Source organism: Calidris pugnax, unplaced genomic scaffold, assembly GCF_001431845.1.
Source record: "Calidris pugnax isolate Ruff unplaced genomic scaffold, ASM143184v1 scaffold183, whole genome shotgun sequence".
Taxonomy (NCBI): Eukaryota; Metazoa; Chordata; class Aves; order Charadriiformes; family Scolopacidae; genus Calidris; species Calidris pugnax.
This window is the reverse complement of record NW_015090930.1, coordinates 1,538,702-1,610,790: the sequence shown is the minus strand read 5'-3', so window position 1 is coordinate 1,610,790 and position 72,089 is coordinate 1,538,702. Positions and strand designations below refer to the sequence as shown.

Below are 72,089 nucleotides of genomic sequence, written 5' to 3'. Positions count from 1 at the left end.
CAGCAAAGGCAGAGGGAACTCATGGCCCCGTTGGCCATTAAACAGCCAGCTTTGCTGAGTGACCATTAAGGAAGATGAGCAAGGACCTACAGCAGGTCTGTAGGGACGGCCAGATGCACTAGCATCATGACATAAAGTGCTCTGGCTTTTAAGTACGCAGGACAGCAAAGGCAAAAGAGGGAGACTGCTTTATCACACCTTCTTCTAGACCAAATAAAACAAACCGAAATTCATAATAACACTTCTGTTGCCTTTGGATCGAGCACGTGGGAGGACGGTGCAGCTCTCTCCAAGGCAGCCGACAGCTGTAACCACTGCAGGCTTCAAAAGAGTTGCACCTCAGTGGCTCGGTTTTCAACCCTAGCTTCTTACTTTAACAGAAGGATTAGTTAAACTTGGCTTTTTTTACTGATAGTAAACAGAGGCAGGAGAGTATCAAGAAAGAGAAAGGTCTCAACTGTGCCTCAGGGTCACAACAGGGCAACAGAGAAAGTCCTTCACCAGCTCTCCCTCCAAAAATTACAATCTTTTTGGAGAGAAAGGTAGAAGAAGTCATCACCATTTGTCTCCCCAAAACACGAAAATCACTGTTTCAGCAAAGGGTCAAGTCTCAGGGGTGGGGTCGGAGGGGCAAACACCTATTATAAAGTCAAGGGCAGTTGGATGCAGGATCACAGAATCCTGCATTGGAAGGCTGGAAGGGACCTTTGAGATCATCGAGTCCAACCACAAAAAACCCCCAAAAAACCCCAAAACAAAACAAAACAAACAAACAAAAACCCCACACAAACAAACCACAAGCAGACACAAACCAACAATCTCAGGCACTAGAGCATGCCCTGAAGTGCCACGTCTACATGTTTCTTAAATACCTGCTACAGGATGCTCCTTCCCATGAGCCATGGGTTTGTCTGAAGATCCTGGGCCTTCCCTACATCCACCTTCATAGACCAAACTGGCCATTGCCCAGAATGGCCTCCTGAGCCAAAGCAGGTTGAGATGGCATCCAAATCCACAGTTTGTTAAAGAACTCACAGGTATCCTCGGGGTCACTCATCTGGTCAAGGCCAAAAACAGCCATTGTGGCAGGAGCTTGCTTCACTGTGACTGACCAAAGAGGACTTTTCCATCACAAGCGACAGTCAAGTGTTAGCATGAGACATTTTCCAATCACAGCTTAAAGGAACCAGGGATTCTAAGTGCAGGTGAGCCTGGGGTATCCAAACCAGGGCTGTAATTAAAAACTGAGCCAAATGTTACTCAAAATTGAGCTAAAGATCTAAACTCCCTCAAAAACTTTGTCACCTGCCCAGTTCCTGGAAAAAATATCCTGAAGTATTTAATATTGCAGGTAGCAGGCCTAGGCAATGGCTAAAACACTTATTCAGACCTTTCCAAGACTCAGAGTTGACATCTGCTATTGGCCAACCACTTGACACCTGCTCCCATGGTTTAATGGTCTGGATGGAAACTGCCATAAACCATTCCACAAGATTCATGAAAACATAGCACTGTATGTTTGGGAAAGCAAAGGATAAGGAACTGGAGCCCTCCCACCCCAAATTACTGAGTACCCAACCATCAATGCCCATAACAGCTCTCATTGCAAGCAGCTCCTTTCTCCCAGCTATCAGCGAACCAACATTTTCACCAAACATCCCAGTCGTTACGAAGAGACAACTCAAAGAGAAAAGAGTAAGCTTGCTTGCCAATGGAAATTGGCCTCATCAGAAAAAAAAAAAAAATCTTATCACTTCATGCATTACTGCCAGCATTAGGCTGTTAGACTGCTAGAAGAGCAAAGAAACTACCATATGGGGTCAGTCAAAGGCCCAGCCCAGCTGGTCCCCTGGTTTTGGCAGCGAGCAGAGGAGGAGGTGAGAAGGAGCCATACACAGGGCCAGCATCCCTGGGCACGTGCTCCCAGCCTTGGCAGTGTGTGGTTCATTCCCAAGAGGGAAGTTGAATCCAGACCAGTTACATCAGGATTAATAATTGCCAATGGGACAACAGAAAATCATTTTAGCTTTCAAGCATAACAAATTGCCCAACAGCTAGGGAATCCAACACCACCACTTCCCACCCCCTTCTTTTAACATTTAACTAGTGTAAATTCATACACTTTAACACAGGTGCTTTAGTGTTGGGTTTTGTTTAAGCTGACGGGGCTTCATTTACCAGCCCCTCAATCAACAGCCCTTGAAACTTCCCTTTCCTCCAACCCCCTTCACCCTTTCATAGAAAGCATCAGAGATTTCTAACATGCCCTTCCTAAAACCTGTCCATCTAAACTTGTTCTGTTCCTTTTCTTCATTCAGCTCAACTTTGCTTTCCTGTGGACACGCGCTGACTAACTTTAAGAGCCCGAAGGAGGGCTTGAAAGAATGACATGGAAGCAAAGGCAGGCAAAAGAAGTGGTGTGTTGCGAGGTTTTTTTGATTATTCAAATGCTCATGAATTGTCAGAAAACTGGACAGGTAATACCTTTTCTAAACAGAGTCTTTAATTTGGAAAAAATACTAAAAGCTCAGCATTTCACGCCTCCACTGAGATACGCCTCTGGCTACCCTTTTATTTTTCATGCCGTGTTTTCTGAGACATTACATTCAAGAGAATATATTGCCTTCAAATCATGTACACATGCATGTTTATTAAGTCATTACCATAGCCTTAAGTCCATAAAATCACTGTGGACTGCAATACCACATGTGCACCCAGCAATTAGATGAATAAATTAACCCTGAAAAATTTCTGCTTGGGGTGGAAGAGAACGAGCTGTACTGTGAAAGTTGAAATAACACTCCAGAATAGAGAAATCATTTTGTATTTAAAAGACTGCTACCTGGCTAGCACTCAAAAAAGAAAAAAAAAAAAAAAAATCACCTAATCATGCTGATGATTACCAATAGCTTTAAATTTCTGAAGTAAAAGGGAAGAAAAAAATAGTAGAAAACAAGGATCTGGCAGAGCACACAGTTCCAAAGTGCATTACTCTGTCAGTGTCATTTTCTATGCGGCAGTGTTCTTTCAATTATTTCTTCCCTTCTCTTCCTCTCTGCAAAGAAAATTGGCAGAAAAAGTTGCCTGCAGGATCAGAGAGGGGCATTTTTATCAACCTACAACTAGATTAAAAATCCTTTATCTGAAATGCAGCAGAGGACTGGCCTAAATTAAATCCCATCTCCCTTTGCTTCTAGGCTGTGAAGGATTATCACACAAAGGGCGTTTTACTTAATTTGTATTATTTTTTAATTTCTGTTAGTTTTAGTTTACACTTGCACAAGTTACCCATGAAGAAAAAGGAACAAGAGGGAGTAGAGAGCTACGTAGTAAATGTCCAAAAGGGGATGCCAGCTGAGGGATGTTACCTGAAACGACTGGTCAGCCCATCACCTGAGAACACAGGAGGAGGTCAAACCCAAAGCTCTGAAGGGCAACTTCTAGCCAGTGCATCATTAGCCCGGGCATCAGCTTTCTACCCGTGCTGTAGTGCCCTCTTTATCTCTACAGAAACTGTTCACATGGCAGAGCGTTTGCAGAACCTGGGCTTGCATGAATTTTTAATGGTATTAATAATCAGTGTTTGCAGCGTCGCGCTGCAGTGTGACTACTGGAGAGCCTTTCAGGAACTGGGGCACTAGAAATGTCCTCTGTCACCGTGCCCATCGCACCGCTGACACAATCACCAAGTGTTAACCATAGCCCTACACATCCACCCGCTTAATTATGCCCATTTGATACAAGCCCCTCTTGTCTGCACAGCCCTAAAGCCCTGGGGTGTTGATGTTGCAATGCAGATACAGTTGGATTAAAAAATGGAGAAGAGGACAGTAAATAAATAAAGAGGCAGGAAAAAACAAACAGCATCACTGTCTAACCTGTTACTTTCCCATGAGCGAACCACTTGGCTTCTCTAGGAAGAATTGCAAACATTTGGGTCTCTTCCCTTTCAACCCTGTAAAGGACATCACCAGCAAAAATAAGGCTGGGTGAAGAATCGGCAGACATCCTGTCCAGGATATTTTTGGGTAGTTGTTCCAATTTCTGCACTGCTGGCTTCTCTGGCTCCATCTCATGTCAGAGTGTACAGGAACAAACAGCTATTAACTTGGCTCAGCAGTGATTGCAGTGCACAGTGGCCCGGGCAGAGATTTTTCATTTCATTTTCATACATCATTTACAGCTTGCTGCAGCCATTCCAGAAAGTCAGCACCAATCTCCTTAAGTTAACATGGAACAAACAGGAAAGGAGATAGAATTCTTCTGTTGTTATTTAAAAGTCTTGTCATGTCTGGGCACATTTGGTGCTACCACTGATTTCATTTTCAATATACTTCACTGATATAACGAAGTCATTTCCTTGAGAATACACAGGGGAGGTCTAGACAGCATTAATGTAGAAAAAAACAAACATAACCAATTTTCTTGTAACAAACCTATTTTCCCTATTGCCCTCTGCTTGTTGCTGGGTATTTTTTCCTCACATTTTACATTAATATGATGGGCCAGATTCTGATTTTCAGCGCTGTTGTAAACCCACTAAGGACCAAACAATTTCTGCAGGTTTATAAGTGTAACGCATATGAGCATAGGGCCCTGAAACTTGTCTCAAAATAGTTTATACAGCTCCTCCTGATCATTCCTCAATGGGGACTGCTAAAAAATATGTGAAAAGTGCTCCAAAAGTCCAAGATTCCTTCTGCATTCAAGTTCAGACAATCATTATATCTGTGTCCTTTAATCATTTACCCTCTCTGCTGCAGTTACACACTCTATGAAGAGAAGTATAATAGCTCCTTTGCAGCCTCCAATGGCTACAAGGAGGATTAATTAGTTAATGTTTGCACAGTACAGGGGCCAGGCTCTGCGCTGATTTACACTTGATGCATGTCAGCTCGGGTGGATTAAGGTGGGAGACAACACAGATTTGAGCCTCCCACAAAGAACACACCAGCTCCAGTGCTACTGATTTGCCCTTTGCTTAATTTTTTTCCTCTCTTTATGATACCTTCAAAGAGCTGACAAGGATTCATACCTATATAGGGAGCTCTGCATCCCTGCGGATGGGTGTGGGGACCCAGCCTGGCAGTGGTCTCTAGGGAACATCTGAGGCTGTAGGGGTGAAATCATGATAAGCAACTCCCCAGCCCAAGGAATGGTGGCACAGACCTCTGATTCCACAAGCAAGGGGATAAGCAGACTTTGTTTTAAAACAAAGTCAGGCAGTGGAGGAACTATTATTCAAGGAAGAAATTGTTTCCTTGGTTCTTCTAGATCTCTGCTACAGGTGCAACCGGTACATTTAGGTACTTTAGTGACAGTAAAGCAGTAAGAGTAAGGCAAAACAAGCAAAAATAAGTCTATTTTGCCTTTTAGTTTGAAAAGTCTTCTAGGCAATGATTGCATTTCACTGCATAAGAGCATATGGCACTATTACTTTATCCTCTTACCACGGGTAACATTAATGACTTTCCCCTAACTCAACAGTATACACTGCTGAGTGGTTAAAAGGATGTTCCAGTAAACAAAACGCTCAAAAGCCAGAGTCTGCACTGTTATCCTTCTCCCCTTTGCCCTTTGAATCCAGGCCAGGAACATCTCATGTATCATATGAAAGGATTACCATAGTGAGAGCACTGATACCAGTCGCAGCAGCGAGCACTGGTGTGCAGAGCAGATCTGCCGCTGAGCTTGATTTAGTGCCTGCCTATTCCGAGAATCATCAGAAAAGGCAAGAATACAGTTCTGTTCCCCCATGCAAACTCGGTCCCTGCGTAACTCTTCCAGGAGGTGCATTCCCTAGTTTTCCCACAATAGTCCAAGAATGATATTTGGAAGAGCTTTCATGTCAAACAGGCCAGATTCATTCCTGTGACCGAACAGGGAGCCTTGATGCCTAATTCAGCCATCTATGTTAGATACCCAAAACCAGAGAGTAAATAGTCCTTGTCAAATAATCGTCCTGCTGAAATTAGCCTGACTTACAATACCCATTAACACTCCTGATCTACAAAGACAAAAGTGTCAGGTCCAAAAATCCCGACGGTTACTAAACCTCTGAATGTACAGAGCAATGGCACATCAAAGAAAAGAGGGAATAGAAGGAAAAAACCCTTTCTATTTAAGACTACTACAGCTTACACAGCGCCTTTTGTCAGGACCAGCTCCCAGAATATCTGCTTATTTGAGAATCTTGCAAAGGAGAAAGGGAGGGAGGATTCTTTGCCTCATTGAAGTTAATAGCTAACTGAATTCAGTGGAGTTAAATTCCTCTCTCCCTGTGTGCTTAATGGAATACTACATTTGTTCAGTCCCTTGTACTTCATCCTACTGCCCTCTGCTACATGAAATATTACTGCATTCCCAGATACAATTTTCTCATTTTGTTGCCTCAGTCATGGGCCCATAAAAGCAGTTTCAATGGATGGAATTGTTAATTGCAGAAATAGGGAAATAGATCTGCCATCAATGTTAATATTCTTTGATAAGTAGCTGTCTAGAAATCACTTCAAAGTAACGGAGAGATTTGAAGTAATTTCCATCAAGAGCAGTGCTTGACAGACAGACACATGAGCAGGTAAACAGAACCCTAAGTTAGCAGGATGGCACATACATATTTATATATAAATGCATTCTGATGCAAAAGGGCTCTCTCAACCGATACACAGAGATGCAAAATATTTTGGTGAGTCACTATATTAACCAGGTTCGGAAGCCACTAAATGAGACAGGAACTGGTAGGCTACGTGAAGACAGCAAGCTCCTGGTGACCCTCTCACCGAAAAAAAATTGAAGGACTATTTCCTGGGATTGCATGTACAAATGCAAGGACAAAATAGCTATGAACAAGAGTCAGAAAAAGGGTGACAGAGCCCTGGAAAGGTAGTTTGGAATGCTATAGAAGACATGAAGAATTCCAGTCCAGGAATTCTTCCAGGAGACACTGAAACAATCAGTCACTGGCATACAGTGATGGTGAAGAAGATTAAAAGGATTTTTAAAGAATGTGCTAATAGGAAATAGGAATTCTGGGTGGTGAAAGGGTAGGAAGGAATTTAAAAGTATTTATTAAATGTATCTGTGAATTAAAAAATTATCAACTTTTTATGAGCTTTAATTGAAGACCCTCCAAAAGCAGACTAATGTAGGCGCAACGATCAAAGATTTTTAGGGACAAAAACTCTAAAAACAAATCCTCAGGAAGAAGGAAGCTTGGAAAATATCCAAAGGGGATTATCTCATGAGAGACATAGTAGGAACACTGCTTCTTTATATTCCTTTTCGTATTAAAGCCATAGTAAACTGGTGTTTTTCAAAGTAACCACAAAAAAATCTATCATCAGAATGATGTGCATATGACCAGTCTGGAAGCGTCAAAGTGGGAGTTCACCAGTATGATCCATGCAGTTTTTAAAAAGGATCATTCATAGCAGCATTACAGTAGTGTCTAGGGGCCAAGCTATGATCTCTTTGTTCTAGGCTCTGAACAAACATTGCAGAGAGTTTGCCCGAGGAACTAATGACCTTAACAGACAAGACAAAAGGTTGGAGAAAGAAACAATCCAGGAAAGACAAAACACTCTCCCCACATGCACCAAGACAGATCTAGGTCTTTGTAAAAGCTAGGGCCAACTACCAAAAAGTGGGGCAGAGAATTCCAGTCCTTTGAACATGCAGTCCTTGCTCAAGGTGTTCCAAAGTACACACGCCAACTCCACGCTGCTGGTTACCTAAGTCAAAACTTAGACCTCCTAGGAAGCTGCAGGATTTAAAAATAAAAACTTGTGCTTTTCACTGTAAGAAGGCTGAATGCAGCATATGTGAAAGATTAAAGGAACATCAGGCAGCTATTAGAGGTTTGCATGTTATGAACTCAGCTTTGGCAGCATCTTCTGCGAACAGAGATGTAGACGGAACAGGATAAAAGTTGGTAGCAGAGTCCAGTGGTTCTCAGTGGACTCACAGGACTTCTGCCACCTAAGAACACTTTGGCACAGATACCCCATACGTGAGCCCATTATCTTGGTCGTACTTATTAGCCAATCACATTTTCTTAATTGTTTGACCTCACCTGCTTTTATTCCTTAGATGACCCCGAGCAGAAGTCTGTGCTTCCCTGGCATTTCGCTCTGTGACACGCTGCCTATCGGAGCATAGAGAAAGCACTGAGACCATCTCCAACCAAAAAGGTGCCTGGAAATCAAGCAGAAATGGCAACCACGTACCATGCAGAACTGAGCATTACTCAGGCCCGTACAAATATCCAAAGAGAGGAAAATCAAATAGAAATTGCTATTAATCTTCCTATGTTTTCCCTGCCCATGAACTGGGAGTCATTCTGGAGGCATTGTAATCTGTGCTAAGCTGAAGGACCTTGCTCATCACCTGACACTGGTTTATACAAGCAGCACTACAGACTAGAAGTTGATCTTGTCCCAAACAATAGCCAAAGGTGGATGTCCAGGGCAGAAAATAAAGAACATAACAGGGAAAGCCTGCAGTGACATTTCATCAGAAACACTTTGCCTACACAGTCAGAGGTGCTGTCAGTAGGCTTCATCAGATTTTTTTCTTCCATTAGTTTCCATTAGGGCTGTTTGTTTGAGCCATATAAACAGGCATAGCAACTTGTGGCAAGAAGAACCATATACCATGTGAAGAAACATTTCCTTTTGCCGCTTTTGAACCAACCATCTGTCAGTTTCTCCTCATAGTCACAGAACCACAGAATCCCATGGGGTTGGAAGGGACCTCTGGAGATCATCTAGTCCAACCCCCCTGCCAAAGCAGGTCCACCCAGAGCAGGTTGCACAGGAATGTGTCCAGGTGGGTTTGAATGTCTCCAGAGAAGGAGACTCCACCACCTCCCCGGGCAGACTATTCCAGGGCTCTGCCACCCCTTACAGGAAAGAAGTTCCTCCTCATGTTTAGGTGGAACTTCTTACATGCAAGTTTGTGCCCATTTCCTTTAGTCCCTTCTATTCTCTTATGTGAGGGAGGACAGCAGACAATCCTTCCTTACCTACCATTTTTATGACATCTCGTCCATCAGTATAGATAACTTCAATTATCTCATCTCCAGCTTGAAGACATCATTCCCGTCAGTTGTTCCTCGGACAGAAGCTCTTCCATATAACATTCTTGCTGCCCATCTCCAAACATTTTCCATCTATTCTGTATCCTTTATGAGATGAGATGTACCAGAAATGCATACAGCATTAAAGAATTACAAAGTGACATAAAAATGCTCCCTGTTATGCTCTCTGATCCTCTCTAGATTTTTTTTAACATTTGATTTGCTTCGTCATTAGTATCACAGATGATGCACTATATCATTAAGGAATGAAATTTGAGGGAAATAAATACAGTTTCACAGAGACAGAAGCTACTACTGGCAGAATGGCCCAGGCAGTCTTAGATGTAATTGCCAACAAATTAATTCACCAGAGTGCTGAACCACTGATGCTATTTTAGGCTTCGTTTTGGTAAATAGCAAGCACATTACAGAAGAAGCGATCAAAGAAAATAACCTTTGACTGAGCGATCACAAGTTGATTCAGCTTAAATTAAATGGAAGAGTAAACAAAAATAGGTCTGTAATTAAGGCTCTATATTTCAAATGGGCAAAATCTGAGAAATTAAGGAAACTAATTAGTGAACTCAGCTGGACTAAGAACTGAAAGGCATGAATGGGCAAAGGTCTGAGATTCCTTTCAGCCAAAAGTATAGAAACTACCTCCAGCACATGTCCCAAGCTAGGGAAAATCAAATCCTGTCAAAATTACTCTAAATTTAAGTGAACGGGTAAACCAGCTCAACAAAGGATAATAGCAGTCAACCAAAGGCCAATAAAGAATGGAAAAAAAGACAACTCAGCAAGGACAACAGCACTTTAGAGGTCTAAAAGCTTGAGACTAAAATGAGAAATGCAAAACCTCAAGTGGAGTGACACCTTGCAAAGGATACAGAAGTAAATAAAAATCGGCTCTTCAGCCCTATGAATAAAACAAACAACAGGGAGAGGAGCGGAGCAAGATCTTAAAGACTTGAAGGTTCCAGCCCCAATATTAGATGGATACTTTACACTGATTTTTCAGCAAAGGTAATAGTGATAAAGAATGGTAGGATGGCTGAAGATAACATAAGGCAAGGATCACATCTGAGAGAGAAGCTAAGCTCAAAAAGTCTAGTGCCTTCAAAAGCATCTCCGTCTTTTTGGGGTTGCAGGTACCAATGTAAGCCAGCACACCAAAACAGAGATTTGGTAGGTGAACAGTCCAGAGAAAGGGGAGAGAAAAAGGACAGGGAATGGGAGATGAGAGGAATGAGAGGAGGTTAAGATGAACCTGGGTGTGCAGCGCTGTTGAACTGTCCCCAGGAACCTCTTCCAGGGACTCCAGAGGCAGTAAAGACTTCAGTGGGACAATGGGCATTTTTACCACCAATACTTGTGTTTTCCTCCTCCCAGAACAGGCACTCTACTCCAAAAGCTATCTTCTCTTCATTCCTTGATATGAGAGAGCCACAAATTTGAAAAACCTTCAAAATATTCTTGAGAGGCAGCAGGAGTGGGCTAATGAAAGTGTTCTCCTGTATAAATATTGGCCATCGGTTAGTCTCAGAAAGGCTTGGAATAAATGGGATGACCTTTTCGTTCGAGAGAGCTTAAAATATGAGTCGCCCCACAGGGAAAATTCAACAGAAAAGGCTTTGGGCAATTTCTCACTGCTGAATGTTTATGCTAATGCCACTCTAAATTAGAGGAAAAATAAGTAAAATTTGTTCTGCATGGGGAGGGTGCATCAGGTGGGGAGTCTAGTCTACCAGAGCTACTGAGACAATAACTCACTTAAAGAATTATTTAGCTATCAGCTGGGAAACACATCACTCTCTTTTGGCAGGGCATGCATGGTTTGCAAGATATTAATCAGGTATCCATTGGAGAAGAAAATAGTGATACCTTTACAATAGACTGTAATTTCAAGGGTGGTTAATAAGTGAATAAATAAAACAGCTATCAGTATGAGTAGGTGCATTTTTTCCTATCTGTAGAACTCCATTAAAAGAGCCACAAAGCCCTTTCATCACATTGAATTAATGCTAAAATATCTTCCTGACCCCAGATGCACTCTGTAGCCTTCCATATTGCACCATAGTCTTCAAACAGTCTCCCAATGAAGAGCTTCCTTGCTGTACTCAGGACCTGCATGTGCAACATCTGTCCTACCAAATGACCCAGTCATGGAGCCAAGCCCTGCTCAGCATCCGCTCTGGAATATCTGCTGAAATCAGCAGCAGCTGAAAGTCCAAAGAAGTTCATTGAAAATTCTGGTCTCAGTCACATAGCGGATCATCAGCCATAGGGTTGCCATATTTCTGTCCCAGGTTTTCAGGAAGCATCAAACATGCTATGCCTACATTTCACAGATGGCCTGTGCTTGGAAACACATGGCATTTATTGTGCATATACAGACCATCTGTCCAGTGTACAGACCAAAGGCTCTTGGCTCCTGGAAATGCTGGACACACCACACGTGCTTTATAGCTTAATCTGAGCACATGCAGAAGATGTGTCTGAAATTTTTACTCTGCCTCAGCAGTCAGAGCCTCTGAAATCAGTCAGAGGTAATTAATTTCTAAACTTAAAATTCTGTAGAGGAAGAAAGTGTATGGCCACAGTGCACAGCGGCTCAAAACTTGCACTTCAACAGGGTAAGAAGGATCTTACCAACGCTGCCTGCTCTGTTGTGAGCAGAGCAACAGTGAAAGTATCACATTGGAAGGGAATCAGACCTCTCTAGACCTCAAGAAAGGGCCTGAACCCTTTAACGAAACACTCAGCAGAAGAGATCTCTGTCCCAATGGCCAGAAAGCCTGGGGGTTTGTGATAAATTGATTTCATGGGAGCAACCTGGCACTTCCAGAGAAGTGCCTTGAGATTTCAGGAACACAACCCTGTTCCTTCCCAGCCATAATCAATCCCACTGAAGACAACTGGAGTAGCTGTCAGGCATGTCTCAGGGTTGGATCTTCTCTGCATAAAGGGGTATAGAAGATCTGACACAGTTTCCCCTACGGACAAATTCCCTGGTCAGCTCTTCCAACAGCTCTCGCAAACGTGTTGCAAAATGTACACTGGGTGAGGGATGATGAGTGGTCAGAGCATGCTCTCCACAGCCTCACAAAAACTGTTAAAGCTTCAGAAGGCAGCACAGCTTCTCTGGGGTCACTCTAACTTGGCGTTATTCAACCTTTTGGGAAGGTGGCAGATCTCTAAGAAAAAAATTCCAGCAGTGCTGCTGTCATTTATACAGAAATGCAAGTCTTTTCTTCCTGACTGTCTAGGTAATCTCAAATGCATGAATGCTACACTTTGCCAAAAGGCACTGCTAGACCTATTGTGAAGGCAAAAAGTTGCACACAATCTTCTCCAGCACTAGGGAGATGCACCCACCTCCCCAGAGTCACACATACACATGCAAATTACTGCTCCGGGCAGCAAGCAGGACACCCACATTTATTATAATATGTCCCCTAATAGAAAGGAAGTTATATAAAGATGATCAGTATATTTGATACTTGGATATTTCAGGCAGTTCCTGCCCTAAGGTTCTTCTCTGAATCACCTGATGACATATCACCTCAGCTGTAGCTTGGTGGGTGGAGAGGAAGAGTGATGATAGCACATGTCTTCTCCAAAGGTTACACCTGCCAGATGGAAAGGCCTCCTGAAGATGCAGTAGCAGCTAGAGGTTACTCAACTGCTCACCACCTCTCACTTTCTCTTCTTCACATAAAGGGCAGCCAAGCAATTACTGAAGGAAAGGAACGAGCAGCCTACGCCTGCACACGTGAGGATCCTGTTACAGGAGCATAAATCCAGAGTCGATGGCATTAAAATGCAGCCTGAAAAACAGCAGCTTTGACAAAGCTTGCTTTATGAGCACTGTTTAATCACAGAGACGTGTCTGGGTGCTGACCAGACTGGGATTACCTGCATGCTGCCACTCCTAGCTAAATGACATCTTGGCTCTGGAGTCAGAGATACCCCCATGTTCCCAGTGCGCCCAGCGGGAGACAGCCACACGTGCCTTCAGAGAACAACTTGTCACCCTCCTGAGACACCCTGCTCACCATGTCCCCTTTGGGCCACAGAGGAGGTGGAAAGCAGCCCTGGAAAGAGGATGCTGGAGTGAGGAGTCTTGTTGCAAAGCGTATGACAGGGCAGCCATGCTGGGGAAAGTCCCCAAGGGAAGGGCGGCACTCCCTCATGGTTGTGCTCACTCACACCAGCAGAGTGAGGGGTTTCTGGACAGTTGCTGCAAGTCAGAAAAGCCACCAGATAATGTAAAAATCATAAGGGTACGACGAGTCGGCTCAACCCAACCAGGAGCTCTGCAGTGAGGCATCACAGTGCAGACCAGCATCATCTCGAGGAGATGGAAAGGGAGGGTGGTGGGACCGCCTGCTCACCAGCTGGGAGGGCAAGAAAAGCCACAAAGGTGAGACTGAGAGAGGGAAAATGACTCAGGGGCTTGAAGTGTCAGACAAATGGGAAGCATAAATAACAGCAAACACCCAGATGCTCAGAGCTGGGCAGCCACAGAAGACAGCCAGATTAGAAAAGCCAAATAAATGTGTGTGGGAGTGGATATGAGATCAGAGAAGTAGGGTCAGGCGAGTTCAAAAACAAGCTCTGAAATTCCTTAGCATACTATTGAGCTTGATGGGGAGGAAAGGAAGCCTTTGAAAGTGGTGAAGGGACAGGGTGATATAATACCATAGCCTGCGTGCAGAGAATAGCATGGCTTTGGCATAATGAAAATCTCAGTGCACTATTCTTCTCTCGCTTAGCCTCGTTTAAATCATGAATAATGACATGGCAAACTACAACAGGTTAAAGCCAGTGGGAGGGAGAGAAGAATCACATCCCTTTTGTTTAGAGAGAGGCCCACAGAAGGAAAAAAAAAAAAAAAAAAGCAGCAATAGAAGGAGATTTACAGCAGTCAAGAGGAAAACGATCGTGGATGGCATGAATAGGAGTTACACCAGCAGAACTGTGACAGAGTAAGGTCTGGGGGAAGAAGCAGAGGAGACTGCAGGTATGAAAAAGAGAAGGCTAAGCAAAAATCAGTAGAGGGCCCAAAAAAAGGAAAAAAAAAAAAAAAAAGCAGCAATAGAAGGAGATTTACAGCAGTCAAGAGGAAAACGATCGTGGATGGCATGAATAGGAGTTACACCAGCAGAACTGTGACAGAGTAAGGTCTGGGGGAAGAAGCAGAGGAGACTGCAGGTATGAAAAAGAGAAGGCTAAGCAAAAATCAGAGGGAAATTCAGCATAGTTTCAGTTGGAGAGACAGCTTTGCCATGTGCCCCAAATCACAAAACTTCCTTTTCTAACTAGAAACGTGAACCCACGACTGGTTAGCACACATGGGTTCACACTGGTCTCTTCAGAGGACTTAAGAAGAGTGGCCAGTGCTTCCGCCACCTCCTTTTACAGTGGCTGAGCCACATGAAAGGGACAGCTAAAAATATACACAGAACCACCCATTACTTTGCCCTGAAATCGGTTGTTCTGGTCACCACATGACAGTAATGCAGCTGTGGATGGCGCAGGGCAGGCTGAGTAGGAGAGGTGTGGAAACCCTATCGATGGCTTTGAAATTCTGTCCGCACACAAGAAAAAAAAATTATAAATTGTTATAAAAAATTATAAATTTCCAAAGCCCATGCTTTGAATGGGACCTGCTTTCAAGTCACCAGCTAGACACCCACCCTATTTTGCAACCATACTACTGCCCGAGAGCTCCAAACACTCTGGTGCCCATGATGGTGTATGTTAAACCAAAGGTATGATGCAACTCCTTTTATCAAGCAAAGAAAGGCTCTAAAGATGTTGTAATTTTAGATGAAGTTTGCAGGGCAAGAGGTTACATGAGATGCCTTTGAAGACAGCTAACTATTGCCTTGTTTGTCATAAGAAAACAAAAAGAAGGAAAAAAAAAAGAGTTTGGGATCCCATAAAAGAATAGTTTGGGGGCGTCATGATTTTGTGTTGACAATCTTCTGATGCAAAAGCAGAATTTCTAACAAAGAATGAGCATAAAATACCCTTGGGGATTGTAAGTAAATCTCAGTACTTTAAACTGGCCCTGGTACATGGTCTTGCTGCGTTTCACACAAAGCATACATATGCATCCCGCTACCAGCATCCTATCAAACTGAAACGTCTAACACTGTCTAGCCATGCTGTTTCTGCAAAAGAAGCAGGCTTCTGTTTATTTCTCATTTGGGAAAAAACGACATTGATATCGAGCAAGAGATTAGCATGTGTTCCAGGATAGGAAGAATAGCAGTGGTGGAAAATATCCCCTATTCCCAAATGATAGGGATGAGTATATCTAATTAAAAAATAATCTTTTATTGTCTGCCAACTCAATCTAAGTTTCAATATACAAACCAGCAATTACAGGAAGTAGATAATCAGTTATGCATTTAAAAGACTTTCTGCTGAATTATGTGTCCTTTAATTACATGTACATTTTTAAAACAAGAATCGGACTTCTTGGAATTGAAGGAGAAGGAGTAGCCAGACTAGGAATGGATTTACTCTATTCATGGCCAACAGAAACAATTTCAAGTAAAAAAGTTAATCATCCTATTTTAAATCATGCGTCAAAAATACCTCTAAGAACTAACTTTCATTGCCCTAAGACACCTTATGTATTCATGTTATCCTTCCAGTTTTTTAGGCATGAACATCCCTGGAAGTGTTCAAGACGGGGCTTTGAGCAACCTGGTCTAGTGGGAGGTGTCCCTGCCCATGTTCCTTCCAACTCTAACCATTCTATGAATTTTAAGCACCAAAACCAAATACTAACAGATTGTTTCAGTGATTCCTGTGCAGTGATGCGCCTTTTTCAAAGTGCACTGAGGATGCCAGACCTTCAGGTAGTAAAACACAGGGTGAGAATGTCAGGCTTAAAATATCCAAGGATGCAAGCTGACACAGGCATCCCTCTTTCCATAAGCAAGGCTCAGGAGTGAATGTCACTTTGGCAGCCCAGGTTTCTGCCATCATCACCACCCGCAGTTCTCACTAAAGCTCACTCTAGTGTTCATTGCTAGGGACAGTGGACTGTGTGCTCACTCTCAGACACACCAGGCCTCCAGAGTATAAAGGGTTAAGGGGAAAAAAAAGTGATGAGGGGGCTTACAAATTGGACAATTTGCCAAGAACCTGTTGCTATTTCTGTCTTTCAAGATGCACTGCTAAGTATTGCTAGATTCCCCCTCACCTTCTCTGTGCTGTCTGGAGGGGAATTGTGTGATGGAGCAGACAAGCTTGTGGCCCTCTCCTATAAATCACATCCTTTAACAGTGACAGGTGTTGCTACAGCTTCCTCCACACAGATTTTTGCCACAGGCACCAGCTCTTCCTCCATGGCTGGCACTTCATGGCACTGAGTAGCTATAAATCCAGCAGTAATATCTAAACATAAAATTTGGTCTTTTCTTTTTAGAATTCTGAGTGGGTTTATTTTTGTTGCTGTTGGTCTTTTTTTAAGGAAAAATAACCCATACATGTGCAGACAATACTGGAATAATCCCTATGCATGCAGGGGTGGCCCCCTCCAGTCCTAGGTCATGTGGAGTGCCCCTGCTTGCCTTAGCTCATCAGCGTACTCACAAAATGTGTTCCCCTTCTCCAGTGTTCAGCACCGAACACACTTCTACTCTCCAAGACAGGCTGTAAACTGCGGGGAATAGGTCTCCTTCAGTGCCATCATCTGGCAGCATCCTGGGACTAGAAAGACAAAAGGGGTGATGAGGTCTTGGAGGAGGCTCGCTCTGATACAGGATGTGTGGATGTGACACTACCGCATCCGCTGGCGCGGAAGGTGGGGGGCAGAACACAGGCTGCAGGCCAGCAACAGGCTAATGCTGATTTACAGCTCCATGAGGAGGAGAGGAATCCGGCTGTTTCATCTCCAAGCTTTCCACCTTTGAGCAATCACACCAACTCAGATGTGAGTAGATGCCAAAACACTCAAAACCCGTTCTTTCAAATTGCAGGGTAAGGGACTACTAACTTCTAGGGACGTGTCACGCTTGTGAGCAAATTTATGTTCATCCCAGACTGCTGGAGGAAAAAATGTCACCAGCATCCCACTGCAGCTGTGTCTACCCCGCTCAAGTGTGAGATACCAGATTGGCACCAGCCCACTTGTCCTGCCTAATTGGATAAAATTATTGACTTCCTGCAATTTATTGTTTTCTTGGGATTTTGCTTTGCAGAGGGACTTGGAGTTGCCAGATTGTAGCTAGCAGTGCTGCTATGTTTTGGTTCGCCTGAACAGTTGCCAGGTGGCAATGTATTTGTCACTCTTCGTATGGTTTTTTTATGTCAAGGTGCCGAAATTCAAAGGACCTGTCTGCAAAGGGCTCTATTTTCAGCTGTTACTGGTACACCTTATTTACATGGGTTCCTTGTTAAATAGGAAGAAGCATAAGCGTTTGGCCTTTATTTACCGTCCATTAGACATTGTGCATTAAAATGGTCACTCAGATGTATTTTAATATACATAAATCTCATTCTCTGAGGCCAGTATCTATCTTTTGATGGATACTCCTCTTCATAGCATTTCAGAAGATACTGACTATAATACCATTTCCCTTTGAAGTCAGCCTATGTATCACACTTCAAGTATAGCTACAACAGTCATTTTAAGGTGCTAAACGCTACCTTAAACCTTATCTTGTCAGATTTTACTCCTCCAGCTTATAGAATCAGGCATTTTTACCTTCTTTTAGTTTCTTTTCTATAGGAAAGAGTTTCCCAAAAATTGCCAGGACTCTTTAATGAAAATCTGCCAAGCACTCTCCAAGCACCCACTTCCCAAGCACCCTCCTCTTTCTCCAAGGGTTCCCCCATTATCCCCAGTTATTGTGCAATGTCCTAATATATGCAATTAACCAGGCAGATCACAGATGGAAAAAGGACATTCCAGTTTCAAGAGGAATTTTTGGCAACGCAATACACAGCAGTGTGCAAGCAGGCTCCAGCTCTGCTTGGAGCCAAGGGATGCTACATGGACAACATTAGCACATTTGGCCTGTCCTGAAGTATCTTGCCTGTCATTGAAGCTTATTATTTGCAGCTCAGCACCATTTTCACAGAGCTTTGGTGACAAGGAGTGTGGCCAGATCATGCTAATGTCTGCCTGGATGATGTCTTGCAGACACTCTAACAGATCCTCCATTATTCCTCCTTGGATTAGGAACAGGACTCTACATTACCTCTGAAAAATCAAATATTTTTTTTCCTGGACAAGTACCACGCATTTTGTCATCTCCACTAGCAGGAAGAAATCATTTCAAATGAGCAACTTACCCTGTTGTCAGTATTCAATTCAGGAAAGGACATCTAATTCTTGATCATGCAGTTCCTCTGTCCCCCAGCTTCTCACGAGGAGCAGTTGGGTTCACTCCAAACAGATGCCCAAGCACACGCCACCACATCAGCACTGCAGAAGCCAGGTAGATGGATCTGGAGGAAATGCAAAAACTGAAATTGGAAACAAGAAGGGAAAGAAACTAATTTTTCAGCATGCATAAAAGCTATCTAACAAACACAGATTGCCTGAGCAATGACTAGTTAAAATGCAGATTACAAAAAAACTATTTCCTTTAATACCATATAAATAAGTTACTTGGTCATCTTCTGTGACCTCAGCTGTACAGGAGGTCAGGCTAGAGAACGTAACGGTCCCTACTGGCTGTGAAAATCCATGAGTATATGGTCATTTGCAGTTTCACCATGTTCTGAAAAAAAAATATATTCCAACTTCTATTTTACGTCTAGATAATATGACTGATTATAAGTAAAAAGGGCCTTCACTGAACAGAGTAAATCAACAGGGTTGCTGATGCACAGGTGTTTTCTCCGAGTAATAAGATACACCTCTCACAAAGGAAACAACGGCCTGGTCAGCTTTCCCCAGGGTTCCTGGATTAATAAATGCGTTTTCATTACAGTGATGATGATGAAGGTATATGGTAAAGTTGTATAAGAATCAGGACAAACAGTGAGAAATATATTTTATCACACATAAGGATTTGCCTTTTAGGATCAAACATTTGTTTCTGGCCCACACTAGGGATGTGCTATAGCAAGGCACGAACTGCCAGTGTCTCTCTCCTGGAGGAAAGCAAGATCTATAAGTGCCACAGCAGTTTCTCTCCACCCATTCCCACATCCTGACAACCATTCAGGACAATGGCACTGTCACCTTTGGGTGAGCTTCTGCTTGTGCCCAGTCTACATAGTCGCAAAATATTGATGGCAAAGAATATTTCCTCCTCTTTCTATCCCCCATGATGGTCTCAGTCCAATTTGAATCCTCTGTGAAACGACGTAGAATCACCTACAAAAGTCACACTGGTTGCTTATAGCAGCTTTAACTTTCCATTCCACGCTAGGACTCTCATATAACTCATCAGTATGTGCAGAAATTATTGTTGTCCTTTTCCTCCAAACCGTTAATATAGCCCTAGTTGGAATGATATATATTTGCATCACTCACCTGAGCTCCTCAAAATTCAAAAGCTTGCAAGTCTCAATTACAGTTCCCACCTGTTTTAATCATCATTATTGTTCCCCTCAGCCCAATGTGCCCAGGTCCCTATCTCTCATCTTTGGCCAGTACAGAAGTGAGCACAAGTTTGTTAGAACAGGACAGGAATTTTGCCTGTCCAAGGTTATCAATTCACCTTCCTCCCACCCTGCACTAAGCTTTGATCGAGTTTAAACTGCAAAGTCTTTGGGGCAAAAGCCACATGGCCCCATCTGGGAAGGATTTCAGTCCTTCTGTCTGTAGATATTCGCCAAGAAATTCACATGAAATCAAGAGGAAATAATTTATCCCACATACATCTACCCTAAGGCTCTGCCACCACCACCCAAAGTATTGTTTTTAAGAGATAGGCCACTGTCCTAACAGGACTGTGGTGACAAACCAGTCTTGCAATTATGAGGTTTCTTAAAGCACACTCTCCATTTATGGTGGCTGCCAAATCATGAATAATTTACCACCTTATGTCAGAGTGGTCGGATCTGTGCACCATAATTGCAGATGATGTCAGCTCTGGGATTTGTCCTGAGAGGCTAAAAGCCACTGTAGAGCCATTGTCTCTTGTGGCTGTTTTTTCAGCTCCTAAAGCAACAAGTAATATAGGTCTGAAAAAGACAACCTTTAATTAATATCCCATATGGAGTTAAAGTGCTGTTGAGAGGGATGGAGAGCAGCTGATTTACAGCCATTGAAGTCTGATCTCAGCAGCAGTTAAGATCAGCTGTAGAAAGCAAAGGATTTCACTTCTGGTGACAAAGGCACCTGGTTTGAGTGACAAGAAGCACAAGAAGGGCAGTAAGACCAACCACGGTCATGAAGAAAATCTTCACCCAAGCAGCTCCCCTTTCCTGGTCAGGAAATCTCCCTGTGTTGCACAGGCGCAGTGGGGTGCAGGGTCCCATCCAGGGCAAGGGACACAACAGACCCCTGACTCCCTTTTCTGCAAAGGACCTGTCCCTAGAAATGCTGGCAGCCAGGACAGGCATATGATGCTTTGTAATGCACCCAAGGGAAAGAAAGGAAAAGTCACATTTCCTGTATTCCTTTTCCCTTCTCTTTCTGAGTTCCAGTGTCATAGTGTGGTGATAACACCAGAGCTATGGAGTGGCGAGAGGAGGAGGGACTGGAGAGGCAGGAGGAGGACACTCTGGCACAACTGGACTCAGCAAGGGGATACCTATGGGCTCTCTGGTTGATGAAGGCTTATAGCTAGGAAAATGTTGTATCTATCTTATATCTAACTTGCAACTACGTTATTTTGTCATTTCTTTGGTTTAATTCATTCTTTACTCAACTGCTTGACTTTAAGTTGTACCTATACACAGCACAGCAGTTCAGTTAAAGCCTTTTGCCAGAAGAATTACAAGGATGTCGCCACCCTGCAGGTTCTGACATGACAGATCTTCCCCAGAACTGCAACGCAGAACAACAGACTGAGTCATACCTGAGAGGGCTACCCACCGACATTTCCCAGCCGGATGGACTGGCTGGTCTCACCTCCCAAGCCCAACCATGCTGAAGAGCAGCCTGTTGTGTGCTAATTTTTCAAGTACCTCTCACGGGGCCAGGCACAGCCCATGTGTGCCATAAACCACAGTGTTGGTTTAACCCTGTTCAGAACACGAGGCCCAGCCTGCAGCTGGAATTTGTCATTAACCTCGGACTTGTTTGCGATAGGTGAGGCTTTGGCTCACCACAGTTAAGCGTGGATTTGCCTGTTGCCTCGAGCAGCTTTCAGGTGAGTGAGATAAAAAGGGTAACGTTACAGTGGGGAGAAAAGAAAATTTTGGAAGATTCGAATGCCCCACACCAGGTCTCTAGAAGAGAGAGGACTGGGACCTAGATCGCCCCAGGGATTTTATTCCAACGCCACTTGACTTCCCTGTGAAACTACTCTGGTCACAGATAGCTGGCATTCATACAGTTTCACATTTACTAGTAATCAAATCACAGACGCTGCTAATTACCTAACCCCATACAAAGGAAAATGCGGTTTAAAGGTTTCAGTTATGCTCTACCTGCTACGCCAACGTTGCAAGGCTTTATTGCATTGCAAACCCAGGGGCTGGCACTCTGGCCCTGCACATAATTTCTACATGACAGCTGGAAAGGGGTTGAAAATAGCCAAGAGAAATACTAGCATGGGAAAAGGGGGAAGGTATTTCCTGCACAGCTTTGAGCTATTCTATTGCTCACAGACATGGAAGTGAGGGGAAGGGGTGGTCAGGGTGTCCTGTTGTGCGGTTACTCTGGACCACTAGCAGTGCAGGGGAGAAAGCCAGAGTTTCAAAGCACTTCGGAGTCATTTGAACAAGAGGAACAGTGTAGACTGAGCTCTCAGAAGGAGCAATGAGTTGGGGCTAAAGTTAACTGGTGCAAAAGAAATGCAGTGATGAATGAAACTCAAGGAGCAAGCCTCCTTTGGGAACCCTGGCCTTGGGCTCCTGGCAGACCCGGGGGGCTGCAAGAAATAGGGGACAGAATTACCACAGACAGGGCATCCCCCAAAGGAGGGGAGCCCAACTCACCTGACAGAACAATTCAGGAGGACCTTATTATATCCCAACCAAGGGAACTCAGGGGAGACCTCCCTCTCACACATGTTTCCAAGGGAACAGTCATTCAGGGAAGCCCTTCACCCTGACCTCCCTCACAGTGAAGTGGGATCACTAACCAGGGGTTATTCCTGCCACCACTGTCCACTTGCCAGTTTGGAACATGTCTAGGGTGGTCCCATGGATGCTGTTGCAGCTCCAAATTACATCCTAGCACTTCATTCTGGAGCGGGCACCATAAGGAGATTTTCAATTCTAGGAATTCCCCAAGTGCCACTGGAATTAGAGTCAGCAAGGGGGTGCGGAAGGGTTGTCTGTTTCCTTATTTTCACTGAAAGTTTAATTTTCTATGAAACTTTCTCTTTTCATGCACTTTCTAATGTGAAAAAATGCATCTTCTCAATGTAAAACATTGCTTTTTGTCAGAAAAAGATATTTTCCAGAACAATCACCCAGAAGCCAGTAAAGAGAGGCAGGTTTTGACTGAAAAGAGTAACTCTCAAGATATCCTTACATTTCCAAGTGAAATATTTCGTCCTTCAGAAACATGAATAGTCCATCTCAAACCACTGCCATGCCCTGTGGGAACTGTAGTGTGGGCTCCTCAGTCCTGTCTGTCAAACAAGCTGTACTGTGTCCTTCTTGAGGCCTTGCAGCCTCCCAGCCAGGTAATGCAATGAGACACTATGAGAAGACAGAAGAACAGAGATCATGGCATGGTCTGGGAGCTATTCTGACCAGCACCATGATGCGTAACTCCAAATCTACACTGAGCTCCAAAAGACGTATAAGACCAGTAATGCTATTTCCCCAATGTCCAAGTAGGAAAGCATGATAACCTGTGAGAGGAAAACATGATTAGTGGAGAACATACAAAATGGTTTTGAAAGCAACCTCAAGAATCATCCATGTCAATGAAGACACTGATCTCAACTATCTTTAACATATATTGCTTTAGCCTGCTATGGAAAACATTGATGACTCTCCAGAGTTAAGCCAGAAAATCTCATGCAGTCCTTAATTACCTTTACATCAGGAAGATTTTCCTAACACCTTAATGAAATTTCCCTTTGTGAACTTTAAGTCCATTACTCCTTGTTCTGTCTCTGGTGGAGAACAGACTGCCTATTCTGCTCTGCAGCAGCTTGGTACGGATCTGAAGATCACCAAATCACACCCTAGTTTGCTCCTCTCCGGAATCAACAGCCTCAATCAGATCCAAGTTTTCAGTTCTCTGAACCACCTTCCTTCTGTTGACTTACAATTTTCATGGAATGCAGTGTCCAAAAGTGTATGTGATATCCTGGCTGAGGCTTATATAGGGCTACCTAACGCAGAAGGATGCCTTCTCATGTCTCACTTCTTGTAGTTTTCACCTAAATTCTTGTTTTAGTCCCTAACGCTAGCCAAGATTATATTATCATTAATTGTTCATCTTCATAAGATAAATCTCAGAAAAATTCCAGAATTTCAGCTGATGTGACCTTAATCAATGAAATTATACTTTCATTTCGTTAGATGTTTCGTGGCACAAGATGGTTGAAACCTCTTAATATTTGAGACTTGACAGTCTGTTTAAGTTCTACAATTGGAATATTTTCCTTTGATAATAAGAGCAGCAAATCTACAGCTCGTGATACTGTGAGGAGCCTGGAAAGCCTTTGGAACTTTTAAACATCAAGATTTACTCTTAGAAGCACAGTGGGTTTTTTAAACCATCTAAATATATCCTCTTAATTATTACTTTGACCGTTACATGCCTCAGAATGTAAAGGCTTAAATCCTCGTGTCTAATTAAAGCAGCGTATGGAGAGAGAGCCAGTGGATTAGGAGGGAGCAATCTATCGTTGCAACAACTAGCAAGTTGCCGTTTTATCTATTTTGAACCAAACAAAGCAGCCTTTTAAAGATGAAGAAGAGGACAACAAGTGTGATATGTACCAGTCCTACCACTCAGTGGTGAAACTAATTACAGAAGAAACCAAAACCAGACAAATAAAACAGCACTATGCTTGCAACCAAGAGAAATAAGTGACAAACATTTGCTGTGATCAAACTAATAACTTAAAGTGCACACTACAAATATTTCTTATTCATCTCTAATTCGGGAAGCCCTTCCTTCCCCCTGTTGTGCTAATTGTCTTATATCCAAGGCCTCTGGCCCCCCGCCAGATATTTGCTGTTCTCTAAAAGGCTTCTCTATTCTAGAAGATAAATGCCAGCCCAGCATGGAAATCATTTAGCAGCCAAAGAACTGATGGATATCCAGTTTTGATTCGCTGTACTTTGAGACCATTGTAGCTCTAAATACTGTCCATCTTTTTAGTAATAGGTGTTGTTTTTCTAACACCACTGATGTTTGGTGGCAGTATAAATAGAAGGAATATCAAAAGAATTTTAATAGAATAGTCAGACATGGAAAGATTTATTTTATATATATTTTTTGGTACTTTGAAAATAAAACACCACTATCAGATCAAAGTTCCCAAACAGGGGCTTGGCTGAAAGATTAAAATAAATGAACCCTGACTAAATAAATTAGGTGTTGGGATTTTTTTAAATGTCATCTGCAAAACTCGATACAGCATAGCATTGACTTCAAGCCTTGAAAGTTCAAGCATGTTCTATATCCAATACTTAGCTGAAGTAATTCAGGAATCAACATGTCCCTGTCCCTCCATATGGACTCCATATGGATGGAAACCATAATGCTGAATTTTTGCCTCATCCAAGACAACAACACAATCAGGATCTGAAACTGTTCCTCAAAAAGTGGTAGAGGAAGAACTAAGATGGACACCTTGCTTGCCTACCCTCTTGAACTCTCAGCCACATGCTGGTTTCATTGCAGGTTCTCTTGCCCACAGTTCACCTCTCTCTGTTCATCAACTACCTCTCTCAAGGGAAGATGTGCAAGGCATCTCCTTTAAGGCATTTGGGTCACATCAAGTCACCAAAAGAAGGCGTCCTTTCCAACTAAGTACCAGCTAATTCCACGTGTGCAACAAGCTTCCATCTTGATACTCACTGATAGAAGGAACTCGGCAATATGACTTTCTGCTGGGGAATTTGAGTGGTTTGGGAGCGAAGCTCCCTTTTTTCTTCAGTGCAACATAATCTGGATTTCATCCTGATAGAGCAATTAAAAAAAAAAATATATATATACATATATATATATATAGAATATCCTGCTCTATCCTGCTCCTCACTGGTCTCTACTGCAATTTCTCCAAACACAGCTTTCCAACTCAGGGAATAAGCTGAGCTCTAGTTGCAAGCATCTGCCTGTGTATGTATTTTTATGCTTCTTTACCTTATTGTTTGAGCCTCTATCCTCTACTGAGTGATAATGAACTCCCACTCATTGACTGTATGCTGATAAGGACATCTTCACCTCTCTCTGCAAACAGGCAATTGTGCAGCATCAGCATTACATGTCATTATGATGCAGCTACGGTACTTCAGCCCTTTCCTGTACTTTGATCAGCAAAGATTAATTACCCTAGACTGAATTATTAGTGGTGATTAAACCCAACAGAAAATAAATGGGTCTGCAATATTACTGGGTTATAATTTCACCAGTGTGGTCATTTGCAAGCAATTTTCATATGCACAAATTTTCCTTAATCATTATTCTCTAAGAGTTTTTTGTATCATGCATTAATTAGGGGAGATGTCTAGTATACACAATACCATATTGTACATTACATGACATATGTAAATCACGCGCAAAGCCCACATAAAGCCATATGTACAAAGCTCAAGCTGACTCGGGCAAAACTTTTAATTGAAGTCAGTGGAGGTTTGCTTGTGGTAGAGGATGATCTTTGTACATGCAGCTGTACATGAGCATTGCATATGATTTGCATATGTCATGTCATCTTGACCCAAGATTTGATCAATTGGTTTACAGGGTCAATTTCCATTAGAGCTACAACTTACAATGATTTCCTATGAATTCTGAATACAATAAATATTAAATGAGGAACGTACCGTAATCGCCATACGGCTAGGCAGGAGCATTAGACAGCTCTTGCTTGGACAGGTCATGTGTCCTACACTCACAACTCTCTCTTGTGTTCTTCCGTTTCTATATTGCATGGGCAGAGGCTGCAGAGGTGGACTCGTGAGCAGGGTTATACGGCACCCTGGGCTGTCCTTTGAGAGTGCTGACAGCACTGCCAGCCTTACTTTCCTCCCAGGGTAGCTCAGCTCTCAGAGCATCACAAAATCCAAGCCTTTCTCTTTGGTTCCTCTGTAAAACTGGGTGTGCTCAGATGTTTTGTCATCAGAAAAGCTCCGTACCGCCTATTTCTCTAAGGCATCTAGGACTTCCCCACCACTGTCAGGGACAGCACTTTATCATTAATTATATTCTTTCCCTCCAACACATCAGTTCCCCGATAGCAAAAAGAAAAGAAAAAAAAAAAAAGAAAAAAAAAAGTCTTTTTTTGCAAGACCTGCCCTCACCACCCATATCCAAGAAGGAAATAAATTTTTCACCCCAGGGTTCTCATTCCCCAGTCAGTAGCCCTTGGAAAGAAAAGGAATTGCTGGAACAAGTCTTCTTTCATATAACACCACTCCACAATCTTGCAGTCTGTGCAAGTCCTTGGTCTTGGCTTGAGCCATAAGGTCACACATTAATTAGTCCAATCCCCCTCTTGGGTCAGAGTTTTCTTGTTCACAGCAACTGGTTGCTCAAATGTTTTTGCTGCCTTATTCTCAGGCAATTCCGATGGCAGGCTGTGAATGCTGGGGTGAGCAACCATGGTTTTAAGCTACTCTAACATAACTCGGGCATCTCAGAATACCACTTAATGGTCTCCCGCAGACCGTACCATCACCTGGGAGGCGTCAGAGCTCCTGCAGCGGGGTTCACTCCACAGCCAAAAATAACCAAAGATATTTTTTTTCTTTTTCCTCTGAGCAGAAAATCTCTGCTCTAAACCAGAAAATGACTTGCTTTTTATAAGAATGTAATAAGGTCAGTAAGAGGCCTTCCAAGCCAATACACTCTGCCTCCCGCAGTGACCAGTAGTAAACACGCAGGGAAGACAGGGGCTTGGGTTTTTAGTTTTTAACTCCTCATTGGCGGGGAAAAAAAAAGAAAAAAAAACCAAAAACAATCGATCATTCTCAATACCTGAACTAGCACAAACAATTTCTTTACATTTCTGGCTCTGGCTGTATAACATGCATTTAGTAGGAATTATCTGGTTTGTTTGACTTCCAGAGCCACAGAAAGAGTTCCATCTCTATGATTTTGTTACATATTTTGCTCTTCCATCCCTGAGATCCCCCAGCTACTGAACCAACTCTCCTTTCTGGATACGTCTCATGCAAAACAAGCATCCTGTCACCATAGGCCTTGCTGTGACTGTGCTAAACTCCACAGTACAGCCAAAAAGTTCTGTCATATAACTCTTCAATATTTGGCAAACCAGCCACAGGACTGGTTTTTCTTCAGTAAAACCTGCACAACAGTCTTAAAAGTTCGCAGTGTCACAATAAGGAACATCTGTTGTAAAACTGCAGGGGACCACAAGTGCCAAAAGGGAACCCCTCCATTTGATTCTACAGTGTGTAAGTCAGCCTTCTATTTATTTAAATGCTCAGATAAGCCATTTTTGACTCAGCCAGAGTGATAGATCTGAGATTATATATAAATACACACACACGCATACAGACAAGCGCACGCTGCAGATCAAAAAGGCATCTGGCTGTCAAACATGAAAAAGAAAACAAAAGGTGTAATTGTCAGCTGTCTCCCTTGGACACCTGGAGCCACGGCTAATGCGATCATCTGAAAGGCACCTCTGAGCGTCTGCCATGGCTGTGGCTTTCATGTCAGGCAGAAACTTATTCCAAAGGCAGCTAAAAGCCCACTGAGTTTGATTTGATTTCTCTCCCCCTCTCCCGAGCCCTGTGGCAAAGAGATCTGGGCAGTGCAGCTTGGTTTTTTCACTTTAGGGGTTGTTTCTTTTTTCTGCAGCTCAGAGGATTTTTCGAATTAGTTTGGCTACTGTTCCCTATTTGCTTTCCGCATTAGGTGGGCACAGCTGTAGTTGACAGAGATGTGATTTCATACCACCCCCTCTTTTTTTTCCCCCCTAGCAAACCTGCTGGGAAAAAAAAATAATAAAAAAATATAAAATAAAACCATTGCCAGTCCATCTACATCTCTGACTCTGAGAAACAATCCTTGTCCTTGCTCCCTCCTCTGCATCAGTCACCTCTCAGCAGATGGTGCTTTGCCTGTGCAGGCTGGCATGTGCACAGCCCCAGGTCTGCCCTTCCCGGAGCAAGTCCCTCTGGATGCGGCTGCCCTTCCTCGGCAGCTCTCCGTGAGGAAGAGCTGCCATCGCTGCACCTTGCTGGGTGTCGGAGAAGGAAGGCAAGCAGCTGTCTCAGAGACGCCGCCGGCGCCGATGGAGGAAGATGCCAGCAGGCAGTCTTCGAGCTACAATGCAGCCTGTGTGCTGACACTGAGGGTTCAGACTCGCCTCTGCTAGCCTGTCCTGCTCTTCCCCTGAATTAGTCCCGGGCTCCAGAGCTCTCCGAGTCTGCTGATCCCTCTCCATTATGCACCAAATCCCCCTGCTGTTCCGCAGGGCCAGCCAAGACAGAGCTGTATTATGCTTTGCCTAGTTTTCCTCCCTCTTGAATTGGTGGCATCTCCTCGTCTGGAGCTGGCAGGAAAGGCGAACAGCCTGTGGACGTGCAGCAGATCAGCGTGCGCTGTGTGACGGCAGCCACGCCACCCCAGGGCTCGCTCTTCCCAAGGGATGCAGCATTTTGGCCTCATAGTGCACACACCATTGCTATTCTCACCTCTCCAGACCCAGGAGGCCTCGCCAGCCAGAACACGATGCTGAATCCACATGAATACTTCTCCTCTACAGGGTAGTTTTCATCCAGGCTCGTCTTGCAATAAAGCCTTAGGAACCTGCATCCTCCAGACATGTTGCTGCAATGTCCTTCCACTGTTAAAACTAGCCCTTCTCCCTTTAGCCTCACGTATTAGATCTGGTGCTAGTTAGGAGGTTTTTTTGAAGCCAATGTAAATCAATTACACCAGAAATGGGCTTTATTCTAGCAAGGGAAAAAAGATCAGGTCAGTTATTTTCAGCATCATTGTCCTGAATTCAGAGTTCAGTATGCCAAACCATCTTTTTGGTGCATTATATATTCAGCTTGATTATACTAGCATAGCTCCTCTGAACTGACAGAGCTATGCACGTGCACAGCAAACAGGAGTCTGGGTCTTAAAAAGAATAAAATAGAGCAAAACTCTACCTGGCCTTAAGTGATTGGAAGGAGAAAGGAAGAGCAGGTGCCAAGGGAAATCTCTGAGTGCTATCGCCTCCCAGGCAGAGGAAGCAGAGCGATTTCAAACAGATCTGGAAGCCCCAGTTGTTTTATTTCGCAGGGAGATCCCCGTCCCATCTGCAGTGCCAGAACACATGCTGGGAACATTTTAACTGGAACTGGCACGTAGGCCTTGAAGAAGTTGCTAATTCCCACTATATACAAGAAGCTACAGCCTCTCTGTGCCAGGGTCGTAAGAGAGAGAGAGACAACCTCATTCCCTAGAGGGTGTTATTATCCCCCCAATATTATTATTCTTCAAATTCCATAATATTCAAGATATTATTATTCCTCCAAAGCCTTGTCAGCCTGAAGCTGCTTGTAATCCAATCCCCGCCATTCGGCAGCCAAAGATAGAGCCACCCTGTGAGGTATTTGGCTCGTCTTTAGAGAGCAGGGGCAGAGGCCCCCAGCAGCTGCAGGTTTCATCACATCGATGGGCTGGCGGGGCAGAGGCAGATGGACCAGCACCAGGGCATGGGCGTAGACCCCCAGCCCTCTGGATGGACTCAAGCTCTAAGGTATCCAAAACCACCCGAGGTTTTAAAGCCCCTCTGCTCCCCTCCCTGCCAAAGGCACACCAGTGCCTGGAACAAAGAGTCCCAGCAGTGGAGATGCACGTGACTCCTCGCATCAAAAGCCCCCCCCAGTCCCGGTGTTATGGGGGGTAGGCTTAAGCCTGCCTGCGCCGTGTGAATGGGAAAACCCAAGACTCTGCCCATTCCGGTCACTTTTAGCCTTTGATCACAAAGCTGAAGCAGATTGTATAAAAAAGGCAGCAATCCTTGCAGACACTCTTCCCCCTCCCCGACTCCTGTGTCAGGCTGCCCTCCCCCAGGAAAGAAGATGGAGGGACTCAAGGGCAGATTCGCCTCTCTCGCACATTTAGAGCGATGGCAGTGACGTCTGCGGAGTCATTTCAGGTTTGGACTTGTGTAAAAGAGATCAGCTTCTCATTGCAAGGTTCTTGCTTGGGGCAACAATTAGTTTTTGCTCTCTTAGCGCTTGCATCGGAAACCCCAGATCATTCACACCGTCTCTCAGCAAAGCGGGGCCAGGCTGACACTGTTTGACAATGTACCTTAAGCAGCTATTCAGCAGCAGAAAGTGAGACTGGGACGAGATGGGGAAAATCAAGACTATTCCTGAATTTGCTCCAAGCAAAGGAGGGAAAAAAAAAAAATTCCAACTGAGGGCAGAGAGGCAAGGAAAGATTTGGGTGTTCATACCCCACCTGAAAACACAGTCTGTCCTTCAGCGATTCATGACAAGAACAGAAACTGCTTTAATGCCAAAGCTACAAAGCCTTATATTTTAAAAAACATCCTGCCTTAGAAACATTGCCTCTTGCTTAATCAAACTCAACCTATATTCTTTTGCTAGTATCCTGCTAGAAAAGAAAAAAACAACACAGCATAATTCTTCTACATTATTTTCTTCAGATTCAGTCCAGTGGAAATTTAGCAGCCCAGATTTACTCAGGCGTTTTGAAGTCAGGCTGCGGTTCCTGCTACCTGATCCCACTCGTCTGGCATCTGGCACAGTCCTGCTTTTGTTCCCTATGACTTAAACATCAGGCTTTACTGATGTGTGGCCATATTTTGCTCAGCCCTGCAGGTCAAGTGAATTCCATGTCTGTATTGGTTCCCAAGGGGCCAAGAAGGCGGTCGGGTATAAGCTCTCACATAACCTCTTCTTCTGCAGCCAACTTTCCAAATTGCTCTTATTGCTTTTCATGTTCACTGAGGGGCTTTTATTTAACTTGGCAACCGCTGTCACTTTTCATGTCCATTTCCGCTCTCTCCTTTTGATGTGTAAATTATCCCTGGATATTGGCAAACAGGACAATTTGGGTATTGCTGAGGGGCCCAAGCCTGACTTCCCCCCACCTTCTACAATCATACAGGCTTCATTGACTATCCTTCCTCCACCCCCCACTTTTAATTTGTTCAAGTAGCCTGAACATACACAGCCAGTAATTTGAACCACGTATAATCAGACACTGCAGCTTTCTGTATCCTGAGTCTTTGCCCCGGTTCCTTTCTGATTTAATGTACGTACAAATTGGTTGTGGTGCCGGAGAGGTCCTGATTCAGCAAAGCGTTTCAGTACACGTCTGTGAGGAAGAAGCAGAGCTCTGTGCCGAGGAGGGACCAGACCCCCCGAATTACATTATGGAGCTAGGAGAAGGCTTAAGCACAACACACTTCAAGACCCATGGGCTTTGCAGCAGCAGCACTCCAGGTTCAAACAATCCATCCAGTGTTTGGAAGGAGCCAAGCTTAAGATGTGGATGAGTCCATAGCCCACTCGCACAGATGGTGCCTAATCCAGCCAAACCACGTGGGCAGGAGCTGGGCCCTCACGGAGATACCAACCCCACGGCTGAGACAGCCTTCCTCTGCACAAGAAAATGTGTTTGCAAGAAGGGTAACGGACAAGTCTGGTCTTGAAGTGAGCTCAGGTCTACGCTTACCTGAGATTATGCAGCTGAGCTTCTGCCGTCTTTGCTGGAGATGTTTCCCACTTCAAGTGCCATCATGCTGTAACTCTTGCATGTTACAGCACTTGAGCAAGAATATCCCATGACATGAGATCTCTTCTGTAAGTCTTGACAGCACAGGTCCTGCCACACCACCGTCTCCAACTCCTCAACCCATACACACTGTACAGCTACAGAAGCTGGATCTCTGTGATAGCACCTCACAGCGTCCTCTTTCCATCCACTGCCTCTCCACAGTCCTACTCTGCTAGAAACTTCACAAAGAAACCACAGAGAACTTCAGCTGAACCATCTGTACCCTACAGAATAGACAAGGTGGAGTCCAGCCCCAACCTCCCTCCCCGAACACACTGACAAAGTGCACAGAAGCTGGTCAAGGCGACGGTTACCGCAGGCTGGTGGGAGTATATTTTGGTGTGGGCTATTCTATACCATATGTAGGTACAGGAGCCCCAGGACTCCACACCCAAGTTTTCCAGCCAAAAAAAAGTTTAGTTTGCCCTACCTCAGTCACAAAGTAATGTGTACACAATTTGAAAAATAGTAATCATAGAATGGTTAGAGTTGGAAGGGACCTTAAAGATCATCTAGTTCCAAGCCCCCTGCCACAGGCAGGGACACCTCCCACCAGACCAGGTTGCTCAAAGCCCCATCCAGCCTGGCCTTAAACCCCTCCAGGGATGGGGCAGCCACAGCTTCTCTGGGCAACCTGTTCCAGTGCCTCACCACCCTCACAGCAAAGAATTTCTTTCTGGTATCTAATCTAAATCTCCCCTCTTCCAATTTAAAACCCCTTGTCCTATCACTCCACTTTCTGACAAAGAGTCCCTCCCCAGCTCTCCTGTAGCTCCCTTCAGATATTGGAAGGCTGCTAAAGGAAGGGCAGGACTTGGGTGTGAAATGGGGAATACACTGATATGACTATAAATTCAGTGCCTTAATGTGTCACCAATGCCCTTACGTATCTTTGGCAAAGTAACCTCTGCACTCTCTATTCCAGTTTGTTGCCCCTGAAGCGGGGATGGCACAGAAGTGGGTTAAGAAGAAGAACATAACACCTGTGAGGCACTCATATAGATATACAAATAGTAGGCTGGTTCAATAAATAATGTCCTGAATGGGAGCCTAAACAAGGTACTTTTGAAGAGTTTCTTACAGAGAATAAATTTCCCTGCCCAGGGTAGTTGGTCAGCAGCTGGAAGTAAGCAGAGAATGCTGAGAGTGGTGAGCCATGGGAAAGAGGGACTTGTTTCCTCTACTTTGCTTGACTGGTTTTCAGGGAAGGGGAACGGCTGTCAGCTGGTTATAGTGGCACATGTTTCTTCTGTATTTGCATTTCAACTCAAGGGCATCGAGAGCAGCTGGAAAGCAGCTATTTTGTCCTGTTTAAATAAATAATGCGTGTGTGGCACACATTATTTCACCATATCCAGCCATCACTGTATTATCAGCTGTGGGAGATGCTTATGGCTTGAGTCTTGCAAAAATAAGAGGCTTCCGACTGATTCTCTGAAGGTTGACCAACAGGTTCAAAGAAATCTCTTTCTGCACAGGCTAGTGGGGTTAGAAGTAAGCTTTGTGCTTTCCAGAGCAGGGCTAAGCTCAGTTATGGGTTCTTCCTGTTGTTGGGAGATGGCTTCCATCTCCTTTAACTCAGAGAAACGAGTCACCCTAAAGAGCTGGCTGGGGGACTGCAGCGTGCCATCCAACCCAGCAAAATACCTGTGGGTGTGGGAGACAGTAAGGCAGGTCCTTTAAATACAACATCCCCAAAAAATGAGAGAACAAAGTGTGTTTAAGGTACTCTCATTTTAATAGATTCACACAAAACCCACACACTCAAGCCCTTTAGTTTTTCCAGGCTAAAGCAAGGGCACCCATCTTGTTTTCCTGGGACTCTTAACACCTGAAAAGCCAGGAGTTCATCTCAGTGACTTTGAAGCAGTAAAACCTTGAAGATATCATGTGGCTTAAACACATGGAAATTCCTCCAGGCCTTAATTAATTTAGTATTCTTCCAGAGAAAGACTGTTGGCGTTGTAAATTATTCATAAGATATTATAGACTCACTGATCTCAAATTTCATACAAAATTACAGCAAAGCTTTCAAAACGTGAAAAAAAAATAGCTCTCAAATTAACCCCTTGCATAATGCATTTCTAAAATTACATCCATGGGGGGTATTTTTTTTGGTTGATTTTTTTTTATTATTATTCTATTATTATTGCTAATACCTATAATTGCCTTTTGTTTAATGAGATACTCTACCAATTTCATATGAAAAACAGCAGCCACTACCACCAAAACCCAGGAGCTCCTTTCATGAAATATTGAGATATATTAATCACTAGTGCTTTAGTTGTTTCACCCCACATTTAATAAACTAGGACTGTGGACAGAGCACGTCAAATAACAGTTGCTGTTCGATCTGTTTCATACTCTCCATTTTATTCTGCCTACAGAGCCTTCCTGATCAAAACACATCATGCAACAAAACAGATAAATAAACAGAACCATAATGATAGCATTTTCCAAACCAAAATGACACCAAGTTTGGTGCTCTCTTTCAGTAAATCCTTGCAAATATTCCTTTCCCAAAGCACTAAGAACATAAGCAAAACACCAAATAATTTCTTCGAATTGTTGCAGAGGGTTTGAAAGCCTGGCAAGTTAGCTCCATAACACACTGAAATATTCCAAGAGCTGCATTTGTTTACTGCAAAACTTGCTGAAATTTAGAAAATTTCTCAAAGAGAGGAGTATGCTGGGTGGTGGGAGTCTCTATTAAGATTTTTTCTCACAAAGGGAATAAATACGGTTTTCTGAAAGAGATGTCTCATATGTATGCAGTGACAGTAAAACCAGTTTGAATTGATATTAATGCAGCCAAACAAACCACTTATTGTTAAAAGTGCTCTGTGATTTTGTTTAGTTAATAAGATGTTAGAAAGTACTGTATGCAACCAATGCCACAAGATTATTCAATAGAGAAATCAAGATGTTAAATACACTCACTCTGGACTAAGATTAGACAGATCGTCAGCAAACACTCAATAATCAGTTGTCTAACTACTCATTGTCACCCACCAAGTAGCTGGGATACAAAATACACAAACAGAATTGCAAATGCATCTCACCTTCCCCTCTGTGCCTGAGTCTAAGCCTAGTTTCATATTGATATTGAGCAAAATATCCTTATTGATTTGGCTTTAACATCCCCATCTCAGGCACAGTCCTACAATAAGCCCACCTTCCTCATTGTCCCTTCATCACATGCACTGCATCGTCCTAGTCTCCCCATCTTTTCTAACACACACAGTTCTAACCATCCCCCCTTTCCACGACCCCAGACATTCCCACATCCACTCTGCACTCACATTTCCAGGTCCCCCAGTGTCACAGCCTGGGTGTGATGGATAACCTGGAACTAGGTTCACACCAACTTGCTGACTGGTTGGGTGGTTGCTCCCCTGCGGGAGGGATAACAGGCAGCCTTGTCATCCCCTTGGAGGCATTTCTAATAAAGTCTTTCTCCTTGGCCTAGCCGTTGATTTGCCCAAAATGTGTGGGAACGTAATATCTGAGGAGTGGTTATCCTGTGTCAAAGGTGACTGAAAACAGCCAACGAATTCAAAAGTTATTAAGAGACTGACTGACAGGCAGGCAGAATAAGATCATAAGTCTCATTCCCTTAGGAATCCAGAATAAAAGGGATTGGAGATGTTTTTTTTTTCTTTAATCCAGCAATGCTGAAAACAAGAAATGTCTGCAATTCAGGTGTGGGGCCCCTAGAGTCATGAGGTTCCAGGGGGGAAAAAAAGAGTAGTAAGTGAAGTGATTTAGACTTTTTTTTACTTTACCGTACATTAAGTATATTTCAATATTCTTTTTTAATATTTTAAAATATTATTTTAACCTTTGTCTAAATTTTGGCCTGATTGGGAATGGTCAAAAGCTATACACTACAGAAATACACACAAAATACTGTGCAGCTACCCAGAAAGTCATGAGCAATTGAGACACCAAACTGGATAAGTTCAATATACCTGAATGTTAAGACTCGGTTTTAATTCAGTCGGAGAAAGCTATTCAGTGCCTAAACACAAACACGTATTTTGTTCTTCCATAAGAATTTTGTCCAGATATTTTCTGTCTTTAGGAAAGTGAGGATTAGTGACTGGAGATCAGCCTACAATCTGTCAGGGGCACACATAAATCTTACACATGTATTTCAAAATTGAGATAAATGGAATATTTGTGTAATTTTTCTTGCCATAAAGAATCCTAAGGAAAGAAAATAATCATGCCAAATGTTTTCTGTGTGTGGTTCAGACTCTGAAAGCAGAGATTCTTGGAAATTTTTGGCTGAAATAAGGCCATCAAAAACGGTTTACTGAGTTGAAAAATTTTGTTTTAAAAAGAACATCTTGACAAATGTTGACATAATCCACAAAAGACTCTTGAGCGAACCCTGGAATCCTTACAGTTCTGCTGTCTTGGCTAGCTAGGTGTGCTAGTCCCAAAGCAGATGTACTTGGCAGATATCCCCCAAGACTTGAAATAAGGGGCTTTTCACCCCTCAGCTACTCATGAAATTAGCAATCCTGCCAGCTTTGAACCCAAATCAAATACAGAAGTCTTCACCAAACTGGAAATCCTTCTTTTCCAGCCAACTTCCCTGCGCATATTTGTAAACTATAGCTCCACAGAACACCTCTGGCTTTAAGCTTCCTGGCCATACACAAGCCTCCTGTTTTCTAGGTGGACTTCTCCTAGAAACAAGGACAGCAAATCCTATTTCGGCTGAGCCCCTTGAAGGACACGCCTTTTCTCCCAGGCAACCATATAAAAAATTGGGCATAGGTCTGCTCCTCAACCCTTGGGACAGCAAAGAAGGCACATGGTCCACGTAGATGCCCAGCCCTTCTGAGATGGCCCCAGGAATCCTGTTTGGCTGCTAGCTACCTCTCCAGAGAAGCATAGGTCAGATGTAGGTCCTGTATTGTTGCTGTCAGCCCCTTACTGGATACCCTTGCATATCTCAAATGGCCTCAAATTACCTAACGCTTGAGGAACCGGATCCCACCTGGCAAGTCTATGTGATCTTGTGCAGACAAATACACACTCACTTCGTCCACACACCAAAATAACTGGACATGATCTAGCTCTAATCCAAAAGCCACATCATCACATTAGCACAACACTGAGTTTACACTAATCAATCCAGACTCACAGTTCACATCTGTTTGCAGAAGACCACATAAACATAACCCTTCCCAGAGATGGGATCCAACAGAGTCTTGAAATTCTCCAACAGAGTCTCTTGAAATTCTGGTTTCCAGACACAACAATTATTTCTTCATTCCTCTCCCCGCTTGCTGGTTCCACTGAGGCAAATGTGCTTTATGTTACCAGCCCAAAGCATTCCTAAAGCTGGTGGTCAGTGAAGTGATCCTTTATAATGTCAACACTGTGGGCAATACTCTCCCCTCTTTTGTTAGCCTTTAAGTACCTTAAAAAGGACAGTATAGCACTGGCAGCAGAAAGGATGGCAACTCAGGTCCCAAGCAGCTCGTCTGATCATTCTGGTGACTCCTTGTAGATGAGAAGGAGAGATTCAATTGAAAAATGAGTGCAAGGCAATTTCTTCAACCTGACTCATTTGAGAGAGGTCAGGATTCCACACCTCTAGCTATTCCTTAGATTGCCAAGGACCATTCCCTTGAAAGATCACAAACTATTCCAATAAACAGAGGAAAGAAGGAACAGGAGTATGTTGCCACAGTTAGTCCTATGCCTAACTGACATTGTATGAAAGCTTCTAAGATTGTCTCATCAGTGTACAGAACATTATTGTGCTGTAGGACTGGCCTACTGTAGTTGACTGTAAGATGCACAGGTGGGACAACTATTTACTTGTAAGACCTTGTGAAATTGAAAGCCAGCAACAACATCTTACCAAGTGATTCGCAGCTTCCTATGCCATGGCATACCACTCTCCTCTTGTGCACATGAGTTGCACAATGTTCCCAGTTGAGACTTCTACAGCAGCAGCTGAAAGATGCAGAAAGTATTATAGAGAGGCAGAGGGAAGAGAGGGAATGACACCAGAAGTATCCATCCACCTGAGACAGACACAAATCTGAGAAACATCTGCATATTGCACAAGACAGGTTGCATCACTTAATGTTGTGTTGGTATTTTTTTCTTAACTGCTCATTTCAAGCTTTTCCACAAAAGAAATCAATTACTAATGACACACAGCCCTACTTTTCTTCCTGAACCCATAATTGTTTCCAATTTTAAGCTAAAATTAGCCATTCATGCTATCCAAATGAGCATAGTTTAGTGCTGATGTACGTAAGCGATGCTTTAGATTGTTGAACATAGCTGATCTTTGACAGCTTCTTCTTATAAATAACAGTTTCCTCTTTACACTGAGAACTTTTCAGAGGCAACAGATGTTTGAAAGATGGGGCTGAATTAGCTGAATAGCCTGTAAAACCCACTAACCTGAGATCTGCAAATATGAAAGCTCAGAATTCTTATAAAGGCAGCTTGCAAGAAGCATAAATCACATTTGTGTAAATTCTTCTATTTCAGCCTACATCCTTTAAGCATCATATTGTCAGCATTTAACACATAATAAATAATAAACAACTTTAATAATTTAAAGTGCTGACACGGATAGGCTGCGTTGCACAGAGGAAGACACCGCGAATCCATTAAATGAAGTAAAAAGTAATAGAAATAGTAATAGGAATAATAATAATAATACCACAACTTTGTTTGTTCAGCGAGTTACAAAACGTACTGCAGGAAAGCCGAGCTGTGTCAGACACAAACCTGTCTTCCATCATGGGTTTGTGTCTTGGGCTCAAGGAGGGATACTGGGGAAGGCAAGGTCCAGTTACTTTGTAACTTTAAAAAAAAAAAACCCAAACAATTTAAAGTTAGAAGTCATCCCCCTGGCAAAGCATGAAGTTGACTTTCATTCTAATTTTTACATCTTTTGTACCTTGCACCTAGTTGAAGGAAAGGACCATGTGCCAGCAGTACATCCAATGACATGACTCCTAGTTGTCAAGCAGATCATCTGTTCTCTCAGCAGGCAGAGACTTCTAGGGACAAGCGTTTTGCTTTTATTTACATATAAACACAGGAAAATATATGTGTATGTTTGAGGAGACGAAACAAAAGAAACATGCTTGGCATCTGGGGAGGGGAAGATGAGTTTCATAGTCCCTTTGTTTTGGGGGGAGAGACAGCGATTCAAACCACAAACTCACAGCAGTCCCCACATCTTAGAATCATCATATACTCATACAATGGTTAGAGTTGGAAGGGGCCTTAAAGATCATCAAGTTCCAACCCTCCTGCCATGGGCAGGGACACCTCCCGCTACAGCAGGTTGCTCAAAGCCCCATCCAGCCCCATCTTCTCTGTTCCCTCCTGCTGTAGTGTGGAGCATGGTGGGGATCACAACCTTCTCCATCTACTGGGCCACTGAGTAGGTTTTCAGCTGTTAAGTCTCTTCAGAGTCCTTAGAATACCCAGTACACAACTTACACTTCAGCAGTGTGGATGGAGGTAGAATATCACCCTCAGAAAATTGGCTTCACAAAATCCTGTTTTCAACATGGCTTGTATCAGTAAATGAAGCAAACAGTTCCAACCACATTATTATTCCATAAACCTCACTCTTTGATTAGCTATTCTGTTTGGAAAATTCATGCACCAGTCCCAAACTAAATGCACTTTGTCTGTTCGAGCCATATCCTGCATTCTGTGCTTCTCAAGGAAAATGGATTCAGATTAGTAAAGATTGCAAGGACTGTTATGTACTCTATCAGCAGCCCAGCACATGCTTTACAAAAGTCTGCTGCAAGAAATAAGATAAATAGCACCGTCCAGCTGTTTCCTAAGGTAGAAGGCAGAAACAAATTACCCAGCTGACACACAAAGTATACATAATATATTACAAAAAAAAAAAGTATGCATTATTAGCCCTAAAGTTATACACCAATTAAGTTGTCCATCTCTTTGAAATCAGACGTATTACTTTACTACTCGTGTAGTGTGAAGCCTATGGACTGTTTTTTACCTTTAAAACCTTGCTCCTGTAATGACAGTGTGAAAAATAGAAAAGTTTCCTAGCACTCCTGCCTTTTAACGTTCACAAAGGCTATTCGCAAGCCTTTTGAAAGGTAAAAACATCCATAGGCTTCACATGACTCGTGCAAGCCCATCCACACACCAGCATCAATCACCTCCTATTTGCAAGCACTCATCTTTCCCTTGTTCCTGGTCCCTCAAATTACAAAGCAAAATATCACAGGAGTGTACTGAACAGGGTGATTGGAGAGATTGCTGTTACAAATCCGAAGGAGGAGGCCTTTAATAACCACCTCTAATCGACTCCATCCTTCTTCCATGGCCTCAGCTATGAGCCTGTATTTTCTCTATGCTGAAGCATCTTTTAGTAAATCCCTCTTGATCTTTATGAATTTTGTTGACTTAGAAAAATACTTCTGTTTATTCTTTTTTCCTGGCCCATCTAACAGGCTATGTATTTCTTCATACATAAGTTCTTCCTATGTATGAAGAATTGCACCTTCCTCTACAAGTAGAAAGCACAAAGCACTAGTGAGTGCTTCCACTAAGAAATAGTAATTCAGTGCAAATGAGGCAAAAGCAGTAATCACAGATATTGTCCAATGTTTCTCTTGACCAGTTCCCTCTGTATTACTACAGACTGGTAACAGCAATGAAGAAGTTGCAGAAGCAGAAAAGCAACCTTCCAGATCCAATAACCCCCGTGGGATATTGGAAATAAAACAATATAAGCATCCATTTGGAAAAATAAGTCACAAACAGCCATGCAGAAAAAAAAAATAAATGAAAAAGAGTCCTCCCACATATCCTGGGATGCATTATGCTCCTGAAAATGTTGCCAGTTTTACTCATTATGTCAGAGAATGACACATTTAGAATCAGAATCATTTAGGTTGGAAAACACCTTTAAGAACATCAAGTGCTACCATATGCTTGGGGATTCCTAGTGCGGTAAAGACTAATGGAAAATTTCAAGGACACATAAAAATGATTCAAATGTTGCCTATTTCTTTAGCTTGGAAGTGCCCCACTACCTTACCCTTTACCAGAGCATTCATTTCACAAAGTGGAATAAATCACAACTATCTGTTTCAGGTTATTCTATATTTTCCTCTTTTTCAGTTATTTTATAGTTGCTAATCTACCTAGAGACCGGGATGAAAAGGCAGTATGGGATCATGTAATTAAAGATCATAGCAGCCTGCAGATGCCCAGAAGTCAAAGTCTAAACAGGCCACTATTTCTGTCACTGAACACTCAAGTTTTATTATGATCTCCAGGAGTCTCACTTCCCAATAGACTGAAGAGACCACCAAATCCTTGGGACAGAATGCCAGAGCCCAGGTCTGAAAGATCAGATCCCATATACCCTATTAATAGATACATCAGTCAAACTCCCACCGCACGCACAATCAGCATCTGGACATGCATTTGCAGGGTCCAGGTTTACCTGCGGAGCAAGAATTAGCACTTCAAGACTACTTAAGTAATTACAAAAATCAAAGACGTATTGCCAGGAGGGAAAAAAAAAAAAAAAGGCCAAGAAAAACTAACTCCTTACCCCCAAGCATCCGAGTCTTTCACTTATTTCCAGGTTTCTGTAGAGTCATAAAGAGAACTATTAAGGTCCAGAGCACGAGGCTGCAGCTCCCATTCCGTGTAAGACTGTATTGTATATTTGCACTGCAAATGAACACACATATCAGGAAACAAAGCACAAACACAGGTCAGCATACTTGGTATCCTGCAGTTTCATACTGGTGCCAACACACAGCCTCACCTAGTTTGTATGGCAGAAAAAGAAACACAGCAATACAGAAAGTGCACCTTATAAAATGGGTCCTCCTCCTCATTTACAGATTAGCAAATTTTCTCTGCTTACCCACTATCTTCACACTTCACATAATTAACCTATTTCATTAAAAGGAGTGCTTTTCTTATGAGAAATAGGAACCCAGGTGCTGTAAGTTATGAAGATTTGCTCAGAAAATCCCATTTTTAAATCCTGCTCAGGAGCATTTCCTAAACTAAAAAAAAAAACAGTAACATTAAGTGAAAAATACTAACCAAGGACACCACAAAATGAATAATATTTAATCTGTCTTAATGCCACCAGGAAAATTAAGTTTAAGCTGCACACTTAATTAGTCTGCTAATGCTGTTTGATGGGCCTCCTCGTAATGCCAAGACCACTGGGATCTTCTCTGTGTCCCCAAGAAACCTGAGATTTTTCATTATGTCTGCATTTATAGCAGAGATATGACTTAGTCATCCCTTCTCTTGGGCTTCAAGCCTATCAGTGTTTACACATAATTCGTGTCCCTTTTGCTTACGTATTCACAGGAAGATGGCGCATGCTGTTCACAATGAGTTCTCATATTGTTACAGATGTGCATGTGAAAATCTCACCTATTGCCAGGACTAGTCAAGTACTTTTAGGCTCCAAATGGCTGAACGCATTTGTCAGGTCTAGCAGTGCCTACTAGCACAACAGCTTCATGCTGTAGCCTTAAAAATAACATCTGGGAGAACAACATCCTAGCAAGATGCATGAAACACAGCTCAGAGGGCTATCAGCCTTTATGTTAAAAACAGGAAAAAATCATTCCCCTTATAGCATTGGATTAAACTCACTAAAGAGCAGATAGCTGTAAAGACCTCGAAGTTATTCTGTTTCATTGATTAGGTTTAAGAATTTGTTTGAGATTGGATAAGGTCAAGAAGTCCAAAGGCTCCTTAAGACTCTGTTTGCTTAATGGATTTTGAACAGCATCGCATCACTTGAACCTTTCATCCCAGAGTGGGAGGCCAAAAGCAGCTCTCTAGCACTAATTAGTGAGGGTGAGGTTTACTCCTAGCAACAGGATCCACTAACCAGCAGGTCAAATGCCATCTTTCTGACTCAAAAAAACCCCACCAAACTGAAATATACACAATACCAGTCTGATCCTTCTGGGTGCACTCCAGGGACATTAATTAGTCCTATAAAGAAGCACGCAGGGATATTCAGCCAGACCTGGTTGCAGTACCATCTCTCTTTCAAGTGCAGAACAGCAACAGATAGGAACAGGTTTATGTTCCGTGTGCTCGGTACCGCTCAGTCCATACTCTGATTTTAGTCTGATGTCCAAGAAAGTGTTTCAATAGAGTATAAGAAAACCTGACAGACTGTATTTCAAGCTGAATCAAGGAAAGCAGTTGGGAATTACACACACATTAAGCCGGGTTAGTCTGATTACTCCTTCCTGGTTTTTGTCTAAGAATGGTAACCTTTGAATTACAGCTTGATGGTAATTATTATTTTTTTTTCCCAAAAGAGGGAGGCCTTATAACTGAGGGTAGATACCGGATATAAAGAGCATGCTTCCTTACATTCTGTAAAAATAAACACGTCTGTGACCAGGCTCATCAATATGGACACGGTTATTTTTATCAGCTGCCCTGTACACCATGAGTATTTCAAAATGCAATCTGCAACAACTACTTGTGGCTTCTGCAGCACTTTTTGCTCTTTGACACATCACATAAATACTCTTTGCATCCAACAGTGGGAAATATTTCAGTACATGTGTTCTTGATCTCTAAGTTTAATTAGAAACTTTTATGCTTTATACTGAAATACCTTGAGAACAGTTTGAGACGTCTGAGCACACACAACAAAGTCAGAATTCCAAACACATCTTCCCTGGATCTTCATGCAGTTGCCCAGGATTTCTTGTGCAATCCTCGAAGAGAGCATTGCAAGGCACACAAAAAAAAAATTGGCATCGCATCCACTGTTCTTACCTTCCAATTCATCTAGGTATTTCAGCACATGCCAAATGCTATACAAAAAAGGAACTTCTCTGAAGGCAACAGAAGAAGTGTGTAAGAACTGTGCAAGGGCAGAACCTTACCACAGCTCCTGTAGGCTTTCACAGATGGCACTGCTTTAAATCCCACCAATGTAATGCATTAACATGAAAATAATCCATTTATTTTAATGATGTCAAGTAACAACCACAGCTCTTGGCCCTGCTGAGTGTTCAGCAAGCAAAATAATCGCACATACCACTTTTGGAACAATGCAAAACTAAGGTGACAGCATTATCTTTATCTTATAGTTAAAGAAAACAAGGCACAAAGTTTGAGCAATTTTCATCAGTAACAAGAAAGCCGGGGATACAATTAACATTCTTGTGACTGTTCATCCACACCTATTGCACTATCACAGGGCTCAGGGAAATAGTAGGGGCCAACCAACTTAAAAGACAAAGTAGGAACATGATTCTGTGTTTAAAACTCTGGAATTTGGGCTGAGGGCACCAAAATTGACATCCTAGCTCTTCTACAGACTTACTGAAAGATACTGAATAATTTAATCCTATCATTTTTGAGGTCACGTGCTGTAAAAAAGAATTAAACACATTTTCTTTCTGGCAAACGCAGAGCATCTTTCTTCTCTTCGGTAGGTTTTCCCATGTATATATTCAGTTTGGCAAAAATCCTTTTTTGCTGAAAAGACACTGATCAAAAATATTCAGCCAGTCCTAAACACAGAAGGAACTTTTTCTTTGTATGGATTTATCAAAGTCTGAAAGGGTTTTGGTCTTTTCTAATGGGTCTCACAAACAAATTGTAGAGTACAGAATAATCTCATCCAGAGCATCAGTGGGATCGAATGGGCTCATTACCTTAAGACACAAAATATTATTTCTAAATACAGTCTCCTGTTTAGACACAGTAATGAAATGGCAGTGGACAGAAATTAAAAAGAAAGTATATCCCGCAAATTATTTTGCAGTCTGAGATGGACGCTCAACTGCTTACAGAAAAGGCTCGTGTTAGTCATAAGAATAAGGACAGTGCTCCAGAACTCCTCAAACTACAGCAATAGGATTTTCACCTGCTTTATTTCACCAACCATCTCAATAACAATGGCACCACTGAGTATTTCTGAGAAGAGGTACCATCTCCTTTAGCAACAATGGCCCTTTAAACATTCTTAAAGGACTGGAGACTTGGGAGGATGTGCAAAGATGGGGAGGATGGAAAAACAAAATAACTTGATGCTTCCTACACTCACCTTGTAATCCCCTTTACCCCTTTTAAATGTAGGGAAACTTAGCACAACGATTTTCTGAGCAGCTCTGGCTCTGCCTCATGTCATGCACTGACACCACGGCTCTTCCCAGAGCCCCTGTGCGGATGCTGCAGCAGAAGAGAATCCCTTTGCCTGTGAAAAAGAACAAAGGGCACTGAGCGTGGCAGCATGTCAGCAGCAAAGAGCACTGGGGAAGAGGAAAATCCGGATCTGAACTCTCCTCAAAGAGCCAGGACCCCCAGTTCAGCATAATCCATGGTTTTACCAGATAACTTTGATAGGGTGGTTAATCATTGGCTGAGTAACCCCTTGCTATCCCTAAAATCAATTACCTGTCCTTCTGTATTGATTAAAACAATCCGTTGCTATTTTCTCACGATCCTGGTTGTCGGCAGCCCTGTTAGATGCTCTTTCTGTGAGCAGACTATTCTCCTTTGGCTTTTGGCAAGTGCAACTCATATCCAGAGGATCAGACAGCAAGAAGTTTTCTTTCTTCTCTCTACACCCTCCACTCACTGAAGTTATTGACTGGCACACCAAAGTGCAACTGCCTTAACTTTGTACATGCAGCAAGTAAGTAACCTGAAAGCTATAATCTAACATTTTCTCATATAAAAAGTGCACCCTGATGTGTTACACCTTTTATTTGTAAATCAACAAATTAATTATTGAACCAGTAATCCCCGCTTCAAAATAGTAACTGGAGGGTGCCCATGGAAACAAAAGCATGGAGCAACTTTTTACTCCACTGAAGTACTGCCCTGATACAGCCTCTGGGGTCTTGTGTTTTGTTATTCTGCTTATAAAGCTTCCATGGATCAACAGAATTGGGATACGTAGTGCTTGGACTTACCAGCTCTGTATCTAAATGATAATGGACAGTTGCATCTTTACTGTCTGAATGAAATTCTAGTCTGAGAGCTGTGCCAAGGATTCTGACTTTTACAAACAATCTCCCTACTATTATCATTTAATATTTTCTTGTCATCATGCCGGTCCTCCCCTCTCCCCCCTACAACTGTTGTGGCCCCAATAATGCCAATCGCTGTAAAGAATAATGGGAGTCCCAAAGAGCCTGCAATCAAAGCAGACAGGACAAACTGGAGCTGCAAGAAAAGCAGCATTATTCTGCCCAATGTTCTAAAAAAGGTGTTTAAGGCAGAAAAATGTTCTGATACGCTTTGACCCACAGTGTTTCAATGTGATCCCTTATGTTTCTTTCTCAAGTCTCAGCTCCTACATACTCCTGCCTGCATTAACAGCAGATGAGACACAGCTCTGAAGATCAAATGCCATCCTTGACCCACAGCCCAAGTGTAGCTTGTGCAAGAGAACACTGTGCTGCTGTAACACACTTTAGGACTTACTCACAAGAGAGGGAGCATATCACCTCCAAGAACCAGATTAGGAACATGAACTGGCTTTGCCCCCAAGTCTTTTCAACTTTGCCTTTTTCGTGCACTGGCTCCAACAATGCTGTATCGGAGAACTGGTCAAACACCTTCGAGAAGTTTTTGAAGACTTCTGTGAAAATGTGAAAAACATTTTGACCTGAACAACTTCACAAAGAACTTTTTTTTTAACACAAAAATTTAGGAGGTTTCAATGAAAAGCTAACAGCACAGAAATTGAACTTCTTTTCTGTACCAGTTCTTAGAAAAAATATCACTTTCCCTCCCAAAAAACACAACCAACCTTAACTTCTTTATAGGCTGCATTTTGGCAGGAAGAGAAAACACACCTTTCCAAAGATGAGGTCCAGGAGAACATAAAAAGGCCATAGTACTTGTGACACAAGCACACCAACCGTTGCTTGGGTTACCAAATGGCAGGCGATATTTTGGGAACATCCCACTCCTGCACATTCCTATCAGGTCTCAAAGCTCTGGAAACAAAGAAAATGGGAGGGAGAGCAAGGCATGAGAAATAGAAATTACTTGCTTAAAGCTAACCAAGAAAAAACACTCTCAGAATCGGGAACAAGCTCTCTCCCAGTATCTACCCTATTAATCCTGACCCCCACAGACACATGGACCTCCTATAAGTCAGGCTCTGCGAGTAAAGCCAGTCCTACCCATGGCTCTGATGTTAGGGAGGATTTTGAAAAAAAAAAAAAATAAACAAGTTTGAAGCATAATACTGCCACCAGAGTCCATCCTTAAATCTCTCAATCATCACAAACTCACAGACCTGTCCCTTCAAAGCGGTAGATGTCACAGAGCTGAAGCTGAGGGGCACGTTGATGCAAATAAAAGGCAGAGAAGCAGGCGCATGTCTGGATTGCTTTAATTTTGTGGGTTTATGTCAAATGCTGAATCGTACTCTAATGCTCTTGCATATTTAATTTCCCTTGTTCTTTTCAAACACTAGCAAATGGGACTGCTTGCATTGCCAAGACACCGCAAATTAAAACAATATACACAGTCAAACTGTGATACTGAACTATTGCTAGAGCATAGCCCTGCTTATATGAGACACGCCAGCAAGCACGTTCCTCTCACAGTGCTGTCCCCTCTCATGGTACATTATGAATTATTCCAACATGACAGTCTTACAGCATAAAGTCCATTGAAATCACGGCACAGTCCAAACTTCCTATTCATTGCAATGGGAGTTTGTCTAGTAAAAATAATTAGACCTGCAGGGAACTGTTCCAGAGTCTTGCCAACACCAGTGAACAAAACCCTCAAAGCTTACCAGTTCTATCTCAGAAGTTCACTGATGTTCTCCCAGTAGGATCTCTCTTCATCATGAAAACTGAACGTACCACTGATATTTTGTGTGATGAAGACCAAGGCCTAATGAAAGGCATTTAAATCTGTGCCAGCAAAGAGGAAATTCAGACTTCTGAAATGCTAAGAGATGTCAGAGCAGCTGGAAATATTCAGTATGATCCTCCAGCTGAATACAACTGTGCTGGCAGACAGGAAGCAAAGTCAAGAAGAAAGCAGGGCTTGCTCTTACACACCATCCCATTGACTACCCTACTTCCTCCTGCCAAAAAAAATAGGAGGGGAGACAGGAGGGAGAGATCAAGAACACCACATGAGAGAAACCAGCCTAAAGCAAAGTCTTTGCATTAGCCGTAGTCCAACACAAATGAAATACAGCAGTTTTTGCTGCAGCAGGACATATGGCTGGTGTCCTTCACACATCTTTCTAAGGATGGGGCTGGTTTATTCAGCTATCTTCTGCATAGATAAATATGAAGAACAGGGATACATGAGGAGAATGGTTACGGTTTGCCAGCGGGTCCACAGAGTAAATGCACTTACTTCAGTAAGAAAAATCATATAGCCAAGTTAAGAAAGAGTGAAGGGTGAAGAACCAGTTTTACAAGAGGAGACCAAAGGGGCTCATCTTGTTTAGACTAGTAAAATAGCTGGTGAAAGGGGGGAGACTGCTCTCTTCAAATCTATCCTGAGGATGAACACCAGAAGACAAAAGAACTATTTGAATTAATGGCTAATACTGGCACAAGAACAAATGAATATAAATTGGCCATGAATACATTTAGGTTGGAAATTAAAAGAGGGTTCCTAACCACTACAGCAATTAGGGTCTGAAACAGCCTGCTAATGGGAACAACAGAGCAAAATAAGTTCAACTGCTTTTAAGAGAGAACTCAACACCTTCACTAAGAGTATAGAGCGGTGCCTGGGACTTAGGAACATAGCACCCTTGTGGTTAATACTTCTTAAGAGAGAGCACATTGGTCTGTGGCTATTTGTGGTCATAACAGTAGGCCCTTTACACCCAACCTGCCCACAATTCCTGAGCTTATTCTTTTATTCTACCGAAAAGGATCCCTAGCAGTGGCCTTGATCCATAAAGGCATTTACAGTACTAGAGTCCCACCAACTACAGGAAGAAGCATGCACCCTGAATGTTTTTACAAACCTGGAACTGGTACAAGGAAGGGGGATTTCACCCACAGCCTTTATCCATACAGCACGCTTAATGCAGTAGCATTACAAATCCAATCATTATCATCCATCAAGTCCTCTTAACTTCTCACTGGAGCACACAAAGCTGCCAAAGGCCGGAGAGAAACTGGACTGACTTCCCACATGGCACAGCGTACTGCCTGTCTGGCGCTTCCCAGCTTCCAGGTGCCAGAAAAACAACAGGTTGTAGGTAGGTGTCTCCATAATTGTACAGTATACCTCATTGAACACCTAGGGAAACTCTTAGCTCCCTAAGGCTGACAGCAGCTTTGCCACTGGCTGCAGCAAGGCTGAGATGGAACCTGGTTGTCTCACGCTGGGTTGTACAGCTCAGAAACAGAGATGTGACAGGTGGCAATTTCATTAAGCACACTGGTATGAGCTGAACAGAAGCCAGCATAACCAGAACCAAACTAACAGGAGGGAGCAGCTGGTGGCTACTGGTCCTGCTTAAAAAGTACTCTGTCAAGTCAAAGACCTCTCTGGGGCCAGGAGAGATGATTAGTTATCCTCAGGCAAACATACTCATGGGCTGTGAATGCCTGAGTATCCAGCCACAAGGAAAGAGTCTTGTGTCCAGGAATTAGTGAGAGAAGCTCATCACACAAGAAGTTAGAATACAAAATCAGGTGACTAACTGGCCCATCTGTTCTATGAAACAAAATATTTGCCCACATGTTCTTTTTAGAAGTTTCTTTTCATTTTAAATGGCTTTAAAACCATATAGATAACGTATTTCCTAATTGAAAGCCATTTAAATGTCTCTCCTCCAGTGACATGCAGAACAATTACCACAGCAAATGCATCTGTAGATTTTGGGGGGTTTATTATTGGTGGTTGAATGGATTTGTGTTGTTTACTTTAAAATGTTGTTTTTCAGTATACTATGGGAGACCACAGATTGCAGGTTAACCTGCCTCATTTAAAATAAATTAGAAGCCTGAATCTCACACAATCAATCCCTAATTAGTTAAGTGAGACAGATGGGTCAACCCAGCCATTCCTGCCAAAACAGTGGAGGGGTACCATTAACTGTGGGAGGCTGGGAGAAGAGAAGCACATAAAGCAGGAAGAGTACCTCAACCAACATCATGGAGGGGGAAACTTCTCCATCTGAGGCTTTGAAGACCAGAAGGACCCATCTAGTCAGGTCCCCTATTAGGCTCTCTACCTAGAGGGATGAAAGGTCAAAAAATCACCAGCAAGGCTTGAACAGGGAGCTCTGGGAAACCAGAGCCCAAGCTCCAGTTATCAGATATCCTTAGAGGGCACCTCAGTGGTGCCCAGTAAAGGAGCAACAGGCACACAATGAAATACAAGAAACTCCACAAAATCATAAGAAAAAAATTAACTGTGAAGGTAGTGAAGTGCTGGAGCTGGTTGCTCAGAGAAGCATCTGTTATTCGTTTAGGGGCCAGCCCAGCCTAAAACACAACATTGTGGAGTCTCCATTCTTGAAGGTATTCAAACCTGATCAAACATGGCACTGAGAAAACTGCTCTAGTTGACCCAGCTTTGAGCAAGGGGCTTGAACTAGACAGTCTCCAGAGGTCCCTTCCAGCCTTAATGATCCTATGATTCTTTTCTAGAAACACCTGCCCTCCATCCCCACAGTACAGTTCTCAAGGGTTGATTTTTGACTCATACTAGTTCATTTATCCATTTTTCCACTGTTGTTGCAAAAGACAATTTTGACACAACTGAGGGGGTCTATAAAAACTGTGTGATAAAAGCAGGAGGCAGGAACAAGGAGCCAGCAATGAGGCCGGATAAACAAGGAAAACCTCTTAACACAGCTTTGTCAGTCAAGAGAGGGTTTCTGGGGAAGAAGACCATTAGTGTTACATCTTCTAGGATGAGGTGCTATAATCATCTCACTGCAATGTCAAAAGTACACAAAAAGGTTTGATGCTCCATTTCTACTTTATTTCAGCATGGAAACAACAGCATCTTGATGCCTCACATTATGAATGCACTTCTGAGACTCTCATTAGGTAATTATCAGCCTCCAAGAGCAGTTACAAACCTTGGACAAATCTGGTCCTTCATCTCTCTCTACTTCAACCGTAGCCCTGTAGAGTGGGTACTGTTGCACTGCCTGCCAGAGCAGCTTGTCAAGACAAGCCTACCCTTCACTATAGGCAGTAACCAGAATGCACGTAACATCAAGGAACTATTAGATGTAAATAGCCTTTTTTCTTCTTTCTTCTTCCTGAGCAAAATAAGATCTGACTGACTTCACTGGCTGATGACTCAGGAGAAGTTCATTCATGAGCGCAGAAAGAATTTGCCAATGTTTCCTATTAAAAGAAACCCATGAGACCTGAATAATTAATAACCTACCAGTGAAAAACTGGCCCTAATTACCAAAGCAATCCTGAAAAAAAAAAAATGTTAATTGCTTGGCCTATGTTCCTTCCTCAATGGAATGACTATATTGACAAATCTCAAAGCAAGAGAGATCTGGTGGCCACAAGATACACTTGTTACAAATTGATCAATGGCAATTATGAAGTTTTCTTGCATTTCTGAAACTGCTCCAGGCTCCCATCTATCTTAAGATAACATTCTACATTTTTATCAAGGTTGGGTTTCTCCCTATTTTTGCTTCAACTGAACACGATTCATGTTTTGCAGGGGGGAAAATAAAATAAATATGATGAAAACTTTTAAATTATTCTAACAAAGCAAGTCATTATCAAGCATTGGCAAAAGCATTCAGTTAAATTGCACTCATGGTTGAAATTAATTTTCTGAAGCAAATTCTGAAAGAGGTAGAAGCCAACAATCAATAATCTCTTAATGAGGTGCAAGAAAAACATGTGTAGACATGACAGGTTTTGATGGCTAATGAGCTTCAGAGGAAGAATATTGTTCAGAGGAAAACTCTGAAAGGCACAAAAAAATTGATTAATTGCCAGCCCAAGATACCGCAGCAAAGCATTTGAAAATTCAGCAGCCCTCAGACCTCATATCATTTACACATCGGATGCAATGTATTAACTTTAGGAAGCATTATAGCTGAAGGGTGTTGGTTTTTTACCCCCCTGCTCTCTCCCTGGTCGCTAACTCACACTCAATCTGCTTGCTGTGATTTGTTGCCTCAGAAACAAAGTTACCTGGTACAACTTTCCCATATTGTTTACTGGAATGAATAACTGAATGCAAAAGACAAACCACAGGGGGTCCTGTTTCTCTTTTGTGTTAATAGCTGCTTTTCTGCATGTAAGACATAACTAGGCTAACAGACAGTTTGGTCTTCTGTCACTTATACTCGCAAGTGTCAGCAACACAACATAAAAGAGTTCTCACTGAGAAAATGATCAAAAGATCATGACCTATTTTCCTTCAGCTAAACACCTTATTTTAAGATGCAGAACTAACCTCCATTCTATTTCCTGTCGGCAGGAAAGACACAAAGCTCATGGAACTGGGAACAGGGGATCCCAGCCTGGGAAACTTGATGCCTTCTTCACTTGGGTCTTTACTGCAAAGAGTGATCTTGAGGACCCCCCCTGAGGAACCCCTGAGGCCAACAAGGAAGTCTGGACCAAGGAGGACAATCAATTTAGAGAACATTGAAACAAACTGAACAAAAAAATCCATGGGACTTAAGAGGACGCATCCATGCATGCTGGGGGAAGTGGCTGATGTCACTACAAGGCCACTCTTGATAATCACAGGGAGACGGGAGATTTCTGTGGACTGGATGACAGTAAATGGTGCTCCTATCTTTAAGAAAAACAACAAAGAGGGTCTGGGGAACTACAGGCCCATCAGTTTCACCCTGATCCTCGAGAAGATGATGGAGCAAATCATCTTGGAAACTATTTCCAAACGTATGAAGGACAAGAAGGTGACTAGGAGTAGGCAGCATGGATTTAAGAAGGGTAAATCATGCCTGACCAACCTGATAGCCTTTTACAATGAGATGACAGGCGTGGCGGATGAGGAAAGAGCAGTTGATGTTTATTTTGACTTCCCTAAGGCTTTTGACACTGTCTCCCATAACATCTTCATAGACAAACTGATGAAGTACAGACTAGATAAATGGACCGCGAGGTGGACTGAAAACTGCCTGTGCTGCTGGCCTCAAGCGTTGTGACCTCCAGCCCTCTACTACCAGCACTGCAAATGGCTTTTACTTTCAGATACAGCAGAGATTACACCCTATGTGCCCCCTTCCATTCCAGCAAGGCCACTAATACAGCCAGCATTAATCTTGCACAAGCAGATGCTATTTAATTGTATGCTCAACATTTTACATATTCATGAATTTTACCTGAAGCTTTGGTCAGTATCTTCTCCCTTGTTTTCTGAAATAGCTGGAGATACACTCCACCACCTCTGCCCTTGTTGTCCCATAGAGATTTCACAGAACAAAAACACGGAAGAGTGATGGGCAGTGGATGACTCAGGAACGACTTTGGAAGGTAGAAGATTGCCACACACTAAACATCAACCGGAATCCAGAAGTGATTACTCAGCAGGGTAGCCTGGCTACAGCACCCAGTACTCTGCTAAATGAGTGAGCAACACCCAGCAGGTTTCTGTCCAGCCATAAGAGAGGAACCAGGCCCTATAAATATATCCTCACCAACACCATAAGACATAAGAAACATCTGAGGAGAAAAATCATCTTGTTTTCATGGCCACTCAAATGCTGACCGCTCCTCTACAGTTGCTATATGACTAACACCACCTTAAACTGATCTGAGCCCCTAATTTGATCCCAGAGACAAGCAGCAGTAACCAGCGTATGTAGAAGTTGGCCCACATGTGAAACAGCACTTTGGGAACACAAGCTTCAAAAATCCCATCTCCACTGATAAATGTGACATGTTAATTACTTCCCCTCATTCCCTGTACTCATTCTTTCTTCATTTACTGCCTAGCAAGACAGTCATCTCTTCAGTGTAGGGATTCTCTCTGACTGCCAACACGATTAGGAGATTGTTCTTTTTTAACACCTCCAGTTGTGATTTTTATTAAAAAAAGAATACTTCAGGTTAAAAATTCCCAGAGCACTGCAAACTAACCCTTCGGCACCTCAAGTCCCAAGGCACCTATATTTTTGTTAATAAAGTTAGCTTAACTTTTAGGGACATAAAGTTAGCACTTTGGCACATTATTAGAACTGTCCACGTCTTTATGTTGTTGAGCTGATTAACACCATCTCATTTGCCCTACTGCAACTCACAAACTAGATGTTTCCCCAGTCTAACTTGCACCTGTAGAACCCAATACCTCTGCAGCTGTGTTTCTCAGCCAGAGACAGAGATTGATGGCTGCACATAATGTATCAAGAGGGCTTGAAAACTCACTGAACAAAACCAGGTAGTCCTACATCCACGAGCAAGATGAGGGCAAATAAAAACCCAGATAGGCAAGGGTGTAAAAAACAACTTGTGATTTTTGTTACATATATATGTGTGTGTATAAATATATATTTTAGTTGTATGAAAGAATTCTTCAATTAAGAGAAACAAAGAACAGGTCTGCACCAGGTCCCAACCAAAACACGGAAGGTCCACATTCCCCAGTTTTAACTTTTAGCTTAGTGATAAGTGTGTTTGTATGGAATGTGGGAAGACAAATTCCCCTGCTTTCCCAGAGGCTGGGCTTCTTCTAAAGTCTCTTATCAAAGGTCAGTTATAGAAATACAGCAACACAGCTTGCAACTCATCTCTCCTTCATCTAAACATGTAGACATGCAGCAGGGCCATCTGTCCATAGACCAGATCAAACAACAAGAAAGAATAAAGTCTCCTTGACCAAGCTGGAAGCATGGAATCCTCATATAGCCTTGCTTGGTCCCTCAAGCATGACCACAACAGAAGAGAGGGGACAAAGCTGGAGTTCAGTCAAAGCCAGGAGCTCCTGCCTCACATAAAGATACTACTACGCAATTTATCAAAAAGTCTACAAAAGAGGTTGTAGTCCCACAAGTGCCCCTACCATAGGTCTCCAGAGTGACTATGACAATGTCAATGTAACTATTCCCATGCAAAACAGAAGAGCTCCAACAGAAGAGCAAGTGAATAGCCAAGAAGAATCTCCAAACCTAGCGATTGAAGTGGCAAATCCCTCAGGTTCTCCATCCCCCAGGTTCTCCATCCCCCAGGTAGAGGGATGTTTTGAGTCATATCTCAGATCCAGGCCCAGGCCATAAGACTCTTACCAAACAGGGGGTGGAGGAGTGAAAAAACAAGGGAATGGCACATATTCTGATGACTGTAAGAACAGCAGCTGACCCTTCCCAGACTCCAAGAGAGTGTCATGACAGTGAGCCCCAGCTGGGGAGGTATCACTGAAATTTACATGTCACAGCGTTGAGCACAATCTGCTCATCAAACATTCAGAGCTTGATTCAAGAATTATCAAGTCAATACAGAGTCACGCTGATTTCAGTGAGCTAATTAAGTCTTGAGTACTCATAAGCTTTAGCGTGACCTAATCCCTGTTAGAGCTGTAATTGTACAGATTGATTGATCATTTGATACTAAAATTGGTTAGACTCCAAGTAATAAATTCTTTCTGACAAGGTTCTTTGGGTTTCTTTAACAAAAACACAACATTATTTCATAGTACGTATGTTTTGCTTAAATATACAATTCCATCAAAACTTTTTCTGAAGAAAATAACATCAATGGCATTTTGTCTCTCAAAATGTTTGTCAGAATGAAAGTTCACTATTTTTCCCATACACTTTAAAACCACTGTGAAGTTAAAATAAAAAAATAAAATAAAAATAAAAAGACAGATTCACAGATTCGACAGTTGGAAGGGACCTCTAGAGATCATCTAGTCCAACTCCCCTGCCAAAGCAGGGTTGCCCTGAGCACATCACTCAGGACTGCATCAAGGAAGGGCTTGAAGATCTCCAGAGAAGGGGACTCCACACCCTCCCTGGGCAGCCTCTTCCAGGGCTCTGCCACCCTCACCCCAAACAAGTTCTTCCTTATTTTTGAGTGGAACTTCCCATGTTCCAGCTTGTGCCCTTTGCCCCTCATCCTATCACTGGAAACCACTGAAAAGAGTCCAGCTCCATCATCCTTCAACCCACCCTTTAGGAACTTGTAAACATAGATGAGGTCTCCCCTCAGTCTTCTCAAGGCTAAAGAGCCCCAATTCCATCCCCATTCTTGTCCCTTTTGCCCCAGGTTCATTACCATTGGGTCTGGTTTTATCCCCTTCCTCCTTCACATCCAGTTTAAAACCCTGTGCAAGAGTTTTGCTAACTCTTGGCCTAATACCCTTTTCCCCTTTCAGGACAGGGTTTTCCCATCATTCTCAAGCAGACCTGGTGTCCTGTAAATCAAACTATGATCTGAATACCCAAAGCCTTGCTGGTAGCACCAGTTACAGAGACATGTATTGATCCACCTGATCTTCTTGTTTGTCCATTCATTGGTCCCCAAAACTGGAGGGGCATAGGAGAACACAACTTGTGCTCCTGAACCCTTTACTAGCTGTCCTAGAGCCCTGAAATCTTTTTTCATTGCCCTCAGACTACTCCTCACCAGTTCATCATTATCAACCTGTAAGAACAAGAGGAGATAATAATCTGAGGGCCGTATCAGGCCAGGAAGCTTCCTGGTAATATCCTTAACACAGGGCCCAGGGAGGCAGCAGACCTCCCTTTAAGAAGGGTCTGGTCTGCATATGGGACCCTCGGTTCCCCTCAGAAGGGAACCCCCTGTAACTATTACCCTCCTTTTTTTCTTCACGGGAGCAGTCTTAATACATGAAGCCGGCTGCTTTCGCAGCTCCCTGGATGAGCCACTATCAGTATCTTTGATCCCCTCCTCCTCTGCCTCCAAAGGCTTGTACCTGTTCTGTACAAGCCCCTGGGAAGGCTGGGGAAGGTCTGGAGGGGACTCTCTTGCTGCTTCGAGCAGGTACCTGCTTCCACTCCCCCTCATCCTCTCTCACTTCCCCATCTCCTGCCTGGCAGCAAGAGGACAAGGGGTCCTTTTCCCCTTGTGGAGCCTTCCCCTGTTCCTTTTTCCCTAAGGATGGTATGGTGTTGCAAAAGGTCTTTAGTCTTTCCACTTCCCCTTTAAGCTCAGCCACGAGGCTGAGCAGATGGCGGGCCTGCTCGCACTGCACGCAGGCCTTGTCTTTGCTGTCCTCCTGTAAGAGCGACAAGACATCCCATGCGGCCCGCCGCCTGGACGGCTGCGTGTTGCCGCGGCAGGCCGGTCTGGCACGCTCTGTTCCTTTTGATAGTGGCTGCGGAACGAGTGGTGACTTATTTGGCATGTTTTCGGTCTCTCCAGCCCGGTCTCTCCTTGCACTCACCCGTCGCGCGCCGCATCTCACAGAAGCTGCTGCCGCCGCCCCGCCCACCGAGCGCGCGCCTGCTCCGCCTGCCTTTAAATCCCCGCGTGCCTCCTGGCCACGCCCCCTCCGCGCCTGATTGGTTGTCGCGGGCTTCCGGGTTCCCACCGGGGCACCCGGGTCAGTACGCTAATCGTACCCGTGAAGGGTATTACTCGAGTTTATAGAATCATAGAACGGTTCGGGTTGGAAGGGACCTCAAAGATCATCGAGTTCCAACCCCCCTGCCCTGGGCAGGGACACCTCCCACCAGACCAGCTTGCTCAAAGCCCCATCCAGCCTGGCCTTGAACCCCTCCAGGGATGGGGCAGCCACAGCTTCTCTGGGCAACCTGTTCCAGGGTCTCACCACCCTCACAGCAAAGAATTTCTTCCTGAGATCTAATCTGAATCTTTTTTCTTCCAATTTAAAACCGTTCCCCTTGTCCTATCATTACCCTTCCTGGCAAAGAGTCCCTCCCCAGCTCTTCTATAGGCACCCTTCAGATATTGGAAGGCTGCTCTAAGGTCTCCCCAGAGCCTCCTCTTCTCCAGGCTGACGAATCCTAGCTCTCTCAGCCTGTCTTCACAGGAGAGGTGCTCCATCCCTCTGAGCATCTTCGTGGCCCTCCGCTGCACCTGTTCCAGCTGGTCCATGTCCTTTCTGTGTTGAGGACTCCAAAGCTGGACACAGTGCTCCAGGTGGGGACTCACGAGTGCAGAGTAGAGGGGCAGAATCACCTCCCAAGACCTGCTGGCCACACTTCTCCTGATGCAGCCCAGGACACTGGTTGGCTCTCTGGGCTGCCAGCGCACACTGCCGGCTCATGTTGAGCTTCTCGTCCATAAGCTTGTCTAATTGTCACCCCTCCTCGCAAAACTTACAAAATTCTCAGAAATACAAACTCTGGCCCCTGGCAGCTCTACTCCCAAGAGCTGGTGTAACCCCCTGCTGTGCCCGTACTTCAACGTTTCTCCTCCCTGCCTGGTCCCTAGAGGAGCAGAGTCTGCTGAAGTTGCCAAAAAAAGCAGCTTTTGCCAGAAGTCCCACCTCCTTCACAAGTTGTTCCATAAGCAGTGGAACTGTTGAAACCTGTTTTCCTACAATTTGGTGCCTCGCAGCCAGATTCTCCTGTGTCTAACAAGGTGCTAGACCTTCCCTCTCAAGGTTTTCCTGTAGCTGGGGTGTTATCCTACCCTCTACCCACATGAATTCCTTCACACCTAACAAGGGATGGAGTCAAACTACCTCCCCCTCCCCATCCACTCTCAGGAAACCTGTCAGGATGCAAACTACCATCTCTGTCAAACTCAGCTAGAAGACACCAGTAGATTTTGAAGTTAAAAGGACAGCGCATACCCCCCTTGCTCATAAAGGAAAACATGACTTCCTTCCTAAGGAAACACAACTAAAAATAACTATGCTCGGGTTGTGAAGAGCCATAGTTGCAATGTGAGTTGTGTCTCCGCTCCCTGTCAGCACGCGTTAGAGCATGTTTTAATTCCACATTTCCATGGCCTGTCTCAAAAGAAGATCTGCTATTTCTCCTATGATCTTTTCCTAGCTTCTTTATATTTTTACCACTGTGTAGTCACGCTGTTTTCCTTGTCAGAACAGCCCATGAAGGCTTAGACGTTCTGCATGAAACTTCTCCGCAAAACGTATTTCATAAGACATGAATTTTAATAGTTCTTAGAACAGTACATTTTGTTTTTAACCTGCAACATAGCCCATTTTATATGCAACTCAGGCAGAAAGCTAGAAAAGGTAATTTAGCTGTTAACTGGCACAGTCTACGTGACAGCAAAAATGCACCGTCACTGGAAAACATTATACTTAGTAAGTATGTAGCATAAGGAGTTAACAGAGGTCTTTTTTCCTCTTCACAGAAACTATTTCTGTAGATTCAGTCTGGTGTATGCAAAGTAACACATGCTAAAGACTTCTGTGCAAGTACCTCTGGTCTTCAAGAAAAAAAAATGTTTATACAGTAATATTGAGATTTGCTATAAGCTCTTGCATTTAAAGCCACACTCAAAGTTTGCACGTTCTTTCTCCACTGCCTGCTTTTAACTGGCCACCATGCCTTCCTCTCCAGCACTGTCTCATTTTTCTCTGACAGCATGAGCCTTACAAAAGTGCACTTTTTTTTTTTGGTCTTTCCTTACAGTAATAGTGCTTCATCTTCACAGAGTCTCCAGAAATCCATTATAAGCTACTTATTTTCAACACATTCTGTAACACAGAACCTGCGCTTGCAAGACAGGCTTCTGGAAAAATAATAATCCTGTATAATACATCTAAATCCCTCCTGATCAGGAATATATTCCAAAATCATTTCCTTCATTCGGCCAAGTTTCCACTCAGAGGCACAGAATTTGGAAGGGGAAAGTTGAGCTGTCCAGGTGGCACAGACAGTATTTCACATCATTCCAGCAGCTCAGAAGCTCCTGCTTCTCCTTACTGTCTCACCATTGTCCTGATGGAGTTCAGGGGAGGGACACAGACAGAAGGAGAAGAAAGAACTGCAGTGTTTGCCTAGCATCACATCTCCTTACAGCAGAGCAGAGCCCCAAATATTTAATGCATCACAAGGAAAGGCCCAAATACAGAGCACCAAGAAAGAAAATGGTGCAGTTAGCACCAAAGCGCACTGTTTTTGTTTATGTTTGCCAGAGCTTTCAACTGTTTATCAGGATGGCAACAGATGGCACAAGGCAAACGCACTCACTTTTTCACAGTTTCCTACAAAACGAACAGATGTCTTCATTACATGCTACATGACCGCGTTTAACAAAATGTGACAAGAAGCAGAGGTAGAGAAAAATGGCATATCCCTTTCCCTAACCTGAATTGCCTCTTGGCACAGATTTCAGTTATGCCTGAGCATGGGACTGAATGCACAAGAGGGAAGCGAGAGGATTTTTCACCTGTATCTACTCCAATGTATCCACTAGGCATGGAAAACAGAAGCAGAGATTTCAGGGTGGTTTCATCACTAGGGAAACATTGCACCTCTCTGGACCAGCCAAGATGGAGACAGGAGATGTTTTCACCATCTCTTCTAAGAAGTGTTTTCAGGGGATGACTGTGCCCACCTGGGTGAGGACAGCCCCTCCAGTAGAACCCACATGATCCGAATAATCTTTTGGCTCTGCTAAAGAGAACATGTCAGCCACAGTCCACTGCTGCTGGAGCCATGGACAGCATTTATACTGGCCAGGCTCCACCAGCGCTTGAGCAAGAAAAGTAACAAGAAGATTCAGCAAACATAAATGGTCCTATGTGCTACAGGTTTCTCTAGTGATGCAAGTGAGTAGAGTCCCATCAGCAAAATAAATCTCTTCTGAAAACAAGCTCCAAGTTGGGCTAAATACTGCCTTTTTTCGCTCGGCTGAGTGGCTCAGCAACTGAAGGAAACCCATGTCTTGCCACATAAGGCAGAAGAGCATGGAGGCCTGCTCCACACCAGACAGCTGGACTTTTCAATCTTCATTGTTCCTAACAACTGCACCAGAAATCAGACAGGCTCACATCAAGTCCTTCCTTTCAGTTTCAAATCAACTAAAGAAGAAATGGGAAGAAGTATTTGGGTTTGGTGGGTAATCAGCACTTGATGGGCACTCAGGTGTTCTGTAACTAGCCACTGTTCTTAGCACAAAGTGGATCAGACAAAGCTCACAACAAAAATCACAACTGATGTGAAAATTTTACACCAGGGCAATAGACATTGATAGATTTAATTTTGTTTCTGCTGAAGAGAACAAAGCTAGCCATTTCAGACAGCTCTCCCAGTTAGACCATAGACATAACTTGCTTACCCATTTCCATTTGGGGACTGCAAGGGCAGGGATGGACTCAGAAAGGGTTGTAGCAAAGCACAGCCTGAGACACATTTCTTCCAGCTGGATGCTTTGAACTGCTTCAATACAAAGTCATACTCTAGCCTCTCAAAGAAAACTTCAGACTCTTCGTAGTAAGCCAGAATCCATCTCCAAGCCAGGCTGTCACAACACAGTGGGAGCACAAACCCATGGCAAAAGAGACAGAACAGACTTTGCAGGCACTTCTCTTTTGTCCACAGCATACACGGTTACGACAGAAGGGAGAGTTAAGGCTGTCCCTCATCCCAGAACTTCTCCAAATAGGCCAACGTTGGGAAAATTTTTATATCATAACATGCTAGAGCTGCTAGCTTAGGGTTTTGTCAGGCACCAGCTGTGCCAGCAAGACAAAGCCTTTTTCCAACAGCACCAGCCTCTCCTATTCCTGCTGGGTTAATCTCTGAACCAGCTGTAGGCTTTATACAGTCTAGAGAAAGAACATACAAAATGTAGGCAGAGCCCCTTCTTGGGAGGTGTTATCCGCTAGCCCAAGCAACAGAGGCCCAGACTCTTCTCTAGATGAGCTGGTACCAGCTCACCTCAAAGGTCCCAGGCTATCTGTAGGTTTGCACATGTAGATGCATGCTGCTGGCCTGCAGCACTGCACAGAAGGCTTCGCAAAGTCCTAACCCAGCACAAAAACAAAACAAAAAAAAAAAGACTCTAGAGTTAAGTATGCTGTGAAACTCGTGATCAACTGAATATTACTTATCAACACCTATTTGCATTGATGAGTTGTCAAACAGGCTGATATGCACCCTGATGTGACAGCATCCTTGAGCCACACTGTGCTGTCCTCGCTCATCCACAGACAGGGCTGGTATCTGCACAGTGCTGTGTCCTGACACAAAGAACATACCTCAACAGATTCTGAGCACCTTGAGTCCATAGAGCAGCCACCTGCTCATTGCTCCTGCATTTTGCCCTACGAGAGGCAAACCGGACAGCAATTCTTGGTGGGAAAATAGTCTCCCCTTCAGTTTCACAGGGAGTTTTATGCAATTCAGTCCCCTTCTACACACCCATGGCTGGCTCTTCCCTTTCACAGGAGGGGCCTGGGACAATGGAGACAGCCTTTGCTACTGCTAAAATTCTCCCACATAAAACGAAATAACTAAAAAACAGTTAACATGAGGAAAAACAGCCCATGGAAATCCTTTTGATTTTCAGACAACCTGTGCCCAGCCTAACAAAACTCAATTCTTAACTGGTTAGGGAGATGCCAACCAGATTTCTGCGTTGGAATACCATTTCCAGCAGTCAGTCCTACAGTGATGGGAGGCTGTAGAAGCTTTCCCACAGATTTCAGCAGACAGAATCACGCCCTCTGGGAGCACGGAAAGCAGCAGCAAGAACAGAATGTCTCTGCAGGACACCTACCATGCCCTGAGGAGAGATGAAATGTCAGGGTGCAGGCAGGGCAGGAATTCCCCGAGGCAGCAAGGAAGAAAACATTTGGTGCATTTTCAGGGAGGAGCACTCTCGCCATTCTTTCAACCATTATATGACTTTAATGACTGGCTTCTCTCATTGTCTTAGCAGCTTGCAGAATTTTTTCTTCCTTTCCTCTCATCTCCACCTCCCATACTGGCTTTGAAGATTTCTGCAGCTGCTTACTGCAGTATTGTCCATCTGGAAAACAGTGTCTGCTAAACCCAAAGTTCCTGGTGGAGCTACTGTTCTCAGCAAACTGCTTCTCACAAGCTTTATGCTCCTCACCAGTTCTCTAGGCCTCTTTCTAGTGGCAACTGGTAGCCCCTCTGGCGACAAGAGATCACACAGGGCCTCATTAGCAGTGCAAGGCGCTCCACAGCAGGGACTCTTTGAATCAGATGCTGTGACATCCTTACTATTTATGTCCTGAAAGAAAGCTTAAAAATACAGGCTGTGGTGACACAGAACACTTCCTGCACGTGACTAAAATCCATGGCAATATTCTCACCTGCTGCACAAAAAGGCAGGAACCTAAATCTATCCTATGGCTGAGTGCATTTGTATGAACACATTTATCACAACCCTTAAAGTTGTTCTAAACAACCAAGCTACAGCACAGGATGCTGGAAGTTCAATTATTTCCACAACATTCAAAGATTGAAAGCTAAATATAACAGAGACCTCAGATGTCTAAATTGAGACTAAAGTGGCTAAATTCTGTGTGTGTCTAGAACTGTGATTTGGGTGTTCTTTCCATCTAGCCCAGAAGTCACTGGGCACCTCCCTACCCAAGTCAAAAGGTTTCACTGGATTCTCTTTCTTGCCATTGCCTTCTTAACAGAGGGCCAAAGGTGGATACAGTCATTGCAATTCACATGTTTTTCAAGTAAAAGCTTACTGATTAAAATATTCACTCCGGAAGAGGGCATCTGGTTTTCAGATTCTCTATAGTCTGAGAGCACAAGTTCAGTTCCTTGCTTCACCCTAAATAAGTCTCCCTTTCACTGGGCTAGTGTCTCATCCTACGGGAGCTACGTGCATCATACCTACTTTGACAGAACTCACAAGCATAATAAACAATACCAACCTACAGCCAGCCAGCGTAAAGAGAGGGAAAAAAAAAAAAAGGCCCTGACATCATTCATACCACCTGCAAATAGACTGTTTGATGCTCAGATTATACCTCTGCATCACTAAGAAATGGCTTTGTTGCTTTTTTAAAGCAATTAATCTGTACAAGTCTCCACACTCTTATGGCTCCACTGAAGAAAAGATATTTAATCTGGCTTCTGCTTCATCTGCTGGCAACAGCATTTTCCCCAATACACAGGAGGGTAAGGATCTCTGACATTGGCAGAAAAATCAGGAGGCTGAATAGTGTGAATTACATAGGCATATAACACACTCTTGGAAGGAAGACCACCATGAGTATCCTCAAGCAACATTTCTCCTCCAGAAGTCCCACTCTAAACACCAAAATCTGCTTGCCCCAAAAATACTATGTCCTATGAATTGTCATCAGCTACAGAGAATGAGAGCATTCACAATTGCTACAGCTTTTGCTCAAAGATCATTGCATAATGAAGAGAGAGACCAAATGAGACAGCAGGTCTTCCATAGACTGAGCATTTGCTTACACACTGGAGAAGGAATGCATAAGACTATGTTTAACACCATCTGGGGATCCTTCCATACAATATTACCATCAATAATAACAGAAGCCTAGTTACAGATTGTTGTGCTCTGCAACAGCTAAATATATCAGACCTAATTAGATAACACAGGCCAAAAAGCAAAAATCTGCAAACACAAAGGCCAGGAAGATTAAAAAAAAAAAACCCAAACCCACAGACCTGCAAATTAAGTGTAGGGATGAACCTGGATTGAAATCACCAGTCTCAACACCACAACTGAAATTTAGGAAAGGTCAGCTCTAAATAAGGAGCCTGGTTTGAACTGCACAGCTGGGGTCTCTCTGTGCCTCAAACCAGAACGCAGGCTCTAAACACTCGTAAGAGCTAGAAAGAGTGCTCTAGGGAATTTACCTCAGCTGGTATATATCAGCCTAGCTCCATTGACTTCAATTAGCATGATGTTAAATCTTCAGTGTTGACTTCAGTGGAATTACAGTGATTTACATCAGCTGAGGAGCTAACATTTCACTTTTAGGCAGACTCTTCTGTAGCATCTTCATTAGTGAAAATTCTACTTAAAGAAAAGGAAATACAGTCTATTCTTATGGTTCCAGCTACCTACTGCAATGGGTATATCATAAATGCAAGAGATGGACCGTCAGCCAACTATAATTAGCTCAATTTTGCTACAGTTCAATCTGTGGTTACAATTACCCTTTTCTTTGCTATAAACATCCAGCTAAGAATTGCTGGAGCCACTCCTTCCACTTCCTGCCTCTCCCCCTTATTTAACAGCTCTAAGAGCAGGTTTTCATAAAAGCACAAGGAATGTTCTTGCCCTTTCCTGTGCACACACAGCTGGCAATTACTGCTAGCAGCTGGCCTCCCCACTTCCCAGCAATCTCTTCCTGTCTGTTTTTCCCTAACTCAGTAAACACAAGAATAACTCCAGTTTCATTGGTTATTACACTTGTATCCCAGGTTTGAATGCTCTAAGATACTAAAATTCAATATACTGTGAAGCACTCAACAAGACACTGCTGTCCTCCCACAGGTTGCACTGCCAGATGTCATTGGAAAACAACATGCCAGTTGCTCCCAGATTCTAGCTGAGCCACTGCTTGTTAAACATTGAAAATATTATCTGAAACTCCCAAATATGACCTTTTGAGGAACCTGAGACAGGCATCCATACCTCCTACTTCTAGGTACCCAATCTGACTGCCTTGCTTAGGCTGCTTTACAGTCAGTGGAGGCTCCAGAGATGATTTAAGAGCTAAACTAGGAGTTTACCACTCTTCATGTAATATATAGCCTGTCTAGGCTCCTAAACTAGGTATCTTGATTAGAAGCGTAAAGATGGCACGAATATTCTCAAAATACCTGTATGTCCCTTTTCTCCCCCTGAACCCTGTTACCATCTGACAACATGAATCAGAAAGAGAGGAAGTTTGCCTGGTCCAGAGTTCTCTTAAAATGTTAACACCTTGAGATTTATACAGCTGTTGAGCATCAGGTCCTGCTACCCAGTACCAAAGCTATAGTTTGGGTGGAATTATGTAATTATACAGATTTAAACTGACTGGGGAAGCAAATAAAAGCATCCATAACATTTAAAAGTTTTGAAAACATAACCATATAGGAAAGGATTCATAATGCCTTGGATTAAGTTTATCCCTTCCTTATGTATATTGTACAACTACAGTTGCCAGCTCACAATATTGGGGTTAAGACTCTCACTCCCCAATCCTTGATCATCTCCTACGGAGTTATTAAACCCAAGAAGATGCCCTTTTACATCAAGAATAACTTTTGTCTGGAGTGTTTCCCAAGTAGTTTATGAACAGTTGAATTTACTATTCCTAGGAAAATGTCACTCAAATCTCAAAGATGAACTACCCACTTCACTCGTTGTTCCATTGTTGCTATATATTTACAGATTTCCTCTGTAAGCTTCCAGATTTCAGGACTTTTCCTTCTCCCCTCCTCCTCCCACAGACCTCCCAGATTTTTCTTCTGGTGTTGCATCGTGCGACTTCCTAGATGTGATTTGCAGAATGCATTCCAGCTCCACCATCTTTTCTAACCCTGAAACTAAAGGAAAAATCGCTGCCCCTTCTACAAAATTCAGTTTTGACCGCACAACTGGATTCAGCCCTTCTGAAGGTATTTAGTTTAAGTCAAAGTGAAGTGGGACACTTTGGAATTCTTGCAAAAAACAGTCAGCTGCAAATGACATCAAGTACCAGCATTCAGCAGCTGCCTCAGAAAAAAAACAATATGGAATTATCGATAAAATTGTCAGAGACCAGGGAGAGAAGAGGCATGGGTGATGATTGGATGGTTCTCAATTTGTTAAAAATTTCATCACAGGAGACGATGTGGAAAGTTCTGGGTAGCTGCTCTGAAGTGAGACACTGACCTACAGGAGCAGCTTAAAAATCATGCAAATTTTGTAAAGTATTTCTAGTTCATATTTCCAGGTTTTGACAGAGCGAGAAATCAGACTTTCAGCTGGTCACATGACTCCAGGAGGTTGGAATTACAGAAAAAATCTCCAATATTGTAACAAATCATGAGGGTACTGACGCACTGAAAGTGCAGCCACACATAGCTCTGAAAGAGCTGCACTATAATAGCAAAGAAGTAAAAAGAATTTTTTATACTCTCCATATTTTCTAACATAGAAAGAAGTAGAGAAAGCCCAAGAAGCTTGACTTCTCACCTTAAAAAAATGCAGATTATACTGACTTGTTCTTTGTGGTCCCTTCTTTTTCCCAGTCTCCCCTCTTTTGACTCCTCTCTTTAATTTCTTTGTTTCTTCCTCTCAGTGGTGTCTCTCAAAATTCAAAGGTGATACTTTCCCTGTGCCCACCCTTTTTGCTCCTCCTGCCCTCCACAGACAGCTCCCACTGCCATCATCAGACCCTTCCAACAGCTGCAGCAGAGCCCATGGCTGTACACTTACCCTCCTTTCCCCCCGCAATAAACCTTAATTACCTCCTGTGTTTGCTTTGACAGAGAAATAAAGGATCTTCATCATTAAGCAATTATATTATTTTTTTTTCAAATATCAGCTTCATTTTTGCCACTCTATGGACAGTTTCACCTTTACATGGCAGTACTGTTCACATTTTCCTGCACTTTTCCATATACTACAATGACACAAGAAATTAAGACAAAGTCTGTTTTTTAAGGTTACATATTGAACATTTACCTGGGAATTGGAGTCCATTTTATAGACGGGATTTTGTATACATCTCAGATATCTCTCCCTGACAAATGAAATATTTTAAAATTCTTGATCAAAATAAAATTTTTTTTAAGTGTCCATTCAAAACATCTTTTCCCATTATTTAATCTTCGCTTCTGTATTTCCTATTCAATATTTTTAATGGCCATTTTTCTAATACCGCATTCACCTCAAGTGACATTAAGCTGATGTAATAGAACCATTTTAATCAGTAACAATCAATTTTATTACTATGAAAACCTTAGGGACAGAACATTAAATACGTACCATGTAATTAGTTTTGATAAAACAAGCCTTCATCTTAGCAAATCAAATATAATAAAAAGGAAATTTAACAGCTATAAAAATCTATGGTGTAAAGTAGGTGTGAATGTACATGCTGTACATGCAACACTCTATAATCATGTTTCATTTCATCTACACACATAACCTATGCGAGGGCAAAGATGAGTCTGGAAAGTCTTTGGAAATGTAGAGATGCCCCAAATGTTCTTTTATGGAGAATAATCTACTTTATATGCTTTCTTTATAAGCTACATTAGTAGCTGTATCTTAAAAGAGAATTCAGCCTGCAAGGAGTCTGCAAAGTCAGTTAATGAATGTTCTTATTGATGCAACGAAACCAAGATGAAAAGCAGTACTGGGGAGAGCAGACTAAATATCCACTACCTAGCTGGTGATAAAAATAGAGTTTCCATCTCTGTATTTATTCACAATGTAATTAATATCTGACATGATTCCGCATCCTCTATGCCACCAAGGCTGGAAGTGTTTACAAACAACCATTAGTACTGTGTAAGAAGAGCAGGCTGGGCACATAACAGCCTCCCCCATAGGCACAGACCAATATTTCTCCAGCAATCAGGAATTCCCACTGAGGTCACCAGCAGCACGCAGGCACTTCATTCTGTTTCTTGCAAGGACCATGTCCTTGTGCAGATCATGTTATCCCTCAAGCAGGAACAGAAGGGATTTGGTGATGATTTTTTCTCTCTCATTCTCCAAGGGTTGTTTTGTTTGAAATTATTTTGAAAATATAAATAATGTTTCCACACTTAGTAATCATTCACTGGGGGCATACTTAAGTTGCAATGTGTCCACCTGGATTTTTGCCACACGGAGAGAAACAAGCTACAAAAAACAGGCTCTGAGACACAATCTTCCCAGCCAGGAATCAACAGTCTCCTGCTCTAGCTTTCTCTTCTTGATTTCTTGGCCAGGTGACCCTCTGGATCCCAAAGAAGTTCTCAGTTCATTTTTCAGATGGCCATTAAGATTGCTTTGTACTATTCCACCCCGGGGGAACCGAAGAGCTACCCCAAAATCCAGAATGACTGACAACATTTTTCTCACAACAGAATATTGTATTTTCTACTAAGCTTAAAACCTCTTCAAGGAAAAAAGATGAATTCAGAAAGTCTCCCAATTTTACATCAGTTTTGCCAGAGCAGATTTTGATTCAACATTTTCATGGGGTTCCCCTCAAAAGCAACTAAAGTTTAAAAACAAAAAAAAGTCCTCACAATTTTCCAGAAAACGTTCTTCACTAAATTATGTCTATAAAACTTAGAAGCATTTATTACTTTCCTCCAAATTTGTCACAAGAAAACAAAGCACTTCCTGCCAACTTCTAGTCCTGCATTCAGGCCATCATGAGGTCCTGGTTTGTCTAACTCTTACCCATGTAAAGCAGGAACCACTTTGTAGCCAAGAGACTATAAGTACATCTGATGGAGCCCTTCATATTTTATCAAAAATATCTTTGCATCAACAACCCACTGCAGAAACCTGCACCTGGATGCTGTGGAAAGCCTGTGGCCCCAGAACTGGGGAAATCCGCCCAAGTTTGAGGGGCTACAACCAGATCTGGAAACGACTCATGAGATCGCTTGTGTCAGGGTTAAGAAGATGGGGTTTCTTGAAGCCCCAGCTCTGAGTTGTGGCATCAAGAACGTCACTCAAGGGCAGAAGAGCCTTGATCATGGCCATGGGATGAGACTTGAGGCCTTTGGAGTCAGAGGTTTCAAATGGTCTCACCAGCTGCTGTCCCAGCTCTAGGCTAGATCCCTCTTGCAGGTTGCCCCAAAGCTGGTGGTACTGTGACAGCAGGACAGCCAAGTGGACTGGTCTCTGATGGAGAGCTGGGACTCCGAAAGCCAGAGTGGTTTTGGCTCCAGCCCAGCCAAAAATCCTGAGACACGAGCAGCTGCTACCAGTGGCAGAACTGACAGGATCATCAATTTCTCTGAGAAGCTGCAGCATCTGGGGAACATATTTCATTTTGGAAACACTGTGTATTGATGTGTCTGAAACAGACTTTTCTTAGGTTTTCTGGTTCACATGCGGTACTGAGGAAGGCTTCTTTTAGACTAAGAGAAAATAGAAAAGAAAAACCCCACAGTTTTCTGCCACCTGGAAATCCTGAGGGTTTAGCTGTCTCTATTTGCAATAGCCTATGTCTGACGCAGGAAAAGAATTGGGCTAGGAATAGGAATCCTGCAGGATCAACCTTATCCATCCCTTCACTGTAACTTGTCACCCTTTTGGCTGGGGTTGCTCAAAGCGCCATGTAGGCTGGGTCAGTTTCATCAAGTACAATGTATAGGCACATACTCAGCCTTTTATTTCACTGAAATAATAGTGATTCATGCACAGTGACAAAATTTTCCCAAGACACTGCAAGTCTCACAAGCCAAAGATAAGTGTTTGAAAGAAACATTTAACACTCGAAACTGAATCCTCAATTCAAGGTGACCTTGGAGTTTTTATTAATGCTTTGATCACCTCCATGTCTACGAAATGACATGATTCGATTACCATGTGTTACATCCTCACATTTACTCATACCTCAGAGGGCCTAATTTGTGCCTCTGATGTATTTCTGAAGTAATTTCTATGGAAAGATATTTTTTAAATTCCTTTAAGTGTATGAATTGTATTATTAATTCAACATACTACTTTTGCTCCATTGTTCTTTTTTTTTTTTCCCTGCTGTTAGAATACGTGAGAGGAAATTTAAGCTGATGAGCCATTAGGAATACATCACCTCTGTATATCACTAAAAGAAACATTCTGTTTCCCATCTGGACCATGTAAAGATAGATGCTAGAATTCCTACAGCTTGATATTTTGTGATGAAAATCTTGGGTCTGCCAAAGTCAGTAGCAAAATCCTTACTCCTTAAGTGGGGTAGAATCAAACCTAAAAAGCGACAACAAGGCACCTCTGTTCAGCACATTGGTCCCTCCTGTTATCTGTGCAACACATGGAGTTTGCTGATATCTCAATAGGAATAAAATATTCATTGACATGTTTTATGTGTGTCTGCATATGCACTGCAGCTGGATGAACACGTCATCCTTCCAAGATCTTAACCCTTTTGTCTGATCACAAATTACCAGCCAAGACAGTGATTTTCATCACTCTTATTCTATTTTTCTTAAACGTGCAGTGGATCAGTTCAGGAATGCAAGCTGTATTTTGTAACTCACTTAAAAATAGTCTGTTCATGTCTGCCTTGATCCAAGAGAGAACTTAAACCTGTCCCTACGCAAGATTTAAAATATTTCCTTGCATAGTGACCTGTGTGTGCTGGCTGGACACAACAGCTCAGTCCCCTCAGCTTCACAAACAGACCTCAGGGTTCCTTCACAGGGACCAAGGATGGAAAGGCTGTACTGGGAATAGCGGTAACGTGCCTTAATCAGTGGCCTACAGCAGATATATAGGGCATTACAACACTTCAAGAACACTTTTGCAATCAACAGCCCAAACCTCAGGCTTTCAGAGGCAGACAGAGGTGCTTCATTGGTGTTTGATAATTCTGCATGGATTTATTTTCCATGAACTTGTGCAGTCTCCCCATAAACTCATATGAACTTTCAGCAACTAGAATATACTGCAGCAGGGAGTTCCTCAGCTTCATTTTGTGTTACATGCAAAAACACTGACTTTCTTTACACCCATCACTCAAAAGGCATGAGAGCAGATAAAGCCTAAAAAAATTTTAAGAAATATTTCAGATTCTTGAATGGAAAAGTATAATGCTTTTCTGCCAAAGCAGTAGAAATACACGCTGTCCCTCACCTTTGATAGTGTATTGTTCCCAACTTTGTCAGTACCCATGCTTAGATCCATACTCTCATTCTTCCATTCTGAACACTCTAAATTACAAATAGATTTCAGAAAGGCCATAGTATCATTTGTTGTACACTTTCACGGATAATTATTTACTGTATATTTGCTACAATTTCTGCTTTCTGCAGAAATTATGGATAGATAAAACCCCACTGGCTCAGCTGTTGACAAATAAACCAATAAGCCAGGATGCAATTGCACACACTAGAAAATC

General features: G+C 43.0%; 2 long non-coding RNA genes across 2 annotated transcripts; both read right to left on the bottom strand.

The window, feature by feature from the left end:
• Window positions 1-16,743: 16,743 nt before the first annotated feature.
• LOC106893543 lies at window positions 16,744-38,235 on the bottom strand. The gene is made up of 3 exons (XR_001413099.1): window positions 38,026-38,235; window positions 18,398-18,553; window positions 16,744-16,810 (listed from the first exon to the last, which is right to left on the bottom strand). It is a non-coding gene; the product is annotated as an uncharacterized LOC106893543 (long non-coding RNA).
• A 7,044-nt stretch (window positions 38,236-45,279) lies between these two features.
• Window positions 45,280-47,134, bottom strand: LOC106893540. Its single transcript, XR_001413096.1, has 3 exons — window positions 47,006-47,134; window positions 46,636-46,788; window positions 45,280-45,396 (listed from the first exon to the last, which is right to left on the bottom strand). It is a non-coding gene; the product is annotated as an uncharacterized LOC106893540 (long non-coding RNA).
• Between the last annotated feature and the right edge of the window lie 24,955 nt (window positions 47,135-72,089).